A 72,089-nucleotide genomic window follows, 5' to 3' on the forward strand; every position below is an offset into this window, starting at 1 on the left:
CTCTCTCTTTCTCGTGCCCACCTGTGGATGATTTCCTCTGTCAGTAAGAATCCCAGCATCTGTCTCTGAGTGCTCCCGCCTCTGTTTCTGAGTGTCCCTACCTCTGTCCCTGGGTGTCCGTCACTCTGTATTGTGGTGCGCCTGCATATGTGTGGATTTCTCCCTGCTTCTGACTGTGTCTGATGTGAACTTGATATCTAACTTAACTTACCATGGATAATATATGTGACGAATTTTTGGACAGGCATACTATGAGGGATCTTGTCAAATGTTTTACTGAATTTCATGTGTGCAATATCTACTGGCCTGGCTCCATTAATTGTCTTCATCACTTTCTCAAAACCAAAGTCAACTATGTGAACACGACCACTCCCGCCGGTAGTCGTGCTGACTGTCCTAAATAAGTCTACGCTTTTCAAAATGCGAGTAAATCCGGTCAAAGAAGATTCTCCAAGTATTTCCCTACCACTGATGTCAGGTTCACTGGAATTCCTGAATTATTCCTGTTGCGTTTATTGAACAAAGGTACAACATTCACTATTCTACAGTCGCTTGACACCTCGCCCTTGGCGAAAGGGACATAAGGATCTTTGTCTTGGCTCCATTAAACTCTTTCCTTGCTTCTGTCAATAGGTTGTTATATATTCCATCAAGACCTGGACCTTATTCAACGTAATATTTTCAGTTCCCGCAGCACCTTCTCCACCTTCTCCTCGATGCCTGACAATCGCAACATCCTCCTCTCTAATCTCACCAGATTCGCAGATTTTGGAATGACTGGACTTTAATTTGTTCTCCTTAACCCGGATTATCCCAGTTGTGCCATTTCTATCCGAAGACACAGGCATGAATCGTGAAAAATAATTGTTCTTTACCGGCAGTTGCTTCGTGACCTGCTGAGTATCTCTGCAAATTTGTCCTCTCTCTTCTCCGCTCTACACAGAGGTTTCATCATCCACAATGTTTGCGCATCTTTCCTTTCCCGATCTTATGTCAACGTGGCCTCTGTTCTCCAGATTGCGGAAGCAGTAACGTGTTACCGAGTGCTTTTCCTCTGGATCTCTGACTGTCGAACTCCCTGTTTGGCTTTTCTAGTCATTCGATTATCTTAAGATAAAGCAAACGGACACATCCTTAACTTCCCTTTCGGGGAAATGGTGGAAAATAACATACTGCATTTGATGTGTTAAAAATAGGTTTTCAGACTTGTTTTCCTCCAAAGTGCTTGCGTTGTCACGTGGTTTTAGAGTAACTGTTTCAGCGCGATTCAAACCAGGCTGACATCACAGCTGTGTCCTCTGCAAGGAACAACACTCAGCAGGGCAGCGGGATTTGACCGCATTAACACAATACAAGCTGGCGCAGATGTGCAGGAACAAGTTCTGCATTAACAAGCAACTGGGAGTCCCTCCAAATCATCAAAATAACTCAGACCACTCTCACTCTATCTTTCTCTCTGTCTCTGTCTCTCTGCCTCTGTTTGCCCCCCCCTCTCTCTCTCTCTCTCTCTCTTTCACACTCTTGTCTATCTCTGTCCTTCTCTCTCCTCTCTCTCTCACTCTCTCTCTCTCCACCTCTTGCCCCGGAGAGAAAGAAATAATAGCAGAAGTATGCTTTATACTGCCCCATCAAATTCCCCCACAGTTATGCCTGCAGAATAAATCCACCTCATTTCAGTATCAAACATTTGAGGCTGTTGCCAGCCACCGAGAAAATTGCTGTCACCGTCTTGGTTTCAACACTTGAAAACAAGGTACTAAGAAAGTCTTTGCGGGAGTAATTCTGTGACGTTCCTTCAGGCCCTCACAGGTAGGCACATGGTGGAACTAAATTTGAAGTTACATCCATGCACTTTTGAGTTCAAGGGGACCGAGACAGCATCGACTCCTTGTCCTGCATAGCGCCCTAAAACAAAAGCCAACAAAGATTGAACAGAACAAATCTCACTTTGTACTGACGCCACAGATATGGCGCAAATTGGGAATCCATCTGCACAGACAGTACATGTTCCCAATGTGTCAGGACACCTGCTCTAACCAACACGCTCAAATGTTTGGGGACTTTTAGTCCTTTTGCCCCGTTCTTAATGTTCCGGTCGGTAAATAAATTCCAAACACAAGTGTTTAGTTCTCGCTTAGAGTTCTAAGAGAATACGAATGCATGGATAGATAACTGTAATCACTGAATGCAACCTCTTTTAATCTTAGCAGCCAAACAGTGCCAGGATATTCTGGGACTGGACAAAGCAGTGCGTCTTTATGTCACCGGGAACCACATTCAGTGAGATTTTTTGAAACAGCTGACAAAAAAACGTGACTTCATTCGGCCTGTTCACTGCTTATCTGCTGCTGAAATCCCTGTCCGTCCTTCTATTACTCCGGGGGTGACCAGTCCAATGAGCTCCTGACTGGGGTCTTGATTATTCTCTTTTAAAACGCCCAACCACAGTGTGACCCGTGACCAGACACACACCCAGTCTCATGGGGTCAGAGAACCCCAACGTTCTGCAGCATAGCAACAGACACTTCGCACCTGACACCCGCCCGTAACATGCAGAGCATTGCGCCGAATTATTCTGGTACAATTATCTGTATTTGCTCCGTCGCCTTCTTCTGGAAGGTGTCTGCCTCTATCATATCCTGAGACAGCACCTTACAGATGGCAAGCAGCCTTTGGTGCAAACATATGCCGGGCAGATCCATTAAGACATCCTAATTTATAATCCTGTCCTTTTTTGAGACCTGCGTACCAAAGGAAAATACTCTTACTATCAGCCGCCTTCCTGTAATTTTGGACACCCCAGCAGGTCACCTCTCGGCCTATTCCCCTCCAGGAAAAACAAACCCAGATGATTTAATCTCTCTTTATAACAAATTGCTGCAATCTGGGCGGTATTCGACAGAGCCTCCTATACACCGTCTCCAGAAGAAGCACAACACAGCCACATACACGCGCACGCGCACGCACACACACACACACACACGCACACGCACACGCACACGCACACGCACACGCACACGCACACACAGTCAACATGATTCCATTTTTGGTTTTAAGCAATTCAGGGATTCATAGATTTGGAGACCAAACTTCTTTAAAATGATTCCAGTCATGTGATTTGTGGAATTACCTTTTCAAACTGGGTCGATGCATAAAACAGACAGAGGTCGGTACTGCACAGGAACAGGTCCTTCGTCCCACAATGTCTCCACCTCTCTGAATGAGTAATTCGCCACTGCCAGAAATCATTGTCACCGGGTCCTCTTTCCAGTCCCCTGAGTCCCATAGATTGTAAAGGTCATGCTCCTCACAGTTGCGTCTGTTCCTCAGACACACTGATTCCAGGGGAAAAAGCGACGCGATGTGAAACTGTAATCATTGCAGCAACTTTCATTTCCGTGTGCAGACCATTAGTCAGGCAGCAAGAATACAGGGTCCTCAATATGGGATCGGAATCAAATCTCAGCCCACTTCCGTTGAACAGTGGGACCCAGCAGAGCACTGCGTGTTAGAATACTCACTGGCCCTTCTGCAGTTACTATGGGCAAGACATGCACCAACCACGGCCTGATAATGACACGGACTGTTGGAATATTTAGACCAGGCACCGCGTTGCTGAACTGTCCAAATCTGAGACGACATGATGTGGATTTTGCTAGGTTTAATTGTGGAGTCACAGGGAGAGAAGAGCACGAAAACAGTCCTCCGGACCCTCGACTGTGTCCCGGCTATCACTTGTTTACACTTATCCAAACCAAACTCTCTTCATTCTCTGCATATTCCCACCATCTCCCCGAAGATTCTACCGCTCATCCACACACTTGGGAACACGTACAGTGGTCATAAAATACCAACACACAAGCCTTTGTGATGTGGGGTAAACCTCAACATCCGGGGAATTCCACCCTTACCAGAATCAGCGGGATCAGGATGTACCTTTTACCCAGTCCAGAGGATAAGAAGCTGACCCACTTCCCCGCACCTGATTGCACAAAGCACTGTAATTGGACGTACTTGTGCGTGCGAAATAGACGCTGCAAGCAAGTCATACCACGGATGTACAATATAATACCCACACATAAAGGTTCATATATACACTCATTTGCAAATTCAAAGCACTGAAAGACATCGTCAGACACAGACACAGTCACATAGATGTATGAGCTCACGCTCATCAGCAGACAACTACACTCGCTTTCATACGAACACACGACCATCCACAAACACTGCATTCATGCACACGCAGACACATGTCTGAAGACAAACAACCACACACACGTACATTCCACACACACATATGGACATCAACAGACGCACACACACAGCGCGATTGCGCGCACTTCCTCTTGTTGTCGTTTACCTTTCTCCCTTCCTCTGTCGGGCCACAGTCGCTGTTGCTCGTTTTGAGGGGTTATTTCCACGCACTGCAGTAATTACATACTCGAGACATTGTGGTAACCAGCGGGCTACGTGCTCCACATGTTCACCTGCAGTGTGTGAAGAAGTAGATAATCGTCGATCCAGGTTTAACTCTATCGGGGACGCTCCAGCACAGGGGATAATATACAGAACAACTGTAAGTGAGGGTATTCGGTTGTGTGGCTGTAATTGTGAAACTGCATCGGTCCCGCTTAATGGATGTGACAGAGAGCACAGGAGTTAATTGGTAAGTAGGGATTCTGTAGGGCTCCAGTACCTAGGGGATGGTGAAATGTGCATGTGTCTCTGTGAATGGAATAGTGGGCTGTGCCCCCCTCTATTCCTGTGGGATATGAAAGTTGCAACTGCCAGACACAGAATGAAGCAGTGTACGGCCAACCTAATCGGTAATTTCAAGTTATCAAGTGTAATGGGGGAATGGGTGGGCTGGGTGTAGGTTGTGTTAACTAGGGGAAGTCGGAGGCTGAATGTTCCATCAGTGACATCTCCGACATTTGTGCTCCGACAGCGCATCTACGTTTAAGAACAAATTTGTGTCTCTGAATTTTCCATTTTTCCCTTTACGTTGTCCTGTTTTTACCTCAATGGACTTATGGACTTACTGTCATGACACAGACAGACAGACAGACAGACAGACATACAGACACACACACACACACACACACACACACACACACACTCACACTCACACTCACACACGGAAAGAGACACACACTTTCAGAAGGGATTACATGAGAGGTGTTCCAGGGTGACGTAACCCCGACAGGTTATCAATTTGATACTATTCCCAATCCTTCTTGGACAAGTAGAAGTATAAAAACGGACTCTTCAAACAGAGGGTGCGCATTGTCAAACCCGAATCTCAACAGTAAGTGAACGCCATGTAATAACTTGAAGTCCTTGTGTGGCAGATACGCGGGAAAATTTTAGGTGATCGTCTGTGTCGGAAATGCACGAAAATCAAGCTCCTGAAACTGGGGCAAGCTGCCAGTTGTCAGCAAATCTGCGACAGAGAAAGCAGAAAGCTCAGAACAAAGCGCCAAGGCAGACAACATCTTTACCGCGGTGCGTTCCTGGATTTGCCTTGACATTACCCTGACAACAACTTAACACTGACCACTCTTCGAACATACCTTTTTCGTACATCTCGCACCTTGAATCATCAGCGTTCTGATCCAACCATCTCGTCAGCAGTATCTGCAGATTTGATCCGTGGATCCGACTGCTCGTGACTGTTTTGATAGACGTTCTGAAGTTGCTCCAGGTAATTGCCCTCTTGAATCAAATTTAATACAACTTAACACAAACAACAGAATGCAACAACGCAGGCCAAGTTAATATCCCGAAACCATGAGGTAGCTGCCGTTGCAGCTGACGTATGTCCCATACCAGTCACTTCCTATCACTGCTTGAGTTCTGCTAACAGCAAAACTGATTCGCTGAAACAGTCAAACACCCGCTCTGCTGCGACTCGAACCCACAACCTTTGAATTTCTTTTAAGTTCACCAATGAAGTTCAGCACGTTATCCGTTGCGCCACAGAACCGTGTCGGCAATTACCGCTGCTGCATTGGCTAACCTAGATTTCCACATGAATCTGACGTTTCTTCTTCAGTCTTATCATCCTCCCTAAAAAGAGGAAATCAGTCCTTCTTTCCGCCACCCATTCTATTGTGAAGTTGGTCAGATACATTTTCTGAGCCATTAGACCGTTGTCGTTTCGAAGTTCACATTTTGTTTGAGGAAACTCTCTCAGCTATTTGCACGTAGTTGCTTTTTCAGTCATCCTGCAACGGGTTTCTGCATTTTCTCATTCCCACTATTCTTCCTGTCTGAACGCTTGTCGTCTGAGATAAAAGGATAATCAGTCCACCGGTCGGCGCGAAGTGAAGACGTGACACGAATGTAAACGTGCAGGCGCAGAATGTTGCATTTAGACATCTGACCCATTCCTGGGCTCCGCTTAAAAGGGTTTAATGGTCTTCAATATTTTCTGGAAGGGCCTGATTTAATATCCCCTCAATGTCCGAGGGCAGCTCTCACTCAGCGTTACATTCAGATATTCCTTCCACATTTGTGTAATTTGGGGCGTCTTGACTTTCACTGTTGATTGGGCGCTGCTGTGTTTTCTCTCCTTGACCCGACATGGATATTCGGCTGTAGTGAAAGGTGATCGATGGGAACATCCCGCAGCGCGATGCAGATATTTTCCAGCCAGATCCTTGTCCTGTTCCGCATTCAGCGCCGAATACTCGGGCCATGCATTTCCGTCCGAAACACCCCGCTGGACGAACAAAAATCTTCTGCCACCTTAGGTGACGTTCTCGTTCAGAAAGCGAATGCTCCAATAATTGCTGCTCCGTGAAACCCGTCCTCCAAAGTTTACTGGAAAAACCAACGTTCACTTTAATCCTTACTTCAACTAAAATCTGCTTTTATGATACTGAATTCCGTGTTTTTACCCCGAAGTTCGTCGGTTTACCGTCAGAGCTCTAATGGCGCAATCGGTCAGCGCGCGGTACTTATATGGCAGTACGCAGTGGAGAGATGCCGAGTCTGTGAGTTCGAGCCTCACCTAGAGCACTTGTGGTTTTGGTGGCTTGTTTCTGGTGCGACTGAGAGACTATGAAACTCACCATCAAACCGAGACGTTATATTTCCTATTATCCTTGTGTGACATGCTGTTGATTGCTTGTATTCAACTGAGAAACGCTGCACCGCTTCACTTTTGTTGTCCTGAGCAAGAGAGCGTGAGTTCGCATGTGAGCTGAAGAGACCCTTCTTCATCACGTGTAAGACTTGTTTCGCAAAAAGCATCACCAAAGGCTGGAAGAAGGAATGGAAGTAATGATATCATCGCAAATCTCTCGAACTCAGGTTGGTGTAGCCACAGTCCGCTTCAACTCTTGTCATTCGACCATCTCGCTGTTTCGGGAATCACCTTGACGAACCGCGATAACGATTGGGTTTTTGAAGTTCTGCCTCACAATTGCCCCTCTTTCCGTAGGTCCGAAACCTGTAGGCAACTTTGGAATTCACCTAGTTCTGGTTTATGACTTATTTTTTGTTCCCTGTCAACACAGCAATGATTTGCCCTGTTTTGTTCTTTCGTTCAACCGGCTTCGCGTCACTTCTTGTTGCTTTAACATGTTGTTTCTTCTCACGGTTGATTGTTTGTTTATCCAATTAAGTCAGCACTTTTCTTTCCCTCCTCCCTGTCTTCACCGCAATCCAATTAACGAAAATATTCAGCTGAAAACCGACCTTTCCTGAAACCTTGCTTCAGAAATAGCTGACGCAATCTACTTCCTTGTCACCATCGGTTCACCGGACCTGTTGCTTCCGATCATTCCATCGATGGATCCGGCCATTAAACACCTCCTTTATTTCCTACGTGGCAGACCAACTGCGAAGCACCGTGACAGATTGCACCAGCAATGCGTTTAAGGCACAACCGAACTTATAGAGAAATGAAACCCAGACTTTACAGTCCTGAATGACACAAACAGCCTGATATTGCCGTACCCACCTTTTTAAATGTTTTCATGAGTGAGTTCTCTCCCTCGCTGTCTCTCTCTCTCTCACACACACACACATAAACACACACATACACAGAGAGCGATCGAGCGAGAGAGAGAGAGAGAGGGGGGGATCACTTCTGCAACCGTCCATCCCTGTTCTCTACTTGTTTCGTGAACGGATCTTCCATGCATTATGTGGAAAGTGTGAACTCGAGGACAATGAATTGGACCTGGTCAGTGGTATTGTGGCCGAGTGGTCTATGGCTCTGGATTTAGGTTCCAGTCTCTGTAGAGACGTGCGTTCGAGTCCCACTACTGTCAACGTACGAACTTTCACCTGTGCGTTTTGAGATGCTGCTCGCTCACAGCTGACTTTCTGAAATCTGACCTTGTAACTGAAATACCCATCCCTCTGTCTGTTTAAGTAAACCTGTTTTGCTTCCAGTCCAGCTCAGAAAGACAGTGGTAAAAGTTATACGGCTGAATTGGATGCAGATTGTCAAGTGGAGTCCCATCAATGTGAGAGACGCCATTACTCCTATCTTGCTGTTGCTCTCGGTGCAGCTTATCCACATTCCCAACACAGTGAATGGCGCTCGCTTCCTTGAATACAGTCGATGCTTTTCATTCATAAACTCAGCTAATGAGACCTGTCTGATGAGGGAAATCTTTCTGCCCACCAGCACTCAACCCTCTTTCAAATTTGGCAGAGAAATTGTTTTAAAATCTCCCCACTTTGCTGCATCTGGCTCTGTTTAACCGGAGACTTTTCCCCTTTCAATTCACCCCTTCGTAACTTTTCATGTTTCCTCTTTCTCAAACGTCTTCTCTTCAAACGTTTCCTCTTTAAAGGGAAATGTGAAAAGAGGAATTGCTGCCAATGTTCAGCAGGCCAGTGGTGGCTTTCATCGGCTTTCTGAATGAGAAATAAACAATAATAAAGCGGTGCACTGATCCAGTCAGCGTAAAGTGAAAACAAAATGGTCATCATTCCATCGCAATGCTGCTTGGGGAATTAATGTTGTACGTCACATTTCAGAAATTATATCTTAGTTTCCACATTGAAAGTTGGAAACCTGCAGTGGGGACGATTCCTTTCCTGTGCAGAACTCTAAATCCCTTCTCCCGTGTCCCATATCATCAGTTTGCTGACTTGCTTCACCATGTCCCCTTTAAAGAGAGGACCTCTCCCTCCATTCCACTGACAAGCTGAGCTTTGTAAGAAGTTTCCGTTTAGAATCTGTGAGTATTTGACGGCGGTTTTGATCTGACAGACACGGTGCTGGTGCAACATGCACAACTTTCTGTTCTCCAATCAGACGCCGGCTTGCATTACGAAATGTGTCGCTATAATTTGTATAATATGTTCCTTTTGCCCCTGGCAGTTTAATTGTCCACTAAAAATGCCCTTGGTTTGCAGGTGAGTGCCTGAGTCTGGAAGACATTGACTGGAATGTGGAAAGTAAAATGGGATCAATGAAAGGTCTGTGTGATTGTTCATCTGATGGTCAGTGCGGACTCGATGGGCCGGAAGGTCTATTTCCATGTCCCCTGACTCGAAAACTACCAAAAACGCCCCAACAACGCACACGTCAACAATGCACCAATGGACCAACTGTCTCCTGTTCTGAAGCAGCTGATATCCTGTGCAGTTAACACAGGATTGCAGTTCTCATTCCAGATGTGTTTCCTTGCCTTTCTTTTTGTTGTCTTCTGGATTGTTTTGCTATTTTATTTTGGAAGAGAACAGCCTGCCAGGCCGACTCGGCACAGCTAGGGAATGCTATATGGTGAGACTTCAAATGGCTCTCTTCCAACTCCAGCTCCATGGCCATGCAATTGGGTGTCTTCGTTGTTATTCGAATACATTGAATCTTCTATCACTTTATTGATACAAGCATTCTGCAATTCATGGATATCTGGTCTAATTTCAATTGTATTCCCATGTTAATTGTGTCAGGCGTCCAGGGTTACATCATCTAAGGTAGGCAAGACCGACTTGTACGTACAAAGGCAGAATAAAATCTCCAACTGTTGTCGGAAATTATGTTCGTACCCAAATGACTGGGATCATCTTTACAATGAACAGTCAACAACGGTAACTTGAGAGTATGCATATGCTAATCTCCTACTTCAAAGCAGGTATCAACATTACTTGGTTCAGACTAACTTGAGAAGCGTGGTTGACATATTAAATCCAAAAAAAACATCCTATCCCGTTCGGTTCAAGTCTTCATACCACAGATACAGAATCTACAATTGCACAGCCATGGACGGATAAACCTTTGATTTTGCTTTCGATTTGAAAGCAGGTAATATTATGTGTGAATGGACATGGGGAGCATGACATCCTCTTTACGATCTTGCTGGTCAACACTATAATTTAATTTTATCACGGGGAGCTTTGTTTCTTCAAGATCTTTATTCCAGGAATGCTGACACTGTACTCATTAGTCCCGTTATTTTGTCTACTCGTTCGGTTTGCTCACAGCCAACCTAGTGACGATTTTGGCCTGTCTCAGGGAAAGTGCGGTCTCTCCAGATGTGTCACCCACTACCTGGTGGGCATGGCAGCGGCGGATCTACTGCTCGCTTTCTTTGATCTAATATTGATGCAGATTCAGATTGCTCATCCCATGCCTTTTGTGTGGTCCATTCCCGCGTGTAATATCCACGCCGTCCTGTTTCACGCCGTCACTGACTGTTCCGTCTGAACACCGTCGCGTGTACCATTTGTTGCCAAAAGCTGAAATCTCGGTTTTCGACGGAGAAGAAAAGCGGTTTTGGTTCTGGGAACGGTAACTGAGCTGAGCTGTATGATGAAAGTTTACTGGTGTTTTATGTGCACACCTTGCTACAAGTTGATGAATACTCCTCAGTTTTGTTACATGGATGCCCGTTTTAATGACGCCAATGTTCTTTCAAACTCCTGCTCAGCCCCCACGGAAACCAGTTTCTTTCTTCTTCACCCGACCCGATCCCCTCTGTGAATCGCACACTCACTTAACCCACTGGGCGTCGCATTCCCTTCCCCACTAGTCCCACCTGCCCAGCATTTCTCCTGTATCTGATTCCCCTGATGACTTTCCTTAATTATTAGATTCCAGAATTTACAGCAATTTGTCTAGTCAACTTATCACCTTCCAGCCATTGACTCTACCTGCACTCACCTCTCCCCCTACCTCGCTCCATCTACCCATCATCCCACTCATCCCCTAGTTCCAACCATCACCTACCTGCTCTTGCCTTGCACCTCACGCTCAGCGTCATGTACCGGCTACTTCACACCGCTACATTTTCGGTCCTGATGCAGGGTCTCGGCCCGAAACCTCAACAGTCGATCCGCCCCCACAGATTTAGCTTGATTCGCTGAATTCCTCCAGTTGTTTAGTTTTGCACCGAAATAGCATTAAACTGGGTGTCTGTTGAGACATTTGAGGCGTTGAAATCAAGGAGCTGTAAGAAAAAAATACCATAAGTACCCAAACAAGACATCACTTTGCTTACGCCATGAGAAAAATGAACGGTGCCTTCACTTGCAAAAGTGTTTGCAAAATGTTATCGAGCAATCTGTTGCTGTAGTAGGATGGGAACTGTGGGACTGGTTTTGTCGCTTCTTCAGTGAACGAACGAAAGGGGCCAGTAAATAGTCTGCGTTTGATGGAATGCGATGTTTTCATCAGTATCGTTATCTTTATGACAAAAGGTGTGACTGTGGTCTCTGCAGCGCAATGATCAGCGTGTTGGACTTCTAATCATGTGTGACCAAGTAATTCAAAGGTTGTGGGTTCGAGTCCCACCAGAGTCGGTATTTTGTCCGAATTGGTTACAACGATAAACAAGATCCGAATTCTAGTGGGTGATGACGTCATCTGATGGCGATAATCCGGAAATCCAATCCAGGTCATGGTTTGAAATAATCGAATCGTTCACTTGATGACGGATAGGAGGTGATTATTTTCTCTCAGATTGTCCGTTTCTGTAGAACTGTTCGGGTAAAATGCTGCTAGCACTGAGTCTTTGATGATACGTTCACGGGGTTGGCTGGATTTCCTCACAATATGCAAGGACCCAGTTTATCTGGCACCTAATCCCCGCGTAAAACCCGTTTCGAAACGGTCATCTTTGTTACTTATTTAAATTTGCAACCCGGATTCAGAGGCACAGTTTCCGGTGTGGTGCATCTTTTGCTGTTCACAGAGAAGTCAACGGCGGCTAAACGTTATAAGATCATAAAGACTTCACAACAACTTCGGCCAATATTGGACGTTTGTGCACATATCTGTTCGCACACTTCAGAACGGCTATGAATATCCCAGAGAGGGTCCAGAAGAGATTTATCCAGAATCGCTGCCAAGGTAAGTACTTTCATTTGCAATATGAAGCCGCGGAGGCTGGGCTTGCTTCATGCAGATGAAGAACATTGAGAGGTCGCTTTATGGACATCTTGGTCCACATGCCCAAAGGTCGCTGAACGTAACAACATCGGTAGATAGGATGGTGCGGTCACTCTTTCCATCCGCTGAAACATATAAATGTAACCCTACAATCCCATGTCGACACTGAGAATATTCGTGAAAATTAGTCCGTGCACTGGCGTCTGGAGAACCCCGTGGTTTGCCACCCTGCCGTCTGACGTGACCACCGTTTACCACTGCTCTTTCCGGTCTGCTTTGAGGAGATATTGGATGGGTTGTGAAACAAGAAGCCGCATCAAGCCTCAAACACTGTATCTGGGACAAAGAGTTTCAAAGCACACACGGAGGGCGCAACACTTTCAAGATTAACATGTTCAACCAATGAGCATTGTTATGCAATGAACGAAAAGAAATTTGGGTGTGTGGTAGTGTGGCCGAGCGGTCTAAGGCGCTGGATTAAGGCTCCAGTCTCTACGGAGGCGTGGGTTCGAATCCCACCACTGCCATTGGGTACACACTCATTGCACCTAAGTTTACCAGCTGCAGTATTAAACATGCATTAGGTATGTTTTGCAGAACAAAATCCAAACATCACAGATCACCGTGACGAGGATCCTCTATTGGTGACAGTGTCAATGACATTACTGCAGGGCTGCAGAACAGTCCTGATTTGGTGTTCGAGATTACGGACCGGTAGTGTAAATGGGTGGAAAAGTCTTCAAAATCAATCTGCATTCCAGCTCATATCTGCAACGGTGCTTTTACCATGTCTTGAAATACACAGCGAAATGGTCGGCCTTCGAGTCGAAAAGACCTGTGCAACGTGGTGTGGGATCGTTCGTCAACAGGATCAGAGCAAGTTCACAAAGCAGGACACGGCCACGTTTGCAAACGATTGTGACCCTAAACCAACACCACACCGCAAAAACACAAGTAAACGGACTACAAAGTCATCGGAACCGCCATCTGGTTGAGCCGCTCGCCTTGTTCCTCGCTCCACAGACACCGACAGACCTACAGCGTTTTGGAAACATTTTATTTCTTCTGTTCCTTTCTGCAGATTTGTTTTTGTTTTATGATTGCAGGTGCGTGAATGTCGGTACTTGCGTGGATCGCGCCTTCATCACACGGCAATTTACCCCATAAATGAAAGGCTCCGCTGGGAGTTGAACCGAGGATCTCCTGTTTACTAGACAGGCGCTTTGACCAGTTAAGCCACGGAGCCCTCGCACCGTCCAACAGTTGTAGTAATCAGATGTAACTTGCATCAACTTCCCTTGTTCGTCTGCTGGCGAGGGAATTGCTTCAGATTCTATTCATTTCTACAGATTCACTGGTTTGTCTACTTCCAAACATTGTATCACCGTATCCAGGAACGGAAACTCCGCAGAGCCAATCCCGCTTGTTTAACTGAACGGTTCCTCGCGTCCGTTCACATCATCTCAAAACCCTTCCCACCAGCTCCGCTATTTATGTTTGATCTCACCACAGCTTCAGCAGAATTCCTCATAGGTCAAACAGAGTGCACACACTAATCAATAGCTGGTGTTTTACACCTGCCTCTGGTGGTGCGGACATGGAAACTTTTTTTTTTCTTTTTAAGGAGTTGGGAACAGAAGGTAACGGGATGTAACCGGCATGAAATCGCTTCCAGCGAGGGACGTGGCTGATGGTTTGAATTTGTTCACCTTCGGGAACACATTTCTCTGGGACTGACGCTGGCAAACCCTCTGCAGTCTGAGCTCTGGTTTTCAAGCAGGTCTGGATTTTATTCCCTCCGTCTCTGCACTAGTGCCAGAGTCCATGCTTTCCCTAACATTCGTCTAAACCTGCTGGGCTTGGAAAACGGGAATTCTTTCTTGCCTGACGCTTTAATTGAAGTGAAATCGTGCAACATTCCCTGGGATCAAAGACCCGCTTGGTGAATGTGATGAGTACAAGCTGTCGCCGCCACTCATATTCCATCGGCAATTTAAAGTAGACCAGGGTTTCAATTCCACCTCACTCTATATCTGCCGTACGGTGTTATCAGGTTGTATGTGAATCCTTAACGTCACCGGTCTCTCTTTGCAAAAGAGAAAACATTGTTTTGTTTTGACAGAACCGATTTCTCGAAAGAAGCTGGTCATCCTCAAAGATCGGTCCGTGATGATATGGTGAAGTGTTGATGAATGTTATGTTCAGTAAATCAGGCGGATATGCTCCCGGATGTTTTGTTGAAGCTCTGCAAGACGTTGGTGAGGCCGAATTTGGAGTATTCTGTACCGTTCTGGTCACCTACCTGCAGGAAAGTTATCAATAAGTTTGAAAGAGTGCAGAGAAAATTTACAAGGATGTTGCCGAGACTGGAAGACCTGAGTTATCGGGAAAGGTTGAATAGGTGAGGACTTTATTCAGTGGAATGCAGGAGAATGAGTGGAAATCTTCGGGAGGTATACCAAATTATGAGGGGTATAGACAGGGTGAATGCATGCAGGCTTTCCCCGCCCCCAAGGTTGGGTGAGACTAGAACCAGAGAAGATAGGATTGGGGTGAAAGGTAAAATATATAAGGGAAATATGAGAGGGAACTTCTTCACCCTGTGGGTGGTGCGAGTGTGGCACGACCTGCCGGCAGAAGTGCGGTTTCAATTGTACATTTAAGAGAGGTTTGGATGGATCCATGGATTGGAGGGGTTCTGAGTGATATGGTCTGGGTTCAGAAATATGGGACCAGGCAGATCAGGTCGAATAGACGTGTTGGCCGAAAAGCCTATTTCCGTGCTGTAGCACTATGATTCAGTGGTGACTCTATAATCCGAAGTCCAACAACAATAAACTGCATCCAATTTGTTGTTTCCCCTCTGTGTGAGAAGCGATAGATGGAAATGTGCAGATCCTTAATAAGGAAGCAATTTACGTTTCTCAATGTTCTTGCGATTTGGAACAAAGTTGTGTAATAATACAGATTCGGCTTCAAATTTTTATCGTTTGTTACTTCACTCATTTCTGTAATAAAAGTACCGTATTCGTGACTGTTCTTGGTGCTGCTCTTCTGTTCACTCCTTCTGTTCACTCGTTCCTTGGTCAGCCCCGTCGGATGGTACGTCGCACTGCTGATGTTGATGAGAGGAACCGTGTGGTTCTACAGATGACCCACGGAGAAGGGAACGCTATATCTACCTCAAGTAGTCCGCTCCGCTCACAATTAATTTCAACCCTGAAACAGCTCACTGCATACATCTCACTGAGCCGGCTTGACCGCATTGTATATGTCAGCGGGAAGGGGCGGGGCAGGAAAAGTGAACGGTTCAACTTCGCAACCGGGATGAAAACGCTGTTCAGTGTGTAAGTACATTATGCTCCATCGCGGAATCATTCCACATGTGGAAACTCGCGGGTTCGAATCCCACTCCTGACAGTTAACGATTTCAAATCATGATTCTCCCCCTCTTTGGTTTCCCTGTTTTCTTCCATTGAGCGTCAGTTTTGCCTCGCTCCATCCTATCTTCTGACATTGAACAACACTGCCCTTCCACAGATCGCATGTCTTTTATCTTGTGTTTTATTTGGCCTATCGCCCTCCGCGATCTTCTCCCGGTCATTAAGATCATTTGTAATCCTGTCCCCACTCTCCCGTCCCATCCCCATGTCCGTTGTTTCACAAAAATACAGCAGTCTACTGATGTCAACGTTGGATGCAGTCACGGCCCAGAAGGGGTAATGGTGTGTTGGACAGTTGGGGAATGAGAATGTTTGTGAGAGTTGCGAGGTAGAAAGAGAGAGACTGAAAACCAGATAAATACAGACAGTGCAGGAGTGGAAGAGTTCGACGGTGAGGTGATGGAAGACTTGCAGGTTCAGCGAAAGGACGATGGAGGTAACTGAGCGGAATGTGAGACGGAGCTGAGCCAGTCGGTCCTGATTCAGCGGGAGCCACCTTCTTTAGTGCCGGATTTATCTCCGGGTGTTGGGGTCAGTGGAAATGGTCCGGCGGATTCAATCTTTATTGCTGCAGAAAACCCATTTTTCCCAGCCATTTCAGCCGTCAGTCCTGTGTGCCAGACGCGCACGGCCATCTGGTAGTGTGTGTTGCTCATTGGGCTTCTCGGATTTGCTGCTGCGATGGACAGCGTTTCTGTAGTGTGGTGGTTTTCACATTTGCCTAAAACGCGAAAGACCCCTGGGTCGAAACCAGGCAAAACATTGTGAAATCTCCGATTTCTGGAAATCAGGTGAAGTAAAGCAGACAAAACCAGACGCTTATTGAATTAAATGCAACTGTTGCTCCTTCCACAACTCTAAAATCTCAATGAGTCATACAACACGGAAATAGGCCCTTCAGCCGACACGTCCATGTGTACTAAAGTGCCGATCGAAGCAAGTCCAATTATACTGTGTTTGGCCCATATCTCTCTAAACTCCCCTGTCCGTGAACTTCACCCGATGACTAATTGCGCAACCCGTTTCCGAAACGAAATGTGGCGAATCTCATTGTATCTTGCAAAGGTGTGGACTTTCCAAATGCATAACACTGCTTTCATTTTATAAAGGACAAATTCATCACTTTCTTTCTGCCATTTCACTGCAGGCATCCTCCAGCATTGCCTCATCCTACATTATCCTGAACTGGGGGACGTCGTTGTGTTTGCTCTGCCGATAATGGGAAGTGTGACCTGACGCATTTCAGCATAATACCGAAAGGGAGACGATATAAACTACACGGCACAGTTCTTATACCGGATGTCTCCTGATGTTCAACATTCAGCTTCCAACCTGAAAATAGATTCTCAACTGGATTGAAGGTTTCATTCGTCGGGAGAAAGAAGGTTGAGGCTGACTGTGACAGAAATTTAGCAAAGTAATATATGCGGGAGGCAGTGGCAGTTTGTCTGGGGAAGGTTGGGAATCTGCAATAAATCTCATGACAACGGACAGGTCGCGGTATTTATTTCAATATGTAGTACATGAATCGCAAAGCACAAAAGCACAACTGAGAGAATTTTAAACTATGACGGACAGGAGAAATTAAAAATTATATTGAATCAATTAAAATGTTCAAAACGTTTTGGGAAAAGGTCAATATGCCTTGGGATTGGGAATGATATAGAGTTCTGGAAAAGATGACCAAGAAACGTGCATGAAAATAGAATATAGAACGTAAAAAATAATGGGTGGAACATGGGAGAAGATTGTCGGAGTTGTAAATAATGCTCGCTGTTTCAGAACAGACGAGGTGGCCGAGAGGTTAAGGCGACGGACTGCTAATCCATTGTGCTTTGCACGCGTGGGTTCGAATCCCACCCTCGTCGTCGGCTGTTGGTTTGGATATTGAGCTCACAACGCGTTCACTTGAACACTTCAGAGACCCCATTTTTCCCCGTCATAGCAAGCCGTTGTATTTTGTGATTCGTGAAAAGGAATGTTTACAATGAGAAATTCTCACGAAGTTTGGTGGAATGAGAATGGAAGAAAAGTCGAGATTAGATGGGATGACGACCGATTTTGTCCTTCATGCCTTTCTTCCTCTCGATGTTCATAGAGGTGAACACCGAATGGATGTGGACTGGTTCAACTGCTGAAGAAGGAACAGAGTGTACATATTGAGAAGTGCGTGCAATTAAAACCTTCCTGCAGAAGCGACGTGAGGAATGATTGAGTGCAGAGCGGGAGAGATCAATGTGCGAGGCCGCCGACTTTGGACCGAAGATAGATCGATCTGCGAATGCCCAAGTCATGAAATACAGGCGACAGCGAAGGAGTGGGTCAGTATACGGACCGAAGAACACCATTCGGCAAACGATACCGGACAGGTTCGAAATTAACATGGAGAAGTCTGTCTGAAGGAATGTTCCGCACTACTTCATGACTGCTGTGAGCGAGACAGATTAAACTGCCGATTCTCTCGCATTTTGTTCCGATATGGAAGCATTCAGTTTTGTTTTCCTTTTCGACTGTCAGTTTAATTGATAGTTTCTCGATGACACAAAATGTATTGAACAGTTTAAATATCGCTGTGAATAGCAACAGCAGAATGTTTCCCAAAGTGAATAATATTGACATCTGTATAGCAGAGTATCATCCCGACCGAGGAGCTCAAGTAGGATGCAGAAAGTTCTGCCTCTGATACCACGTGTCTTGCTGTACGATCAGTATCCCGTGTTGACGGAATTGAGACGGAATATTTATCCAGTGGGCTGAGTACAAATCGCTGTAACCACTTTATCGAGCGTTTCCCGGAATAATTTACGAAATGCTTTATGTTAACTGTGGACAAACGAGACTTTGCTTCGACATCTTAATCTCAGTCAGCGCACAAAACGCTGGCGGAACTCAGAGGTTCAGGCAGCATCCATGGAGGGAAATGTACGGAGCAGAAACCAAAACGCTGGACGAACATTTCCCTCCATAGAGGCCGCCTGACCCGCTGCGTTCCTCCAGCATTTTATGTACTGTTCCAGATTCCAGCATCTGCATTCTCTTGTATCTCCATCGTAATCTAATTTCCCAGCTCCCAACCTGTAGACTTGTGGCGGCATCACACTGCACTTAGTTTCAATGAGGAGCTGCAGTACCACGACTGAACCTTCATGGTGCGGATCCTGGTTCCCACTGATCTCTGGATGAAAAGGTGGGGCAGCCAATTGCAGAGTTTCACTGTTCTCATTTATTGCAATTTTCAAACGATATTTCAGGTCCGGTGAACGTGTAACTGCAGGCAATTAAAGACAATGATTCTTACTTATCGACACACTGTTCGAACTTCCGTCTGCGGCACTTGTCAACTCAACACGTCTCCACAAAGGTATCGAGGAAAGATGAAGGTAAACCACCTTCCCTCACTTACTGTCAGCTAATGAGAGGAAGAATCACAGGCTAATTATGGAGCGGCGAAACCATCCCACCTCATGCTATGTGTCCTTTTTCATATCGTTGGGAACCTGGACCCTGATTACGTTATCGTCATAACACTGCTGCTGAGAATGAGGGAAACCGTGTGGTGCCTCAGATGACCCACAGAGAAGTGAACGTCATGTCTGCCTCAGGTAGTCTGCTTCACTCACAATTGGTTGCGACACTGAAACAGCTCGCCCCACACACCGCACCGAGCCAGCGTGTAACCTTCGTATCCGTCAGCGGAAAGGGGTGAAACGGGAAGCGAGATCCCTAAATTTCGAGCGGAAATGAAAACTCCACCTCCTCTGCGAGTTCTCTCAGTTCCGTCACGGAATCACTCGACGTCTCAAAACACTTCATACCGGCTAATTAGTCCGTGTGCTTGAAAAATGCGCTCCTTCCTTCTTCTCACGTTCTCACAAAACGCCGGCCCCAGCATCATTCTCAATTCATTTTTTTCCAGAATCCTTGAGCAGGAAAGGGTCCGTGTGGCCTAATGGAGAAGGCGTCTGACTTCGGTGTTGATGTGACGTCATCAGAAGATTGCCGGTTCGAGTTCTGTCACGGTCGTTTTAACGACATTAAGGTTTTGTTTCCATTCTGTCGCTCACTCTCTGCACCACATCTGTCCGATCTGTTCCAAACACGCCCTTTTGCAACGCGCCCGTTTCTACCACAGTTTACCTGCGCCGCGTGTACTCCGGTCACCCACCCTCAGAGACAACATAACGTTATCTCGCCCCGTCATCGCTCGCAACCTTTTATTGTCTTTGCCTTGCTTGCACTGTATTTCCACAAACGCCTTCATAACTGTCGAGACAGAAGAGATTCTGCAGATGTTGGAATGTGGAACGACACAGACAAAATGCTGGGGGAACTCAGCAGGTCAGGCAGCAGCTACAGAAGGAAATGTACAGTGAACGTTACAGATCGCGATTTTTTCATCAGGACTGGAAAGGAAGCGGGCGGAAGCCAGAATAAATTGTAGTGGCTGGGGAGGATCACAAGCTGTCTTCAAGTTTATTGATGAGAAACACTATGATACTGGAGGAACTCAGCAGGCCAGGCAGCATCCGTGGAGAAAAGCAGGCGGTCAATGTTTCGGATCAGGACCCTACTTCTGACCGAAGATAGGAAAAGGGGATGCACAATGTATTGGAGGGAAAAGCAGAACAGTAACAGGTGGACAAAAGAGGGAAGGCGGGTTGGGCACGGGGAGGTGACAGGTCGATGCAGGTAAGAGATGGTGATAGTCAGGTGCGGGGGAGGGAAGATCAGATGCACCGGGGGATGGGTGAAAGGTAAGAAGAGAGAGGAAAAAAGGGCTAGAAAAGGGAAGAAGAGAAGAAGCATGTTGGGAGGTGTTGTGGGGAAGGGGTGTAGTGATGACTTAAAGTGGGAGAATTCAATGTTCATGGCGTTCGGCTGCAAGGATACAAGATGGAAAATGAGGTGTTGTTCCTCCAATGTGTGCTTGGAATTCCCCTGGCAGTGTCGGAGACCGAGGACTGACACATCAGTGATAGTGTGGGAGGGAGAGTAGAAGTGGCTGGCAACGGGAAATGCAGATCGCGGTTACGGACAGAGCGCAGGTGTTCTGCGAACCGGTCACCTTGTCTGCGTTTGTTCTCACACTTGGAACACCGAATGCAGTAGATGATAATAAGGGAGATGCAGGTGAATCTCTGTCTCACCTGAAAGTATTGTTAGGGTTCCTGGATGGAGGTGATGGAGGTGGGGTAGGGACAGGTGTTGCAACTATGGCGGGGCAGTGGAAAGAGTCCGGGGTGGGAACAGGATGGGTGGGGGTGGGAAGGAGTCAACGTCGGAGTCGCGAGAGCACGATCCCTATTAAAGGAATAAAGGAGTGGGGAGGGGAAGATATGCTTAGTTGTGGGATCCCCTTGGAGATGGCCGAAGTGGCGGAGAATGATGTGTTGGATACGTAGGCTGGTGGGATGAAATGTGAGGACAAGGGTGACCCTATCACGGTTGGGTCTAGGGAGGGTCGTGAGAGCGGAGGTGCGGGAAATGGCAGAGATCAACAGTCAACTTTACCGGCCGAGACCGCTGAACAGGACTGGAAGCAAAAATGCTGAAGCCAGAACAAAAGGTCGGAGGATGGTGAGAAGCGCAAGCTGAGAGGTGATAGGTGAGCCCAGGGTAGGGGGGATCGGTGGGTGGGGGAGTGGGGAGATACAAGAAATCTGAGAGATGACAGGCAGAAGATGCAAAGGGCTGAATAAGGAGGAATCGTGTAGGAGGGAGAGTAGACCATGAAATAAGTGGAAGGCGGTGGGGAACAGATGGGCAGATCATGAGTGCGCAGGAGGGGAAAGAAAAGGGGTGAGGGGGCCACATGAATGAGGGAAAGCAAAGGGGGGAGGTGGAACTCCTCAGTGGTTGCTCTGTTGCAGGGAGAAGAGTTAAGTCAAAAAATGTCGTTCTGTTAACCCGCACAGTTTGACAGGAATCCTTTGGGACTCTTGACAAACAATCGGACAGCTGTTCTTTTCACCAGTTTGGAAGTTCTGTGACACACCCGAGGTTTTGTCAATCCGGTTGGCCGAAGAAACCTGGTAGTGTTACTTCCAGCACAAAGTTCCCTGCATGGGACGTCGCATCCTCACCATCTCCAGAAGCAGTCGATTGGCACAGACGGGACCGTGGGCAGCTGCTCAGGTGATACCGCCGGCAGCAGGTGGTCGCATCTTCCGACACAACAGCAACATTCGGGAACATCACAAAAGCCGGCCGCAATGATAATGAAATACATACCTCCTGGTACATGACGCAAAGCTTCAGCGGCCAGTTACTCTCCCACAAATTATCGCGTTGAAACAGCCAGAAGATCCTTTCGCCCAGCTGACAGTAGCAGAATGAAAGATAGAGGAGCAGGTTCCAGCCTTCCGACTCCTGAACCAGGGCGGGTGAACACGTTGGAGTTCCCCTATCTCAGGTTTTGCAATTCAGGCGCATTTTGTTCCGGGACATTGTTCCAACTCACCGAAACATTTTGTGGCGATGTGGTGTCGGGAGCAGCCGCTGCTGGGAAGCCGTACTGATGTCGATGGAGTGTGCGGCACTTTCAACAGGTCGGATCGCCGGGGAGGACACTCCAGCTGTGAAATTTCCCACCGATTACGGAAGGAACTTAAGATTTGAGATAAAATAGAAACCTCCATCGTGTCATTGAAACTGAAAGTACCTTTGTGAACCCAGGTGTCAGTCCACTGATAAATCTTCCACGGTTATTGTGCCGTGAGGCACGGGATTCAAAGAAAATATAAAATAAAAACTGCCGAAACCCGGGATTGAACCAGGGACCTTTAGATCTTCAGTCTAACGCTCTCCCAACTGAGCTATTTCGGCTCCTACTGTTGGCACTGCCCGCAATAATGAGGAGACCAATGGGGGCATGGCAATACTGTGACGAATGATCAACACTGGGGAACATGACACTGGACCAGACTTGGGTGCAACATTGAACCTGGAAATTGTATCTCAATCCATTTTAAAAAGAAAAGCGGGATCGTGGGAGGAGATTGTGTGGCTGCGAGAAATATTCGGAAAATCCAGCAAACTAAAGAATCTTCCATTATGAAGATTTGCCAGTTCTGGTTGGGCACCTAACAGTTTAAAACTTATGGGTCCAAATTATCGGTTCAGGTGAAGCACGAAGTCAAACTTCTAATCCAGTGACTGAATTTGGAGTTCACATTCGAGAAACCAGACGCAGATTGATTGATCGCTTTGTAGAGCTACTGCTTTAAGTCCGAGGGGGAAAGCTGAACTCCAGGTGTCAGCAACACTAATTCAGCATCCTACTGCCACATTCATCAATCTGCCTGTGACCTCCGGCACTGCTGTTACAAAGCCCGATGAACGTCTGCGGAACGACACTTCGTCTTCCGTTTGGACACGTGCTGTCTTCAAATTTGCAGTAGGAGTGTGGGGCAATCAGGGCCACCATCAACCGACACAAATAAAGTCATCCTGCACTTTAATTGACCGTCGCTCTGGACACTGTGAGAGGCACTCAAATGCGAAGGCAGTGCGTTCAACCTCTTTACCGAGGACACCCGAGCTGAGCTGTAACGCGGAAACTCAGCTTCTGGATCAGCCGGATATTTGTGCTGTCTTCAGGTTTTCCGTTTCGGTCTTTGTAGATAGAGGACCAATCACGGTGGATGTCGTGGATATTATGAATTTTAATACATTATGGTTTATGGAATGTCGGAATTCAAAATATTCCAAGACACACAAGATTAACGGAGAAAAACCGTGTTGAAGAGGATGTAAGGAGGACATGGAAGTATCCACCTTGCTTACACCAATGGTTCGGAAACAGCTACAATATTGTGATCCTTTATGTTTATCTTTCCTCAGGAAAATGTGAAAGAATTGAACAGAATTCAAAAAAAAATACTCGAATGTTTGCATAGATGACGGCCCTCGCTTGCAAATTAAACTGTTAAAGGAACTACTTCCCCCTTAGAAGATAGGCAATAACTGCGAGGAACAGCGGGAGGTTGGGAGAAGTTGTATTTCTCCTACAAAGTGTCAGGAGGTTCCCGATGGCACAGTGGCCTCAGCTCCGTTGCAATACTTCCCTGTTGCTGTTAAACAGAGCTTCGCTTCGATAGCAATTCCGGGTAAAATATCGCTTTATTTTGTTCAATCACTTTTCCCATTCACCAAAATGACCTTGTGGAAGTCCGCGCAAATGGCACCTTCATCATCCAACCGGTTTTTATTGAAATCTGGAAAGTTATCTTCCTGTTCACCCACTTAAATCAAAAATATGAGCAGCAATTATAAGCGACACATAGTAACCTAAAATCATCGTTTAATACAACAAGTGCACTGATCACAGGAATTAGTATTTTAATGTAAAAATTTCCGCGTCCATTATATTCCCTTCACATTGCCCGTGTCATTGATGTTTGTCAACTACACCCTTCCTTCTATGCTCTGTTGTTATTTACTTCCATTTATTATTCTACAAATGTGTGTGTGTGTGTGTGTGTGTGTGTGTGTGTGTGTGTGTGTGTGTGTGTGTGTGTGTGTGTGTGTGTGTGTGTGTGTGTGTGTGTTTCTGGCTGTGCGTATCACGAGGAACGACACCCTGCATGAACTCTTTGGACCATTCGTCAGTCGGTCAGAGGAGAATCGACGACTGCGTGGATTTGAAGCTGTTCCCCATGCGGCTGTTCTCCAGACCGTTCACTTACTCGACGTTCATGGCGTTGTCAGGTTATTGCTGATTTGAGTGATATGACGCTCTCTTCACACACTGGGTGAATGCGCCTCTCCATAGAGTATCGCCTGCACTCTTTGAAATCGATAATTCTTTGCAATCATTTATCCATTATGTAACCAACGTGAAATTAAACAAAATCGTTTTCTTTGAGAAACAGCCGAATGGTGTCTGATTTTATGGAAATCAGTTCACACACGAGACTGCTGCAAAAGTGAAACTCCGTTCAGTGAACTGATCTGATTGAAAATATTCACCAACAATGAACGCTGCAAATGAAGGCTGGGCTGGAATTGTCACTTCCACCTGAATATCATGGGACTGTGTTAGTTCATCAAGATATGAATTCTTCATGTACAACATTGTCGAGTCCATATTCCTTGGAGTTGAGCAGAATGAGCTGTGACCTTATCATACAAAAAAAAAGATTTGATGGGAGCTCGACAGGGCAGATGTTAGGGTGTTTTAACCACTGGAAGAGTCACAGACAAGGGGACAGAACTCTAAGATAAAAGGCAAGTCATCTAAAACTGAGGTACCTAAAGTTTTCATGAAGCACAGGTTGCTGAAGCTCTCAAATTCTCTGCCCGTCGGGTGGTGCGAGCTGATTTATTCGGATTATCTAAAGTGGGGTGGATAAATATTTGTTGTATCAACAAAAGAGGGGTTTGGATAATTGGCCCAGAAGAAGATTTGGGACCAGGACCAACTGGCTCAGCTCCGTCTCACATTCCGCTCAGTTACCTCCATCATCCTTTCGCTGAACCTGCAAGTATTCCGTCGCGTCACCGTCTAACCTTCCCACTTCTACACTGTCTGTATTTATCTGTTCTTCAGTCTCTCTACGTCGCAGCTCCCACAAGCATTCTTATTCCCCAGTTGTCCAACCCACTACTCCCCCCTCTGGGCTGTGACTTCATTCACCGTTGCCATCAGCAGATTACTGCATATTTGTGAAACTACGGATGTGGAGATGGGATGGGAGAGTGAATGAAGGATGAATCACAATCTCTCCGGCAGTCGAGAGAACCAGTAAAGAATCACGAATTCCGATAGGACGAAATAATTAACAACTCGGGAAAGACATTTGATATGCGGAAGGACAGAGTGGTTCAATAGCAGAAGCGAGGATGGAGCGAGGGAAAACTGGCGGCCAGTGGGAGAAAACAGGGAGGGAGAATCAAGATTTAAAGCTCTTAACTCTCAGGAGTGGGATTCGAACCCAAGCCTCTAGTGGAAACTAGGACCTGAACGCGTCTCCTTATACTGCTCGGCCATCCTGATGACGATAGGTAACAACATGATTAATTTCACTACTGCAGCCAATGAAAAGCTGAAGGTATGTTCATGTTCCGGGGGTGGGTTCGGAGAAAATGTAATCTTCATTTTCAGCCCGGTGCTACATTTCAAAAGAACGTGATTTATTTCATAATCGATAGACAGGCAGAGACTAGAAGGAAATGGGCCATGTGAAAGCGGAAAGATCACTTTTATTTGGCATCGTGGGCTGAGAAGATGTGATGGGGTGAATGTCCTGTCCATGGTGCTGTCCTGTTCTATTGCATTGTGCAGAACCTGTCTCCCCATCTGGTGTCATCATCAGATGAATTATCGCTGTTTGACATTCACTCACCTGTATGATCCTTCTCATAGCTTCACAGCGGGACTTGGCAAGCAACAAGTCACCAACACTCGCTGCTCACACCTCGGACTGAAATCCGCCGTCTCCAGCTCTATCCGTCCGTCGCCGTCTGCCATCCTCTCTTCAAATGTCGCCTTGCTTCCAGAATCGGGGCAAACGGACCTGGCGTCACGGAACTTGTCGATCAGGCCCCGTCGCAGTGTTTTTCTGCAGGAAGGAAAACGTGTATTTACAATCCTACACCGATGGTTATTCAGGTTCACTGTGGTGTCTACTCCAGTTTTATCTGATCTGTGAATGTGCAGCACGCTCGTCATTGCCAGCAGCAGCTGCTTCCGACAGTTTGAGGAGCTCCACCCCGATGTTTATGACCGCGATTGCAGAAATTCATTGCAGACAAGACACATGAAGTAAAAAAGTAACATGAAACGAAGCGGCAGCATTTCATTAGGTTGCCCACAGGGGCGGAGTGACCGAGGTAATCACGGCACGGGACTCTGCTCGAATCCGATGCGATTTAAACGCGTGTGTTTGAATGAGGTGAGACAATTGTGGTGGACGGAGCGACCGACAGAATAGAAGCAAAACCACATTTGGTAAAACGACCGTGATAGGACTCGAACCTGCAATCTTCGGATGACTTTGCATCAAACACCGAAGTCAGGCGTCTTATCCATTAGGCCACACCCTGTAAGAAACGCCAAGAGAAAGAGCTGAGAAACCTGCCTGGGGCCGATGTCCTGCGGGTGAGTGAGAAGGAGGGACGCATTTCTCTAGCACAGAGAGAATTAACCGCTGAGATGTGTTTCCACGTGTGGAATGATTTATCGATGAAGCTTAATGTACTGACCCACTGAACAGCACTTTCATTCCGGTTCTGAATTTAGAAAGTTCACTGTTCCTGCCCTTCCCCTTCACGCTGACGATATAATGCGGTCAAGCTGGCTCGGTGAGATGCATAGACTGAGCTGGTTCAGGGTCGAAATTAATTGTGAGTGGGGCGGACCACTTGAGGCAGTCGTAACTTTACCTCCTCCGTGGGTCATCTGTAGCACCACACGATTTTTCTCACTCATATCGCCAGTACAAATTATCAGCCGACAGAACTGACCAAGGAACGAGTGAACAGAGGTATATTTAAAGCTGTGCGGCACCAAGAACAGTCACGAATTAGGAATCTTTTATCACAGAAATAAGGAAAGTAAAAACGATGAAAAGTTGAAGCAGAATAAGTATAACTATGCAACTTCTTTACACATCCTAATAACATTGAGAAATGTAAATTGTATCATTATAAAGGATCTGCAAATTTCCGTCTCTCGCTTCTCACACAAAAGGGATGCAACGGACGGAATTTTATCCAGACCTGGTTGACAACCAAGAGGGTTTTCCTGCGTCAGTGTCAAGGAAAAGTGTTCCCGAAGGTGAACACATTCAAACCATGAACACCTCCCTCGCTGGAAGCGATTTCATGCTGGTTGCATCTCGTTCCTTTCTGTTACCACCTCGTCAAATGGACAAAACCAATTGTTTTCCATGCCCGTACTACGTGCAGAAGTTGTAGATGACTGACAATTGATTAGTTTGTCCATTTTAGTTTACCTGTGAAGAACTCTGAATCTGTGGTAAGATCAAACGTAAAGAGCGGAGGTGGTGGGTAAAGGGTAAGCTGTGATGCAAATGGAGGCGAGGAAGCGTTCAGTTAATCAGGCGGAATTGTGACTGCGGAGAATACGTAACTCTGTATGGTGATACAGAGTTTAGAAGTAGACGGCGCAGTAAATCTGTAGAAACGAGCAGAATCTGAAGCAATTCCCTCGCCAGCAGACGAACAAGAGAAGTTAATGCAAGTAGCATCTCATTATTACAGCTGTTAGACGGCGCGAGGTCTCCATGGCTTAACTGGTCAAAGCGCCTGTCTTGTAAACAGGAGATCCTGGGTTCAGCTCCCAGCGGAGCCTTTCATTTATGGAGTGAATTTCCGTGTGATTAAGGGGGGTTCCATGCAAGCACCGCCGTTCACGCACCTCCAAACATAAAACAAAAAGCAGCAGAATAAATAAAAGCCTCCAAAACTCTTCAGGTCTGTTTGTGTTTGCAGAACAAGAAGCTGTTCAACCACATGAGGTTTCTGATGATTTGTTTCCCGTTTACATGTGCTTTTGTGGCGTGGTGTTAGTTTAGGATGACAATCGTTTGCAAACGCGGCCGTGTCCTGCTTTGTGAACTTGTCCTGGTCCTGTTGACAAACGATCCCACCCCGCGTTGCACAGGTATTTTCGACTCGAACTCTGACCAGTTCGCTGTTTATTTCAAGACACGGCAGAAGCAGCGCTGAAGATATGAGGTGGTATGCAGATTGATATTGAATACTGTTGCACCCATTTGTTTCGTATAATTATGGGCCACGATCACTACCTGTCCACAATCTCCCACAGCAACTCAAAACTGTTCTGCAGCCTTGCAGTGATATCATTCACCCCGGCAGCAATGCAGGATTATTCTCACGGTGATTTGTTCAGATTTTGTTCTGAAGAACATTTCCCAATGCATTTTTAATACTACAACAGGTAATATTTGGGTGCAGTAGGTTTGCATCGAATGACAGTGGTGGGATTCTAACCCACGCCTCCGTGGAGACTGGAGCCTCAATCCAGCGCCTTAGAGCGCTCGGCCACACTACCGCACAGCGAAGTTGTTTTTCGTTCATTATATAACAACGATCATTGGTTGAACATATTAATCTTGAAGGTTCTGTGCCCTCCGTGTTTGATTTGAAACTATTTGTCCCAGACACAATGTTTGAGGCTTGATGCGGCTTCCCGTTTTCCAATCCATCCAATATCCCTTCAAGTAGACCGGAGACAGAAGTGGTAAACTGTTGTCACGTCAGACGGAAAGGTGTCAGACCACGAGGATTTCCAAACGTCAATGCAGGGACGCTAATTTTCCTGAGTACTCTCAGTGTCGACAAAAGGGTTCAACTAGGACATTTCCAGCGGATGCAAACAGTGACCTCACCGCCCTATCTACCTGTGTTGTTACGTCCAGCGAGACTTGGGCACGGATATCAGGTTGTCCACGAAGTGTGCTCTCAAAGTTCTTCATCTGAATGAAGCAATCCCAGCTTCCGCAGCTTGAAATTACAAATGAAGTCACTCATATTTGCTGCGATACCAGGAAATCTCTTCTGGACCAGTCGCCCAGTTCCCATGCTATTGCAGGACCGAGTTCTTCGACAGGATTTTGCAAACAATTAGACGGCACGAAATTCTGATGACGCAGCAGCATTTTTGAGTCTACGCAGAAGAGACTTGCGTGCGTTTCTCCTCTTGCAGAGGGCTCCGAACAGTAAATCTTCTCCAGCACGGGTGAGAAAATAACTGATAACTATTGAATTGCGAGCAAAGCCGGAAACATGCTTGCCAAGCCCAAGGCAGAAGGAATACCCTCAAAGCTGTGCTTTAAATCACTGCGCCATTGAGTTGCATATCACCGTTTCATTACGTAAAGTGGTTCATTTTGAAGTGAATTGCACGATAGAAGTCCAACGCGTTGTTTATTGCCCCACTAAGCCCAGACGTATTAGACACGGGTTCAATACTCACCTCGTCCAGTCTTGGCGCCGTGTGCAGTTCCGCCTTTGACTGTGTAGATTTCCTGCATGTTCACCGATTTCCTCCCATGTCCCAAGGACAGGAAGGTTGGCAGCTTCATTGGTCACAGTATCATGTCCACAGTGTGTCGGTGATATACAGAATCTGGGGGTAATTGACAGGAATGTGGGAAGGATAAAGAAACATTGGCGTTTGTTGGTGGTGAATGTCTCTTGGGGACTCGGTGGATGGAAAAGCCTGTTTTCCTGTTATATCCCTTTTCTGCCTCCGTGATTGTATAGCTGTGCAGCTGATGTTTATGCGTCGCATTTTGTTTTTCCAGCATCTTAGTTTGTTAGAGAATTATTGGGAAAAACACCGAGTACCCATTAAATGATGAAGGAGAATCATCAGTAGATTAATGACTGAAATCACAATTCTTGCCCAATTTCCGTTACAATGTGTGTTGTTCATGTTGAAACATTTGAACATAAATTGGGAAGAATATTTAATCCTGATCAAATGTGGAAAGAAAATGAAATAAAAGTAAAATGGAAATATTATCTGTAGAGGGAGAGGAAATTCAAGTTTCAGAGCTCTCAGACGTCATCGACACATTGGCACTCGCTGTCTACAAACAACAGAGCAATCCGGCATTCCCTGTTGCCTTTTAGCGCAAGCAACCAGAAACCAGGGCGGCACGGTAGCGCAGCGGTTGGATTCCCGTCGCTGTCTGTAAGGAGTTTGTACGTTCTCCCGTGTCTGCGTGGGTTTCCTCTGGGTGCTCCGGTTTCCTCCCACATTGCAAAGACGTACTGGTAGGTTAATTTATGTTTAAAATGGGCGGCGCGGACTCGTTGGGCGGGAAGGGCCTGTTACCACACTGTAAGTAAAAAAAAGGTTTTTTGTTTGTTTCTTGTCATTCTTTAGAGTCGACATGATCCATATGATTCCCATTACAAATATAAGTTCCATATCATTCACATCCCATGCAAAATACATGTCACGTTTCAGCAGTCACCAAGGTGTACCAAGGTCTGAGGAAATGGTGATTTTCTGTTTCATCGCCGCCAGAAGTGTTGAATGCTGGGGAGAAAACCTGAGCTCACCGTCCCTGGGTGAGCTCGAACCACCGACCTTTCGGTTCGCAGCCGAACGCGCAAGCCGACTGTGTCACAGAAACAGCTGATGCCAAAGCACATCAACAGACAATATAATGGCGCAACGACACAATTCAGAAACTTAATTCCGTCTCCCATTCTGCGTTTTCCCTGCGAATTGATTGCTCGAGGTTTCGGGAGCTTGATAACGCTTTCTAATTGATGGATTAGAATTAATTAGAACGAACGATTTAAATTCCCCTGTGACGAGCTCCGAAGGAATTGTGGATATTTCAAGGTATCGCCTTCGTCGGTTCTCTGCAGTTTCCTTAAATTAAGGATTTGTGAAGATTTGATTTCAGAGAATCATTTTCTTGTGTTTCCAACAGAGCTGAAAAGCAGCTCGCTGTCAGGTAAAAGAAAACGTGAGAGCGAGAAAGGGAAGGGAAGTGTCAGAGAAGGACCATCTGAAGGTGGAATAATGTGAAAATGGGCAGAGATCGGAATAAAAACTTTGTGTCAGGAAGCAGCAGCAATGCAGTCTTCGATGTGCTGAAAAAGAGTTGAGAGGTGGGGGAGAGCGACTCTAAAACATATCTTTATTTTCCTCCTTGTTTCTCGCATTCAACGTACCTCATGGAGTCATAAAGATCTACAGTGAGGTTACAGGCCTTTCGGCCCAATGCGTCCATGCTAACGAATGAATTAACCTGATCCAATCAAATTAGCCTGAGTTGAGCAAATATTCCTCGGAACCACTCCTCTCCATGCAACTAGCAGGATATCTTTGAACTTTGTACTTGAACCCACCTCTCCACCTCCTCTGGCAGCCAATTCCATATAGACTCCACCACCTGTGTTCACAACTTGTCCATCAGATCCCCTTTTAATATTTCCCCTGTCACCCGTAACTTATCCCCTCCAGTTTCAGTCTATGCCACCAAAGAAAGAGAGAGAGCAATAATCCAAATTATCTATGCTCCTTATGATTTTATAAACCTCTAAAAGTCAGTCCTTAGCCTCCATTGCTCCAGGGATAAAGCCCCAGCTTATACAATCTCTCCTGGTCAGTGAAGCTGTCCAGTGATAGCAGCATCCTTGTGAATATGTTCTGCACCATCTACGGGTAACGACATCTTCCCTGCAGCGAGTCGACCAGACTTGCAGACAGTTCTCCACGTGCGGTATTATCGATGTCATATACAGCTCTAACATGACGTCCTAATTTTGTACTCAGTGCCCTGACTAATGAGAGCAAGCGTGACAAGCATCGTTTCCACCAACCTTTCTACCCGTGTCGTCAAATTCCGGAAAGTATGTCCTTATACGCTGAGGTCTCTCAGTTCTACAACACTCCATAGGGAACTCTCATTTACTGTGTAAGTCCTACCCTGGTTTAACATCCCAAAATGCGACACATCGCAGTTGTCCCAGTTAATTCATCTGCTTTTCCTTGGCAACATTGACAGTTGATAAAAGTCCCGTTGTGATCTCAGATAACCTGCTTCATTCTACAACTAATATTGGCGTCTCCTGCACAGTTAGTAACAATGCCACCTCAGTTTTTATCTCTGTCGTTGATATGGATGTGACAAACAAGTGACGCAGCACAGATCCATGCGGAACTCCACTGGTGACAGGCTTCCAATAAAAAATGCAACGCTCCACTACAGGACACCGACTCCCAGCACCACGCCAATTGACTCGTTCTCACTGAGTCCCATGTGATCCAACCTTCCCGAACAGCCTCCCACGCGGGACCTTTTCAAAGGCCTTGATAAAGTCGATATTCCTATAAATGTCCACCGCCATGGCCTTGTCGATCTTCGCGATCATCTCTTCAAAGCTCAATCAAATTCGTGAGTTTCCTCCCCACAATTCGGTGCTGACTGTCCTTATTGAGTCGATGACTTCCCAAATGCAGGTTGATCCTGTCTCTCGGAATACCTTCAAGTCACTTTCCTATCAAAAATCCCTTCACCGGCCTGTAGTTCCCTGCTTGTTCTTGAAACCTTTCTGCAGTCAAGGTGCAACATCCGACAATCTTCCGTCCTCCGGTAGCTTTCACGTGGTTAACAATGTTCTAGAAATCTCTGCCAGCTCTCTCTCTCTCCCTCCCGCAACTCCCTTTCTCTCTCTCTCTCTCAGAGATTTTTAGAATGTCGTTGACGACGTGAGAGCTACCGGACGACGGGAGGGTGTCTAGTGAGGAAGAAGGTGAGAAAGAAGGAGGAATGGAGGAATTGAATGATGGACGGAATAACAAAACACATCTGAGAGCAAGAGACTGAAAGGGAAGTGGAGCAGAAAAGTGTGTGCGGGACGGACATGCAAAGAGAACGTCAGGGAGCGAGCGAGCGAGAAAGACAGAGACAGAGAGAGGCGGAGGATAGATGAAGAGATGGGACATCATTTGTGAGAGAAGGGATGGAAGGTGACGAAAAAACAGAATCAATTAAATCACGAGCAGGTCGTTCGGTCCATCGAGTTCGATCCTCCATTCAACAATGTTTGGTCGATTTCAAGACAATTTTCTGTCGTTTGTTTTGTTCCCTGATTCCGTCAGTTTCCGGGATTCGAACTCTGTCTGTGCTAAACGAAGTCATTCACCGAGTCTTCACAGCGATCCCATGGGAGAATTCACCTGATTGAGATATTTCTCCTTCTTTCAGTCCAAAATAATCGTCTCCTTCAGAAATTGAGAGAATAAAACAGAGAGCGGTAGACAGACCCGGAGTGAAGCAGTTAATCTGGGAGATAACGAGAGGGAGAGCGAGAGAGTTGGAGAATGAGACAGAGACAGATAGAGAGCGCAAACATGACGGAAGTAATTTGGTTTCACAGCAGTTATGCGGAATTTAACTGAATCAAGTTCTTCTGACTTCAAAGCAAAATCTCCTGCCGCTGTTTCCAAGGTGAATGGGAACGCCCAGAAGACGCACTCGCCTCACCACCTGGAGCAGAATCCAAAATTATGTTTTGTCCAGGAACGAACTGGGGAACTTTCGCGTGTGAGGCAAACGTGATAACCGCTACACTACAGGAACCTAGTCCACTTCTGGAGTAACGGTCGCGATTCGAAAGACACAAAGGTAAAACAGGAAATGGTTCAGAGAACCCCTAGGCCCCGACCTCCCTACTGCGATAATACGAGATATCAAATGGAACGGCAGTTTTGCGTTCCAGGACGAGTTGACCGGCCTTCTGTACACCAACGAGGCAAGAGCCACAGTGGACGGGCTCCCTTGTGAGCCACCACCACCCTCTCGTAATTACCCAGGACTCAGGGGACCTCAACAACCCGCACAGGCGAGCGTCAGGTCGACAGGACGCTATGACTTGTGGCGCACCTGACCATTGGCGGCGGGACTGCCCCCATTACCGCCATCGGCAGACTAGACCCCCCGGTAGACGACAACCGTTTTCAACTAACAGTCGGTTTTCTGCCTGACTAGCTGTGAGGAGTAGCCATTCCATGTATCCTACCCTCACCGATAACCTGGTTGATGAACCGATCGTCAATTTGTTAGTTGAGGGAAAACCGATCCCATTTATGATAGACACGGGGGGAAATGCCTCGACCTTCGAAGCTCCTTGTATCGCCCGGCATGATTTTAAACTGTCCACTGCCTCAGTCACATTGAGCGGGCGGGAGGGACAGGTAAGATCCAACCCCATAACTGAATCTTTACAAGTGAAATTTGGAGATCGGGAATGTCTGATCCAATTCACAGTAACCCCAAATCTAGGGGTTAACTTCGCCGGGAGAGTCCTGCTCTGCTCCCTCCGACACCAAATACAATGCCTGGATGAAGGAATTACCATTACTCGCTCTAAACCCCATAGAATCCTTTGGATTCACCATCCTCCTCAGTGGTGGACGGTGGACTTCACGAACGGAGATTTTGACCCACACTTGAAAACCCCTGACTGGCATGTGACACTAGCTTATGACCCCACAGGGGTCTCAAAAGCTGGAAGAGTTGTATGCTCCCTCCTGGGTAGCATGGCGACTGTCACTATTTTAGGGGAAGCAGTGGTTAAGGAGGGGGCAGCACTTTTACTTCGCCTAATGAAATGTGGTATCAGTCAGGCTTGATGTCCCCTCACATTACCCTGTCATTTAATGAGGGTCATAAACCGAAGGAGCTGGTATTCCTAGCCCACTGGCTTGAGGCACAGGCAGGCACAGGCCTTTACGGGGTTCCCCAGACTCTGCTAGAATAGACCCTGACTTATTACCTCACCCCTTTCTCAGTGACAGGCTGTTTTCGCCACCATCAGCCCCACCGACTCCCTGAGGATGAGCCAACTCCCGATTTATGGGAGGCGTCGAAAGCTGAGGTAGGATTCACCCCAGTGACCCCAGTCCAAATCCATGCAGTTGACGGAATAACCCATTTAATAGATTCATTCTGCCAACAGGGCATTCTGATTACTTGCCAATCACCTTGCAACACCCCCATTTTACCCGTCCCCAAATCCGGAAGTACGGAATGGCGCCTTGGACAAGACGTGATAAGGTCAATGAGATAGTGGAGTTACCACATCACGTGGTCCCGAACCCAGCCACCATTCGCAGCAGCATCCCTGACGACTCCTGTATTTTTACTATTGTGGACCTCCAGCATGCATTTTTTGCAATTCCCCTATCTCCCGACTCAGAGTACTTGTTTGCTTTCGCCTTCCAAGTTCAGCAATACACCTGTGAGTGCCTCCCGCAAGGTTCATACACTCTCCGACTATTTTTTCCCCAAGCTTTGCACAAACAGCTCCAAGGGTTGCAACTTTCTGACAAATCCACCGTTGACCTTTTATTGGCAAGCACTTCGGAGCCGACCGACATCGCTGACACCACTAGACGACTTAACACACTCCACTCTTGGGGATAAGTAACACCTGCACATAAGTAAAACGAACCCAGCGTCAGGTGAAATTACTGGGCACCCTCTTAAGTGCTACTGAGCGGCGGCTCACTCCTGAACGTATTGCACCCTTCATTGCTACCCCAGCGCCCGCTACCCCGAAGGGTATGCGCGCCTTCTTAGGTTTAAAAAATTTCTTCAGGCAGTGGCGACCTTACGTGGCCCTCCTTACTATGCACCTCACACCCCTGGCTTCAAGCCAGTCCGTGGGACCTTTTGAACTTACCGAAGAACAAAAGGAAGCCTTTGATAAGCTCAAACAGGCCCTTGCCAGCGCTCAGCCCTTGGGACGCACTCTATATGACCGCTCATTTCAGCTTTTTGTGAATGTTCTGGAGGACTGCGCCACACCCGTCCTTACTCAAATCCATGGGGTAGAAAAAGACCGGTGGCATATTACTCCACTCGGCTGGACCCAGTTGCTTGGGGGCTCCCGCCATGCTCACAGATGCTTCCAGCCATCTCTTCGCTAGTAACAGCAGCCTCCAATATCAACCTGCAACAGTCAGTAGTTGTTTATTCCTCCCATACCGTAACATCACTCCTACCCTCTCATCGGACGCAACACCTTACCCAGGCCCGCTTAAACCGATATGAGGTAGCGCTCCTGAATAACCCACTCCTCACTTTTGCCAACTGCACTACTATTAACCCTGCCACCTTTCTAGAGGCCCCACCGAATGATCTTGCAGTTCCACCACATGACTGTTTAATGCGTAACCACTTTCTGACTGCACCCCGTCCGGACCTTTAGGATAAGGCAGCAGACTTAAACCTGTATGTCGACGGTAGTTCCTCCGTTTCTGAACAGGGAACCAGCCTTTGCGGCAACGCCAAAGTAAACGACTCCCATGTTGTGGAGTCTGCATCTTTGGAACCCCCAGTCTCTGCCCAAAAAGCAGAACTTTGCCCTGACCAGAGCTTGCATTTTAGCCAAGGACAAAGTAGCTAACATCTTCACTGATACCCACTATGCTTTTGGAGTTGCCCATGATTTTGGTCAACTCTGGATGCACAGGGGATTTTTGACCTCTGCGGGAAGCCCCATACAGTATGCGGCTGACGAATAGAATGTTCTCCAGGCAATCCTCCGCCCTAATAAATTGGCCATCATTAAATGCTCGGCTCACCTTTCAGATGCCTCTCTAGTAACACAGGGAAAAAACAGAGCAGTCGCAGAGGCTAAATTGGCAGCACACCAGGGGTCTAAAATCGTTTCGGCTGCAGAGAAACAGGAAGTTGTTTGCAAGCCAAAGATAACAATGCAGGGCAGCCCAGACATGATCACTGTGCAGCACTTACAGAAGGACGCCCCTGTCTCAGAAAAACAAATGTGGAAGGCGCACGGGTGTACGCACTCTGTGCCACACGGCTTCTGGATTACTCCAGTCAGTCAAGTATGTATACCTGATTCTTTGTTACCAATGCTTATTGACTGCCTCCTTGTATTTATTTATTTTTGTAACGTAGCAATTTTTGTATCTTGCACTGTACTGCTGCTGCAAAACAACACATCACTACATACGTCAGTAATAATAAACTGGCATCTGATTCCGAGAAATATCCTTCTCATATTGAAGAGTTGGGGCAGCGGTTTAGATGTGTGCACCATTGAAGAGTTGGGGCAGGGGTTTCGAGGTGTGCACCAATGAAGAGTTGGGGCAGGTATTTAGAGGTGTGCACCATTGAAGAGCTAGGGAAGGGGTTAAGAAGTGTGCACCATTGGCATTTCTTCTTGCACCAAGGTGACCTGTGCAAGAGGGAGAGGTTGCACTGAACTGGTGGAGGACCCACATCTTGGCGGGAATATTTGCCAGTGCTTTAAGGAAGGTTTAAACAAGATTGGGACGGGGTGGCATCCAAAGCAGGTGTAGGGAAGGTGGTGTTGTGATTGGTTTATTTTTGTTACTTGTAGAGGTACAGCGAAAAACCTGTATTGCATACCGTTCGCACCCAGATACACAGGGTTAGTACAGAGTGCATTGATGTAGTACAGGTAAAAGCAGTAACAGTACAGAATAAAGTGTCACAGCTGCAGAGGAAGTGCAGTGCAATAAGGTACAAGGTCACAACAAGGTAAATCGTGTGGTCAGAGTCCATCTCATCATATTACATAAACGTTCAATAGTCTTATCACAGTGGGGTAGAAGCTGTCCTTGAGCCTGCTGGTATATTCTCTCACTCTCCTGTAGCTTCTGCCTGATGCAAGAGGAGGGAGGAGAGAATGTTCCGTGTGGTTGGGCTCTTTGATTATGCTGTCTGCTACACCAAGTCAGCGAGAGGTAAAGAGTCTAAGGAGTGGAGGCTGGTGTCCGTGATGTGGTGAGATGTGTCCACAACTCTCTCCAGTTACTTGCGGTCCTGGGCAGAGCCGTTGCAGTACTAACCCGTGAAATATACAGATAGGTGCATCGATAAAAGTCAAAGGGGACAAACCAAATTTCCTTAGCCTCCCGAGGTTGGAATTTGATAGAGTATGCAATGGCCGTAAGTTCATGGGACTGGGATATCATCGGCATTGTAGAAACATGGTCAAGGGAGGGACAGGTCTGGCAGCTGAATGAGGAGATGTTGAGTGAGTTGGGAATTTTTTCGTTGGAGAGGAGGAAGATGACAGGTGACTTGAAAGAGGTGTACAGAATGAGAAGAGGCACAGATCGAGTGGACAGTCAGAGCCGTTTTTTCAGGGCCACAATGGCTAACACGATGGGGCATAATTTTAAGGTGACTGGAGGAAGGTAAAAGGGGGAAGTCAGGGGGAAGTCTTTTTCACACAGAGTGGTGGGTGCGTGGAACGCACTGTCGGCAGAGGTTGTGGGGGCAGATACATTAGGGACATTTAAGAGACTCTTAGATAGGCACATGAATGATAGAGAAATGGGGGGCTATGTGGGAGGGAAGGGTTAGATAGATCTTGGACCAGGATAAAACGTCGGCACAACATTGTGACACGAAGGGCCTCTACTGTGCTGTAATGTTCTATCTATCTATGCTTCTGCACTGGAATGAGAGCACAAAATCACTGTGTGCCCTCTGGCTTTTCTACATAGGATTAGCACAGATGAACTAATGTCATCAACTTTGAGCTCATGTTTTCAACTTTGAGATACCTCAGTACGACAACACTGCGACCACTTTACACTTCAATGGACTTTGTTTCTTGTGTTCTAATTGTTTCTTTCTTGTAAAAAAGACTGTCTATGCACAACTTATTTTCCTTGTGCATATCGCGTATCTGATGCTTTGTGCCTGCGATGCTGCTGCAAGTAAGTTTTTCATTGCACCTGTGCACAGACGGACTTGTGCATCTGACAATAAACTCGACTTTGACTTTGACTTTGAATCGTTGAGTGCGCAGACGGTTTTAGGGAGAACGTGGAAACACCACACGCAAGCACACACACACACACACACACACACACACACACACACACACACACACACACACACACACACACACACACACACACACACACGTGTCCCGGACATCATCGGATTTGGGGATGTGAAGGGATTAACAAGACGAGGGCGAAGTGCGACGTAGGCGAATGAGACATAATATAATTAGTGGGGAAATTTAAGAGACTAAATGTTGTACTCCGTGTATATTTTAATGTTCTCTCATGCATGAAAATAATGCTTGATATTCGACATGGACAAGGTAGGCGAAGGGCTGTCTGGATCACAGGGAGTTAGAACAGGGAAACAGGCCACCAACTACCCATTTTAATCACATTTTTAAAAGTTTCTATATATTTCAACCAACTGCCCCCCAAATGTACCACTCACTCTCACTTGGGGCATTTTACAGCGGCCAGTGCACATATCAACCCTTACCTCTTTGGGATGTGGTGGGAATCGCCACCACCCGGACTGAAACGCAAACGGTCTCAGGGAGAACGTGGAAACACCACGCACACACACACACACACACACACACACACACACACACACACACACACGCACGCACGCACGCACGCACGCACGCACGCACACACACACACACACACACACGCACACACACACACACACACACACACACACGCGCGCGCGCGTCACCGGCGGTCGGAATTGAACCCGGGTCCCTGGAGATGTGGTAGGCAGTGACTCTACCGGTTGCGCCGCTATGCCGACCAACTCTTATGATTCTCAAAGGATCCCATGATGCTGAGAAGAACGGGGGAGTTTTCTATGATAACTATTGTTTATTACTCAAACAACATTACTTTAGTAGGTCACCAAAGACTCTTGCACATTCCTATAGATGTATGGTGGAGAACACTCTGACTGGTTGCAGCACCGCCTGGTATGGAGGCTCCAATGTTCAGGATCGCAAGAGGACGCAGAGGGTTATAGATTCAGCCAGCTGCATCACAGGCACAATCCTCTCCGCCACCGAGGACATCTTCAAGAGCCGCTGCCTCCAGAAGACCGCATCCATCGCAAAGTACCCTCCCAACTCCGGACATGCCCTCTTCTCGTTACTACCATCGGGGAGGAGGTACAGGAGCCTGAAGACCCACACTCAATAATTCGGGAACAGCTTCTTCCTCTCCGCCGTCAGATTCCTGACCGGTTCATGAACCCATGAACACGACCTCTTTATTCCTCTTTTTGCACTATTTATTTATTTTTCTAACGTAGTAATTTTTATATCTTGCACTGTACTGCTGCCACAAAACAACAGATTTCATGACATGTGTCAGTGATAATAAACCTGATTTTGATTCTAAAAATATCATTTTCATTGCTATGTTTCTGCACGGTATGAGAGTACAAAATCACTGGGTACCCATTTTAATCACATTTTTAGATGTTTCCCTGCAGTCCAATCAAGTGCCCGACGAACGTAACACTAACTCTCACTCGGGCCAATTTACAGCTGTCAGTGCACCTATCAAGCCTATGTCGCTTGGATGTGGGGGGTATCCGGAGCACCCGAAATGAAACTCAGACTGTCTCAGGAAGAAGGTGCACACACCACACACACACACACAGACACAAACACTCTCTCTCTCTCTCTCTCTCTCTCTCTCTCTCTCTCTCTCTCACACACACACACACACACACACACACACACACACACACACACACACACACACGTCACCCGCGGTCGGGATCGAACACTGGATCTGGAGATGTGGCAGGCAGTGAATATACCACGGTGCCGCCCAACTCTATGATTCTCAAAGGATCCCATGATGATGGGAAAAAGAACGGGGGAGTTTTGTCTGATAACTATTATTTATTATTCAGACAACATTACTTTGGTAGGTTACCAAAAACTCTTGCAAACTTCTACAGATGTATGGTGGAGAGCATTCTGACAGTTTGCATCACCGCCTGGTATGGAGGTTCCGATGTGCACGATTGCAAGAGGGTGCGCAGGGTTGTAGACTCAGCCAGCTCCATCACGGACACAACACACCTTGCCATCGAAGGCATCTTCAGGAGGCGATGCCTCAAGAAGGCAGAATCCATCACTGAGGATCCTCACCATCCGGGACACGCACTCTTCTCGTTACTGCCATTGGAGAGCGGGTACAGGAGTCTGAAGACCCACACTCAACGATTCAGGAACAGCTTCTTCCCCTGCGCCATCAGATTCCTGAACGATTCATGAACCCATGAACACTACCTCGTTATTCTTCTTTTTGCACGATTTATTTATTTTTGTAAGGTAATAATTTTTATATCTTCTACTGTACTGCTGCCGCAAAACAACACGTATCACGACATGCGTCAGTGATAATAAACCGGATTCTGATTCTAAATATATCCTTTTCATTACCATGTTTCTGCACTGGCATGAGAGCACAAAATCACTGGGTGCCCTCTACCGTTTCTATAGCGGATTAGCACAGATGTCATCTTGTTATCAACTTTGAGCTGATGTTATTAACTTTCGGCTGATGCTATTAACTTTGAGCTGATGTTATTCACTTTCACCTGATGTTATTAACTTTCAGCTGCCTCAGTACAGAAACACCGCGACCACGTTGTACGAGAATGAACTTTGGTTCTTGTGTTCTAATTGTGTTCTTCTTTTTAAAAAAACTGTCTATGTACAATTTATTTTTCTTTTGCATATCGAGTATCTGATGCTTTGTGCCTGTGATGCAATTAAGTTTTTCATTGCACCCGTGCACACTTAGACTTCTGCATCTGACAATAAACTCTACTTTGACTTTGAATTGTTGAGTGACGTCATTGGATTTGAGGATGTGAAGGGATTAACGAGACGAAGTGGGACGGAGGAGGATGAGCTATGACCTTATTACTGGGGGAATTTAAGAGATCAAATGTTGTAGTCCGTATATATTTTATTGTTCTCTCATGCATGAAAGTAATGCTTGATATTCTACATCGACGTGGTAGGCGAAAGGCTGTCTGGGTCACGGGGAGATAGAACAGGGAAACGGGCCACCAATCACCCATTTTAATCACATTTTAGAAGTTTCCCTGCATTCCAATCAACTGCCCCCCAAACGTAACACTCACTCCTCACACACTAGGGTCAATTTACAGCGGCCAGTGCTCCTATAAAGCCTATGTCGTTGGGGTTTGGGGGGAATCCGGAGCACCCGGACTGAAACGCTGACTGCCGCAAGGAGAACGTGTTACGTGCTAACACCACACAAACACACACACACACACACACACACACACACACACACACACACACACACACACACACACACGTCACCCACGGTCGGGATCGAACCCTGGTCTCTGGAGATGTGGCAGGCAGTGAATCTACCCCTGTGCCGCCCAACTCTATGATTCTCAAAGGATCGCATGATGATGAGAAGAAGAACGGTATAGTTTTCTCTGATTACCATTGTTTATTACTCAAACAACATTACTTTGGTAGGTCACCAAAGACTCTTGCAAATTTCTACAGATGTATGGTGGAGAGCATTCTGACTGTTTGCATCACCGCCTGGTATGGAGGTTCCGTTGTGCCCGGTGCGCCGGGTTATAGACAGCTAGCTCCTTCACGGGCACAACCCTCCCTACCATCGAAGGCACCTTCAACAGGCGGTGCCTCAATATGTCGGCATCATCACTGAGGATCCTCACCATCCGGCACATGCCCTCTTCTCGTTACTGCCATTGGAGAGGGTGTACAGGAGCCTGAAGACCAACTTTCCGCGATTCAGGAACAGCTTCTTCTCCTCCACCATCAGATTCCCGAACGGTTCATGAACCCATGAACACTACCTCGTTACTCCTCTTTTTGTACTATTGATTTATTCTTCTAACGCAGTAATTTTTATACTTGCACTGTACTCCCGCCGCAATACAACAAATTTCATGTCATGGGTCAGTAATAATAAACCGGATTCTGATTCCAATAAATATCCTTTTCATATTGAAGAGTTGCAGCAGAGTTTAGACGTGTGCACCATTCAAGAGTTCGGGAAGGGGTTTACAGGTGCGCACAATTGAAGAGCTGGGCCGGGGTTTAGAGGTGTGCACCATTGAAGAATTGGGGCAGGGATTTAGAGGTGTGCAGCATTGAAGAGTTGGGACAGGGATTTAGAGGTATGTACCATTGAAGAGTTGAGGCAGGGGTTTCAGATGTGTGCACCTTTGAAGAGTTGGCACAGGGGCTTAGAACTGTGCACCATTGAACAGTTGATGCAGGGGTTTAGGTGCGCACCATTGAAGAGGTGGGGCTGGGGTACAGCAACTCCGCGACCACTTTACACTTCAATGGACTTTGTTTCGTGTGTTCTAATTGTTTCTTTCTTGTAAAAAAAGACTGTCTACGTACAACTTATTTTTCTTGTGCATATCGCGTATCTGATGCTTTGTGCCTGTGATGCCACTGCAGGTAAGTTTTTCATTGCACCTGTGCAGACTGGGACTTGTGCATCTGCCAATAAACTGGACTTTGACTTTGACTTCGAATTGTTGATTTACGTCACTGGATTTGGGGATGCGAAGGGATTAACGAGACAAGGGCGAAATGGGACGGAGGCAGATGAGCCATACTGTTATTACTAGGGGAATTTAAGAGACCAAATGTTGTACTCCATGTATATTTTAATGCATGAAAATAATGCTTGATATTCTACATGGTCGTGGTAGGCGAAGGGCTGTCTGAATCACAGGGAGCTAGAACAGGGAAACAGACCATAAACCATCCATTTTAATCACATTGTTAGAAGTTTCCATACATTCTAATCAACTGCACCCCAAACGTAACACTTTCACTTGGGCCATTTACAGCGGCCAGTGCACCTATCAAGGCTATTTCGATGGGATGTTGGGGGAATCCGGAGCACCCGGACTGAAACTCAGAGTGACTCAGGGAGAACGTGCAAACACCACACACGCACGCGGGCGCGCACGCACGCACGCACGCACGCACGCACACACACACACACACACACACACACACGGAGAGACACAGACACAGACACAGACACACACACACACACACACACACACACACACACACACACACACACACACACGTAACCGGCGGTCGGCATCGAACAATGGTCTCTGGAGATGTGGCAGGCAGTGAATCTACCCCTGTGCCGCCCAACTCTATGATTCTCAAAGGATCCCATGATGATGAGAAAAAGAACAGGGGAGGTTCTCTGATAACCATTGTTTATTACTCAAACAACATTACATTGGTAGGTCGCTAAAGACTCTTGCAAATTTCTACAGATGCATGGTGGAGAGCATTCTGACTGTTTGCATCACCAACTTGTATGGAGGTTCCGATGTGCACGATTGCAAGAGGCTGCGCAGGGTGGCAGACTCAGCCAGCTCCATCACGGGCACAACCCTCCCTACCATCGAAGGCATCCTCAAGAGGCCGCACCTCAAGAAGGCAACATCCATCACTGGGGATCCTCAACATCCGGTACATGCCCTCTTCTCGTTACTACCATCGGAGTACAGGAGTCTGAAGAACAAAACTCAAAAATTCTGGAACAGTTTCATCCCCTCTGCCATCAGATTCCTGAACGGTTCATGCACTATTTATTTATTTTTTTAACGTAGTAATTTTTATATCTTGCACTGTACTGCTGCCGCAAAACAACACATTTAATGACATGCGTCAATAATAAAAAAACGGATTCTGATTCCGAGAAAAATCCTTTTCATATTGAAGAGTTGCGGCCGGGGTTCAGACGTGTACACCATTGAAGAGTTCCGGCAGGGATTTAGAGGTGTGCACCATTGAATAGCTGGGCCGAGATTTAGACGTGTGCACCATTGAAGTGTTGGGGCAGGGTTTTAGAGGTGTGTACCACTGAAGAGTTGGGGCAGGGGTTTAGTGGCGTGCACCACTGAAGAATTGGGGCAGGGTTTAGAGGTGTGCACCATTGAAGAGCTGGGCTGGGGTTTAGAGGTGTGCAACATTGAAGAGGGGCCAGCAATTTGGAGGTGTGCACCATTGAAGAGTTGGAGCAGGGGTTTGGAGATGTGACAGGGGTTTACACGTGTGCACCATTGAAGTTGGGGCAGGGGAACAGCAGTGTGCACCATTGAAAAGTTGAGGCAGGGGTTTTTAGGTGTCACCATTGAGGAGTTGAAGCAGAGGTTTGAGGTGGGCACCATTGAAGAGTTGGGGCAGGGGTTTAGTGGCGTGCACCACTGAAGTTGGGGCAGGGATTTAGAGGTGTGCACCATTGAAGAGGGGCCAGCAATTTAGATGTGTGCACCATTGAAGCGTTGGGGCAGGGTTTTAGAGCTGTGCACAATTGAAGAGCTGGGCTGGAGTTTAGAGGTGTTCACCATTGAAGAGCTGGGGCAGGAGTTTGTATGTGTGCACCTTTAAAGAGCTGGGCCAGGGGTTTAGAGTTGTGCACCATTGGGAATTCTTCTGGTGGCAGGGGTGACATGTGCAAGATGGAGAGCTTGCACTAAACTGGAGGGGGACCCCCATCCTGGCGGGCATATTTTCCAGTGCTTTAAGGGAGGGTTTAAACTAGATTGGGACGGGGTGGGATACAAAGCAGGTGTGAGGAAGGTGGTATTGTGATTGGTTTATTTTTGTCTCTTGTACCGAGCTACAGTGATAAACATGTCTTGCATACCGTTCGTACAGATCAATTCATTACACAATGCAGTTACATTGGGTTAGTACAGCGTGCATTGAGGTAGTACGGGTAAAGACATTAACAGTATACGGAGTAAAGTGTCACAGCTACAGAGAAAGTGCAGTGCAATAAGGTGCAAGGTCGCAACAAGGTAAATCGTGAGGTCAGAGTCCATCTCATAATATCAGGGAACCATTCAATAGTCTTATCACATTGGGGTAGAAGCTGTCCTTGAGCCTGCTGGTATATTCTCTCAGGCTTCTGTATCTTCTGCCTGATGAAATAGGAGGCAAGAGAGAATGTCCCGGGTGGATGGGGTCTTTGATTATGCTGGCTGCTACACCAGGTCAGGGAGAGGTAAAGACAGAGTCCGAGGAGGGTAGGCTGGTGTCCGTGATGTGGTGAGTTGTGTCCACAACTCTCTGCAGTTACTTGCGGTCCTGGGCAGAGCCGTTGCAGTACCAACCCGTGAATCATCCAGATAGGATGCTTCCTATGGTGCATTGATAAAAGTTGTTGAGTGTTAAAGGGGACAAACCGAATTTCTTTAGCCTCCTGAGGCTGGAATTTGATACAGTATGCAATGGCGCTTAGTTCATGGGACTGGGATATTATCGGCATTGTAGAAACGTGGTCAAGGGAGGGACAGGACTGGAAGCTGAATGAGGAGATGTTGAGTGAGCTGGGAATTTTCTCTTTGAAGAGCAGGATGATGACAGGTGACTTGATAGCGGTTTACAGGATGATATGAAGCACAGATCGAGTGGAAGTCAGAGACTTTTTCCCAGGGCGACAATGGCTAACACGATGGGGCATAATTTTAAGGTGATTGGAGGAGGGTATAAAGGAGATGTCAGGGTAAGGTTTTTCACACAGACAGTGGTGGGTGCGTGGAACACACTGCCGGCAGAGGTTGCGGGGGCAGATACATTAGGGACATTTTAGAGCCTCTTAGATAGGCACATGAATAATGTGGGAGGGAAGGGTTAGATAGATCTTGGAGCAGGATAGACGTCGGCACAACTTTGTGGGCCGAAGGGCCTGTACTGTGCTGTAATGTTCTATCTAGCTATGCTTCTGCACTGGGATGAGAGTACAAAATCACTGGGTGCCCTCTAGCGTTTCTATAAAGGATTAACATAGATGTCATCTTGTTATCAACTTTGAGCTGATGTTATTAACTTGAGCTGATGTTATCAACTTTGAGCTACCTCATTACGGCAACACTGCGACCACTTTACACTTCAATGGACTTTGTTTCTTGTGTTTTAATTGTTTCTTTCTTGTAAAAATTCTCGTGCATAGTCGAAGGGTTTCAGAACAAGAACTGATTTGTTTCCCCGCCTTGCGCGGGCCTTTTAAGAGAGCCTGTTCCCGCCCACTCAAAACGGCAATGACGTATTACCTACGTCGTCAAACCTTTTCCGCGCGCGGGTTCTCCCTGTCGCTTGGGGAAGACGAAGGCCCACCGCCATCTTGCGCCTCGCCGCTCCGACGACGCGCGACCCGACCGCCGAGCAGGTTCGCTTGCTCGGACGGTGAGTCGCTACACAACCCCCTCCCAAGAACCACCGATACGATCCCCAAGGCGCGCGGGCTGTGTTAGCCGTTGGTTAGGAGGTCGGCACCTTAGTCGCGGTGCTTGAACCTCGACCGGTTGTTGTAGATCTAAATGGACCGGTTTGAGGCGGTCCGTCGTGAAGAGCTGTTCCTTGCCCCGAATGTCCAAAATAAAGGTGGACCCATTATTCCTGAGGACTCGGAACGGCCCCTCATATGGTCGTTGCAACAGTGCCCGAGGTGTACCCCTGCGAACGAAAACAAACTTACAGTCTCGTAGTTCTTTGGGCTTACAGGATGGGGCTTGACCGTGTCCCGAAGCGGCAATCGGAGCCAAGTTGCCGAGACTCTCACGCAGTCTTTGCTGGACTGCCGTGGTATGTTCCCCTTGGTCCCGAAGGGCGGGTACGAAATCCCCTGGGACGACCAGGGGCGCCCCGTACACAAGTTCAGCTGACGAAGCGTGGAGGTCTTCAATGGGGGCAGTACCACTCACTCTCACTTGGGACAATTTACAGCGGCCAGTGCACCTATCAACCCTTACGTCGTTGGGATGTGGTGGGAATCCAGACCACCCGGATTGAAATGCAGACGGTCTTAGGGAGAACGTGGAAACACCACACGCACACACACACGTGTCACCGGCGGTCGGGATTGAACCCGGGTCCCTGGAAATGTGGCAGGCAGTGACCATACCGGCTGCGCCACTATGCCGACCAACTCTTATGATTCTCAAAGGATCCCATGATGATGAGAAGAAGAACGGGGGAGTTTTCTCTGATAACCATTGTTTATTACTCAATCAACATTACTTTGGTTGGTCACCAAAGACTCTTGCACATTCCTATAGATGTACGGTGGAGAACATTCTGACTGGTTGCAGCACCGCCTGGTATGGAGGCTCCAATGTGCAGGTTCGCAAGAGGCCGCAGAGGGTTGTAGATTCAGCCAGCTGCATCACAGGCACAACCCTCCCCGCCACCGAGAACATCTTCAAGAGCCGCTGCCTCCAGAAGATCGCATCCATCGCAAAGGACCATCGCCACTCCGGACATGCCCACTTCTCTTTACTACCATCGGGGAGGAGGGTACAGGATCCTGAAGACCCACACTCAACGATTCAGGAACAGCTTCTTCCCCTCCGCCATCAGATTCCTGAACGGTCCATGAACCCATGAACACGACCTCTTTATTCCTCTTTTTGCACTTTGATTTATTTTTGTAAAGTAGTAATTTTTATATGTTGCACTGTACTCCTGCCGCACAAGAACAAATTTCACAACATGTGTCAGTAATAATAAACCGGATTCTGATTCCGAGAAATATTCTTTTCATATTGAAGAGTTGCGGTAGGGTTTTAGACGTGTGCACCATTGAAGAGTTGGGGCAGGTGTTTAGAGGGTGTGCACCACTGGGGCGGGGGTTTTGTCGCGAAAGTGTTGGGGAGATTTTTTTTTTATCTGGCTGCACTGTTCCACAGTTAGGAAAATAGGCAACTATTGCCGAGGCTTCCTTTTCTGTTTCAAACCCATTTTGTTCACGCTCTCGGAGAGCGTGAGTGGAAAGTGCACAAGTTCGACTGCGCACCTCACCATGCAGAGCAAGTTTATTCAACGTCTGTCGGGGGTTACAGCCTTAACATATTGATCTGATGCGATACTGCATTGTTGATTCATCGTGCACTTCAGCCTGTGGAGTTTGTCGAGTCTGTACAAGAAGTGATTTCCTGTTTGTTTGAAATATGAAGGTAATCAGTAGAGTGGGCAGGAGATCCGCCAATCTATGGAGTCAAGGTTGTTGAGCTATTTCTAAACAATTTTTCCGCACGAACCTCTCATCTGTTATCCCCAAATATTCCAATTTCGATGAATCTCAAGAATATATAGAGCAGCCGCTCCTTCTCGGCCTCTTCGGTGGGTTTGTCACCCGCTGGTTGAGGGAAGTCCTTCCCACTTCTATCCTGAATTGTTTACCCTTTAATATCCGGTTGTGACGCCTTGATCTCGACAGCCCAGCCACGGGATTGAACTTACTCGCATAGGTATTCTGTACGTTACTCCGCGCTTCTTCTGCACTGAAAAATCTGTGATGGGACTGGGGAACGAATGTTGAACTCTTTTAAACTCGCACTGTACAGGATCAGATTGTGTTGGAGGGGTCGGCGCAGAAGCAATTTGACTGGATGTAAACTGTTCGCACTGTTTATGTTTCATCGCATTTTTGAGCCATACGGTCATACCAAATGGAAATAGTTTATTCGCCAAACATGCCCATGACCAGTGGACAGCCATCCGTATTAAACCTGCCCTCCAGCACTTGGCTCAGTGCCTTCGATGCCCAGGCAATTCAAGTGCCCATCCAGAGATTTCGCAGATGCTCTCTGCGATTCTTCTTGAACCTCTCTCGGGCAGTGCATTCCAGGTACTCATCTCACCCTGGGTGAACAGCTCCCCTCCCCTTTTAAATTGTTACCGCTTCCCCTTAAAGTCTGTCGCACAATATTGAAAAACAGTTCTGCCCAGAGCGTCGGTGCTAGCCATCAAATCCCTTATCCATATTCATCTTATTTCAACCAACTGGAACACGTCCTTTCCATTCACGTCCCGATCTGATAAAAGCTGCCCCAAACCACCAGCCATCACTTCTGCCCTTCCATTCCAGCGCAGCGCACATTCTGAAGTGCACAATGAATCCCACCCAACACTAAAACCTGCAAAACAACGTCAAATGGCTAATGTGGCGTTAAGACTATGATTAATATCTGGAATATTGGTCACTTGGGCTGCTGACTCCTCAAGCACTGAACCCACGCATTCAAACAACCTGTTGCAGGGTCTAAATCATTGGACCCCAAATCTGCTTATAGGCTGCCAAAGGGAGGGTGATGATCACACACTCTTCAGCTAGATTTAGCGGTTGGGGTTTGGAACAGACAAGCAACATTTATAGGCAAGTTGGGGGATAAACATTTAATATATTCTTAAACAACTGCTTTCATATCTGTTTCTCACGGACGCATTCATCTCCTTACCAATTTAATATCAATGTTCAGGATTGTTTGCAACCCCGTGCAACTTGTCCTCCCTTGATGGAGCTCGGTGAAGTGGTATAATTGTTGAGCATTATCTGATGAATCACATAGAGCGCATCCATTCTTTTATTTTACATTCGGTAAGAGGATGTCCGCAGCTGAGGAAACAGCATCCACCCTCCTGCCCCATCAGAATCTGCTCTGTTTCAAACCAGTAACTCACAACCGCGGCGCACCTCTTTACAACAACCGCCTTCCATAGCGACTGAAAACAAAAAGGTCGATCGCCGATGAGGGGCGTGACAAAGATCGCTCACTCCTGCAAAAAACACTGATGATAGGACTTGCCACTGGAAACATCGCTGGCCACCTGTCTGTCCAGATGATTGATTGCAGGAAGGACAACGTTCACAGCTGAATTCTAAATTATGGCAACTGGCAATATTAGTGCTGGTAGACAGGCCCAGGGCACTTCTCCATAAATTACCGTTGTGATAGACAAAACCGAGATAGTTCTGGGAACAATCAACATTTCTCATCCATTGGACACGCTACTGGAAACCAGTGTCCGCAGGCAAAAATGAATTTGCGACGAAAAACGGAATTCCCGGAGCTCCAAATTAAACAAGGCAGCGTTGCTGTTGAGGGCGAAGTAACCGGCAGCAAAGGGGAATCCGACCTTTATGCTAATCGGTGCTTTATTTTACAGCAACGAACTCTTTCTCATGTGCACTATCTTCCTTTAATACTCGTTAAACATATCTATTCGCACTGTTCCACTTTTCGCCATATGTTCTTGGTGTAAAACAAGAACTAAACATTGAATTGTCACATCAGCCTAACCACAAAGCAAGATTTTGAATATCTTCATGTGTCGGATTGAGATGTAATTCTGTGACCTCGTTCTTCACACAACATCTGTCTGAGGCTAAATCTTAGACCTTGTTCAATGATGGAAAATAGATAAATGCGCAAGATTTGCCGGATGTTGTCCAGAGATACACCTGAAACTTGGCCTCAGGTGCAACGGGAGATGAAATGCTGCTGAGATCTAATGCCCGGAATTCCTGCGTTACTTTCTTTCCTTTTCACATTCAAATATCATTATAAAGGAAAATGTTATTCCATTCTTCAGCTTCTTTCTGACTTTCGTCTGAGTCACTGCGTCAACAAGTGTTGGTGCAGCAGCTCAGCAACAGCAGCATGTGACTGGTTTAGTCCGCGATAAGCATCATGTCATTGAAACCGGTTGAATAGTAGCGCTTTATAATGTGCATTAGAATATAAATTACAAAAGATAGCACTGTGAGATCATAAGTTTAAGGTGAGACGGGGTCAGTGGAATGGAGATGTTTGTGGCAAGTTTTTTTACACGAACAGTGGTCGGTACCTGGAACACACTGCCGGGAAGTGGTTGAAGCAGATACTTCAGCAAAGTTCGAGAAGCATTTCGATGGAAGAATGAACAGGCAGCGAATGAGGGTGCACAGACCATGTGCAGACAGATTTGCAGTTTAATTTGGTTCCATGCCCAACACAGACATCCTGGGCTGAAGCGCCCTTTTCTGGATTTACTCCTCATGTTCTATGGTCTCTAAAACACTATGATTACCTCTCTTATCCATGCCGCTCATAATTTTATATAATTCTTTCAGGTCGCGTCTTGTCCAGAGGGAAAGGAAACATCCGGGTCCCTACAACTTTCCTTAAAGCGATTATTGCCCAAAAAGAGCTGTTAGCCTTTGTTCAGGGGCGATCAGTGACTAGCTCTCTGACCGTCACAGCCTTTGTTTGCAAATAAACGTTTAACTTCTTGAAGAATCTTCTGCACTTCCTGATTATTATCGAATCTCGGTAATCCACGACAAATCTTGGATACGTACCACCAGATCCCTTCTTACATCAGTGCTCCTAAGGATCCCGCGTTCACTGTATACCTTCCCTTTCCTTTGAACTTCCAAAGTGCACAACCTTGCACTTCAACTGATTAAACCAAATTTCCAACTCATCTGCATCCTGCTGTATTATTTGGCAATCGTTCTCATTACCCACAACTTGTTCAACTTTGGTGTCTAAAACAGATCAGACCATCTACGTTTTCATCCGAATCATATGGGAGCTGCCAGCGTTGATACTGAGGGAACACAATTGGTCATGGTCCTCCATGAAGAAAACACCTCTCTGTCGCCAGCCTCTTATCTTTTCTGACCATGTGAATTTGATATCTAACTTAACTTACCATGGATAATATGCGACGTAACTTTTTGGACAGGCATTCGATGAGGGATCTTAGAAAATGCTTATTTAAATCCCATGTGTACAATAGCCACTGTCCTGGCTCCATCAATTATCTTCGTCGCTTTCTCAAAACCAAAGCCAACTTTGTGAGACACGACGGCTCCCGCAAATAGTCGTGCTGACTGTCCAAAATATGTCTACGCTTTCCAAACTGTCAGTTAATCCGGTCCCAAAGAAAATTCTCTGAATATTTCCCTACCACTGATGTAAGGCTCACTGGAATTCCTGAATTATTCCTGTTTAGTTTCTTGAACAAAGATTCAATATTGACTATTCACCAGTCGTGTGAGACCTCGCCCTTGGCTAAAGGGGACATATGGATCTCTGTCTGGGCTCCGTGATTCTCCTTCCTTGCTTCCCTCAATACGCTGTCATCTATTCCATCAGGGCCTGGACCTTGTTCAAATTAATATTTTTCAATACACCCTGCACCTCCTCCTTCTTCACATCGACGTGTCTGACAATATCAACACCATCCTCTCGCACCTCACCAGATCCACGGTTTTGGAATAACCCTCCTTTAATTTGTTCTCTTGACCAAAGATTATCCCAGTTTCCCCATTTCTATTGGAAGACACAGGCGTGAAGCGTTAAAAAATGTTTCTTTCCGCCATATGCTGCGTGACCTGCTGAGTATCTCGGCAACTTTGTCCTCTCTCTTCTCCGGTCCACACAGAGAATTCAGCATCCACAATGTTTGCACATGTCTCTTTTCTCGTTCTAATGTTAACGTGGCCTCTGTTCCCCAGATTGCGGAACAGAACGTGTTACCGAGTGCTTTCCATCTGGATCTCTGACCGTGATCTCCCTTTTTGGCTTTATTCGTCATTCGATTAATACCGTGTCCCCTCAAGATATAGCAAACCGCCACATCCTTAACGTACCCTTCTGGGAAATGCTGGCAAATAACATACCGCATTTGAAGTGTTAAAAATTAGGTTTTTCAGACTTGTTATCCTCCGAAGTACTTGCGCTGTCACGTGGTTTTGGAGTAACTATTTCAGCGCAATTCAAACCGGACGACATCACCGTTCTCCCGGGGTATCTGTGTCCTCCACAAGGAACAATAATCAGCAAAGCAGCGGAAATTGACTGCATTATCACAAAATAAACTAGCGCAGATGTGCAAGAGCAAGCTCTGCATAATTTAGAAATTCGAAGTCCCTCCACATTATCAAAATAGCTCAGAACACACTCTTTCTCTATTTGTCTCTTGTCTCTCTGCCTCTGTCTTTCTGCCCGTCTCTTTCTCATTCACTCTCTCTCTCTGTATCTCTCCGTCTCACTGTATATTTCTGTCTTTCTCTCTCATCTCTCTCCCACTCTCTCTCTCCAGCTCTGGCCCCAGAGAGAGATAGAGAGTGTGTGTGTGTGTGTGAGAGAGAATGGCAGATGTGTATTTTATACTGCACCATCAAATTCGCCCACAGTCATGCCTGCAGAATAAAGAGACCTCAATTAAGTACCAAACATTTGCAGCTTTTATCAGCCACAGAGAAAATTTCCATCGCCATCTTCGTTTCAGCACTTAAAAACAAAGTAAGAGGAAAGTATTTGCGGAAGGAATTCTGTTATGTCCCTTCAAACCGCTACAGGAAGACACACGGTGGATCTAAATTTAAAGTTGCATTCATGCACTTTTGTGTTCAACAAAAGACAACAAGGTTGAACATTACAGCTCTGACTTTTTCCTGAACCGTGAATGGACCCCACACATATGGCGAGAGTTAGGAATCCATCTGAACAGATAGTACACGGAAGTGCTTTGTTGTCTGTCCCCAATATGTCAGAACACCTGTTCTAATCGACGCTCTCAAGTGTTCGGTAACCTCTGGTCCTTCTGCCCCCTTCTTAATGTTCTGGTCGGTAAAAAAAAACCCGAACACGTGTTTAGTTCTCGCTCAGCGTTCTGAGAGAACACGAATGAATGGATATATAATTGTAATCATTGAATGAAACCAATTGCAATCACAGCAGCCAAACAGCGCCAGGATATCTGGGACTGTACAAAGCAGTGCGTCTTCACGCGACCAGTAACCTCATTCAGTGAGATTTAATTGATACAGCTGACAAAAAACGTGACACTTTCGGTCTGTCCACTGCTCATCTTCTGCTGAAATCCCTGCCCGTCCTTATGTTACTCCGGGGTGAACATTCCAATGATCTGCTTGACTGGGGTCTTGATTGTTCTCTTTTAAAACTCTCAACCACAGTGCGCCCGTGACCAGATACCCACCTAGTCTCATGAGGTCAGACAACCACAACGTTCTGCAGCACAGCAACAGGCTCTTCGTACCTCACCCCCGCCCGAACGTGCGGAGCATTACACCGAATTATTCGGGCACAATTATCTGTATTTGTCCATCGCCTTCTTGTGGAAGGTGTCTGCTTCTATCACATCCTGAGGCAGCGCCTCCAAGGTTGCAACCAGACTTTGGTGCAAACGAATGCTGCTCAGATCCCCTTAAAATATCCTAACTCATAATTATGTAATTTCTGAGACCTGTGAACCAAAGGCAAACGACTCTTACTATCTTCTCCCTTCCTGTAATTTTGCGCACACCAGCAGGTAACCCCTCGGCCTATTCCTCTCCAGGATATACAAATCTAGACTATCTAATCTCTCCTCATAACGGAATGCTCCAATCTGGGCGGCATTTTGCAAATCTTCCTGTATACCTTCTCCAGAAGAAGCACAACACACACACACACACACACACACACACACACACACACACACACACACACACACACACACACACACCCCTTATCAACATGATTCCATTTTTGGTTTTAAGCAATCGATAGAGTCATAGATTTGAAGCCCAAAACTCTTTAAAATGATTCCAGTCATGTGATTTGTGGAATTACCTTTTCAAGCTGGGTCGATGTATAAAACAGACAGAGAACGGTACAGCACAGGAATAGGTCCTTCGGCCCTCAATGTCTCTACCGACCATTATGACGTTGAAGAAATCCCATTTGCCTGCACATGGTCTCCATCCCTTTATTCTCTGCCCGTCTCTGTGTCTGTTCATATGTTTTCGAAACGTTGCTATTGCATCAGCTTCCATAACTTCACCTGGCAGCGCGTTTCGGGCTCCTAACAATCTGTGTTTGACAGTTTTGGTTTGTAAATCTCCTTTAAACTATCCCCCTCAGCTTAAATCTCTGCCCTCGACTATTTGACATTTCCACTGGGGGAAAATACTCAGTCTCTGCATCCTATCCATGTCTCTCTTCAATCAGGCCGACCCTCAGCCACCGACGCTGCAGGGAAGCAATCTAAGATAATAACTCAGACCGAGATATTGTCGTTGGGATCAGCATTTCTCGTCGATACGTCCATTGAACTCGCGGCGGAAACCACTGTCCTGAGACGCGAGTCAATTCAAGACGACAAACTGCATTCCCAAAGTTCCAAAATAAATGAGCGAAATACTGCTGCTGATGGCGAGGTCGGCGGCAGTGAAGGAAAAGGCGAAGGCAATATTTAACCTTTGTCATCATCAGTTCTTTACTTTCCTGAAGCGGATCCGCACATGTTTGCATGGTCCCACCTTATAAATCTATTAAATATTTATTTACGCACTTTTTCCCTCGAGCCCTGATAATGAGTTAGGGCAAGCTTTTATTTTCTTATCAGACTAAACGACAAAACACGTTTTTGAATACATTTATCTGCTGCATTATAATTTAAATCCACGACCACTTGGTCCCTCAGCATTTACCGAAAGGAAAATCTTCTGCTGTGTTCAACAACTCAAAATAGAGAAATACAGAGGATTTGCCCTAAGGTGTGTCTGAAGCAGACGGGACTCAGAGGAAATGGGAGAATACATGCTGTTGAGACGTCGTGCTCGGAATTGCTGCAATATTTTCAACATTTTCTATTCTTAACATATTTAAATATTATTCTCAGCCGATATCCCATCCCGTCCTTCAGTTCCTTTCTAAATTTTGTCTGAGTCACTGAATAAATACAAGTGTTTGTGCAGCAGCTCAGAAGCAGGAGCATGTAGCTGGTTTGGTCCGCGATAAAAATCGGCTCAGTGAAACTGGTTGAATAATAGCGCTTAGTAATTTGCATCCACAGGAAAAATATCAACTACGGCATCCAGAGCAATATGAAGTTGCCGGATAAAGCAAAGAGGAAGATGATGGATTTCCTTCGGTTTTCCATCTCGCCAGCATTGGAATTCGCATCAGTCTTGCTGCCTATCAGACTCTTGCGGGCACGACTGGCAGCTAAAATGTGGCCGACTGTCAGAGCATTGAGCAGCGTGATCAAGAACACTGAGAGCAGAGGGGTCAGACAGAGGTGAATCCAGGTGAATGCCACCAATGCGGGTTCAGTATATACTTCTCGTTTTGCATGACAGCCCAAAGGTAAGTTGTACTCTGTAACTAAAGGTTCAAATGCAAAGTACTACGGAATATTTTTACAACAGAAGAGTGGACACATTGTCGCTATCACCATGGCTGCAGTTTTCTCAGTGCAATATTTAATCCTCATTTTCTGACAACAAATCATCACATGTCAATGAAATGTGAAAGCGAGTGTCAACCACACAGAAATGTCAGTGACGACATGATTCAACACCCTATGGAATGAGCTCTCTTGTGTAAATGAACAGGAAACTTGTTGGGAAATAGAAGTCATTAAACCGGTACAGTATCACGTCAGTGACAACGACCAACAGATCTTCCGCTGCAATGGCCCCGAGGTACCGAGAGACACATTTGGAGAGGCCGCATTTTCCCCGGGACTGGATCACAATCGACAACACGTTCGCTGTGACATGGCAACAATTGGAAATCGTCAGTCACAGTGCATTCATAGATTCAGTTACAGTTGTCATTGAATACATGACTTCACTCAGAGATCGGGGTTGAGCACACGCACTTTACTTGCGGTGGAACTGCTCACTGAAACAACTCGTAACAAACACATTTAATGTTATGCACCACATTGAAAACTCAGCAAGAAGTCAAGAATGGACGAAACGCCGTCCCCGAAGACTTTCTGGGTAAGTCTCCCACATGGTAACTGACCTACTGGGAAGTGCTGGAGAAATTAGTGCATGTTTGCGGAAATCGCCGGTAACCAAATGATCTGGAGAACAGTAACATCAGCAGAAATAAGAAATACAGCGGGGAAGATGAAGTTACTGGCGTGGCCCGAACAGGACTCAAGCCCTGAGCAGCAGTGGAGGGGGGATGAATGGCGAGTGATTGGAGTGTTTTGGATTTTAAATCATTTTCTCAATGCACGGTTGAGAAAATCATCTCACGGTGAAAGACGCTGTTAAAGCATTCGGTCAGGAGTCAAACTGTACCAACCAGGAGTGAACTTCGGAAAGACGAACAACGAGAGTTTTGACAGTGACACTGCAACTGACGGATCAGCTCCCATATCGTTAATGAATTCAGTCTGACTGAGACGGCACAGAGTTGCGTGTAAAGCGATCGGTGTCCTCAGTAGGTTGAGAATGAGTTGATATAACAAACAGATTTTTTGATGAGAAATCCTGTTAGACTGACCTGATGATGAGTTCTAAGGAAAGGGATGAATAAAGAGCCTCGGGGTTGTCGCCTCGTGGATTTAAATCAAAATGGTTGGCAAAGTCGCACTTCCCTTGCTGATCGGCAATATTAAGGTAAATGGGCTGAATGGGACAGTGACGATACAGGTCCGGAGGTGGACCAAGGGAACGACACTGAGCGATGTGTCAGCAATTAGTCACCGTTTCTCCCCGGCGTGGAGGGTGATACACAGCTCAGGTGTCAGCGCTTGTATTCCTTTTTTCGAGGCTGTTACGTTTTCGAAAGAGCGCGTGTAATCTTACAAAAAACACACACATCGTGGACGGTGGAAAATAGGAGATGTGATCAACCCCGCGGAAGCCGACAAACACACACAGGGCTGTGGCGCCAGAATGGGCAGAGCAGGTCAGGAAACGGACAAAAGGGAAACGAACAGAACAAAAACGGCCTGTCGGAACTGAGGCAGCTGGCGCAAGGAGTGCATAGATTGTTGGCAGCATCTGGAGACCAATAGAGAGGAATTGCATACGTATCGACTACCTAGGATAAATAAATAGCGATATGGTGCAGAAGAGCAGAGATGACCAGGGTAAAAGGAAGGCAGGGGAAGTGTGAGAGTTAAAGATATCTCCACAAAGGGAGTCGGGATCCGACAGACTCAATTCGTGCTTGTGCTAGAAACTGAAAATATTCAAGTCGTTGGAAAGGGGCGTGTGGTAAGTGGAGGTGAAGGGTCTTTGGGAAAAGCGGCTGTAGATAATTGGGGAGATGTGACAGATGTATCAAAATAACGGTGATTTTAAAATAAGTTTACACGATGCAGTATTTCAACGGGGCGGACAAACTTGTTTCGTGCGGTAGGTCCAGTATTAGGTTGCAAGTGTTTGGTCATGAAATGAAAGTGTTTGTCTGAAGTGAAGCGAGAAATTCCGACGTTTTATCGACGTGCAATGGATCCCTTGCAGCGGCGCTATTGCTGCAGGAAGAGATGTTGCAGGAGGCATCTGTCTCCCACCGCTTGGAAAGTGAAATGCGAGGGAATGTATATTAACCCTTCCGCTGAGTGGATCAGGCTCTGAATCTGCGTTCCTGCTCTTGAGTGCAAATCTACAGTCGCCATGGGCTGGGATGACTGTGAATAGAACCTGTACTTCCCTTTTAAACAGGCGGGATCCTCCTGATCAATGACACTGCCATCACTCTCCTAACAGTCCACACTCACAGGTATGTGTTGCAGTTATCAGCGGGTAGCGAGGTGCCTGTACTCAGCAACCGGGAAATAGATCGTTTTTAACATTGAGAACAAGGTAGTCTTTACGAGATACTACCGAGAGTAACCGAGAGGAAGGGGTGATCAGTTGATCCTTTGAAATAATAAAGTGAATAGCATCAGTTTTACTCACCACGGGGATGTTCAGTAAAACGCAATATGATGGAAATACTTGCAAAAAAACGGAAGAGTTTTCCCATTAACCGAATATTCAGGAAGAAACGGCCACTGCTCATTTCACCTTTGAATTATTTTGCAGGCAAGAAAACAAAACTTCTGATTGGTGCCGGGTTACGAACGGGGGGAACCTTGTATCGCCGATTCGTAACTTTCATAATTGAATGTAATCACTTACCCGGAACTCCAAAGGCTGCTATAATCGAGTAATAAATAATTTCTGCCCGTGCGATTGGAGGCAGCACGGAAAACGGATACGAGCTGAGTGGAACGCTCATCCTGGCGGAGATGTGATGTGATGTCCTCTGTGCTGGAATCCAACTGACAGCATGTTACAGAGACAGGTTTCATATTATCAGGGAGATTCTTCCCCAGGGATCAGCAAAGAAAAACAGAAACATTAAAATTACTTCCAGGCACCCGAGCAGCAAGTCAACAACTTTGACAGTTACACTTGTGCTGCAGCGGACGCCATCTCCCTGGCCCTACACTCAGCTCTGGATCACCTGGACAGTAAAGACAACGACGATAGACTACTGTTTATTGACTACAGCTCTGCCTTCAATACTATAATACCAAGCAAACTCATCACCAAACTCCCAGACCTAGGACTCAACACCTCCCTCTGTAAGTGGATCCTTGACTTTCTAACCAACAGCCGCAATCAGTGAGGATAGGCAGCAATACCTCCAGCAGATTATTATCAACATTGGTGCCCCACAGGGCTGCGTACTTCGCCCTCTACTCTACTCCGATATACTCATTACTGTGTGGCCAGATTCTACTCTAACTCCATCTACAAGTTTGCAGATGATACCACCGTTGTAGGCCGTATCTCAAACAGCGATGAGTCGGAGTACAGGAATTAGAGAGCTTAGTGGAGTGGTGTCTTGGCAACAACCTTTCCCTTAATGTCAACAAAACAGAAGAGCTAGTTATTGACTTCAGGTAACGGGCGGTGTACGTGCACCTGTCTACATCAACGGTGCTGACGTCGGGAGGGTTGAGAGCTTCAAGTTCCCGGGAACATCACCAGTAGCCTGTGCTCGTCAAATCACGTAGATGCCACGGCCACGAAAGCTCACCAGCTCCTCTATTTCGTCAGGCGGCTAATGAAATTCGGTTTGTCCCCTTTGACACTTACAAACTTTTACCCATGCACCTTAGAAAGCATCCTATCTGGATGCATAACGGCTTGGTACGGCAACTGCTCTATCCAGGATCGCAATAAACTGCAGAGAGTTGTGGAAACAGCCCCGTGCGTCACGGGAACTAGCCTCCCCTCCTTGGACATTGCCTTAACCTCTTGCAGCTTTGGCGAAGCAGCCAGCATAATCGAATCCCACCCACCCTGGTGATTCGATCTCTTCTCCACTTCCATCAGGTGTAAGATACAGGAGCCTGAGGGTACAGGAGTCGTGAGGACAGCTTCTATCCAACTGTGATAAGACTATTGAACGGTTTCCTTATACTATGAGATGGACTATGACCTCAGGATCTCCCTTGTTCTGACCTTGCACCTTATTGTACCGCATTTTCTCTGCACCTCTGACACCTTGCTCTGTACTCTTATTATTTTTACCTGTAGAACCTCAATGCACTCTTTCCTAACTCTATGTAAATGCACTGTGTAATGAATTGACCTGTACGATCGGTGTGCAAGACAAGTTTTTCACTGCACCTCGGTACAACTGACAACAATAAACCAATATCAAGACCCATACTGAATCAGCCTATGCTTCTCCAAATGCCCATACATCCTGTCTCTGAGAATTTTCTCCAACAATTTCCCACCAGTGAAATAAGACTCACTGGTCTGTAATTCCCAGGGTTATCCCTGTTCCCTTTCTTAAACAAAGGAACAACATTTGCCACCGTCCAATCATCTGGCACTACTCCTATGGCCAGTGAGGACGCAAAGATCATCGGAAAAGGCGCAGCAATCTTTTCCCTCGCTTCCCGTAATAACTTTGGATATTTCCTGTCCGGACCCGGTGACTGAACAATCCTGATGAATTTCGAAAGTTCCAGCACATCCTCTTTCCTTACGTCAGCATGCCGTGTGCCATCCTCACAAATATCAACGTCACTCTCTCTGTCTGATGAACACTGAAGCAAAGTATCTGACTCAGTTTCAGTCTCCATGCTTGTTGCTCGTTTCATAACAGTGTTCGCTTCAACTGTGCAGCGACTTTCATGGTTGGTTCAGGCAGGGTGAATACAGTATGGCTGTTCCCGGTTCACTGAGTCAACGTCCAATGATTACAGGAGAAGTTGATTGAATTGTGCACATCTCTTCTGAATTAATGCAGGATTATGCTGACGATGCATTCAAAGTGTCCAATGGAGCTGAAATGGAAGCATATCTAGTAGGGGCGGGAGTGAAAGAGAGAGAGAGAGAGAGAGAGAGAGTGAGAGAGAGAGATAAATAGACAGACGGAGAGAGAAAGATTGAGAAAAAGGGAGACAGACAGACAGGCAGACAGACAGAAAGAAACATCTGGATTTGCAGGCGCTTCTGAGAGAAGCGATGGAGCAGTAGATTTCTATTTTTCTGCTTTATTTCAGTTCAGGCACCAATGAAGAAAATCTGCCGAACTTCCACTCCACTGAACCTGAATTGCGCGAACAGAGTTCGTGACTTCCCTAAAATTCACATTGGATTTCAAGTCTCCGGCCCAAACCTCCGGGTATTCACTGTGGCTGGACGGGGTTGAAGATAATTGGCCGAGTATGAATTAACAAAAATTGTGCTAATTATTCAGACTGAAGGGAGTCTGCTTGCCTGGTGATATGAACATAGAACACAGAACATTGAACATGGAACATAGAACAGTACAGCACGTGAAAGGGCGCTTCAGCCGACAATGTTGTGCTGAACTAATTAAAACAGTATTTAATTCCTTACTAAACGAATCCCTTCTGCCTACAAAATCCATGTCCATCCATTCTCTGCACGTTCTTATGCCTATCCATGACCCTCTTAAATTCCTCTATCGTATGTCCCTCCACCAACTGGCCTGGCAGAACATTCCAGGCACCCACCACGCTCCGTTCGAAGGAACTTGCCCTGCACATCTCCTTTGAAATTATCCCCTCACCCTAAATGCATGTCCTCTAATATTGGACACTACGACCTCGGGAAAAGGTCACCTCTTTCCCTTCCTTTCATAATTTTATAAACATTTATCAGGTCCCCCCTCTGCCTCGGCCGATCCACAGAAAACAGCCCAAGTTTGTCCAACTCCTCCTGATGACATATGCTTTCTAATCCAGGAAGCATATTGATGAACCTCCTCGGCACCCTCCAAAGTCTGCACTTCCTTCCTGTAATGAGGTGACCATAATAGAATGCGCCCTAACCAGAATTTCATAAAGTTGCAACACAACATCCAGACTCCTGACCTGAAAACCTGGACAAACAAAGGTAAGTATGTCACATGCATTTTTCACATCCCTATCAACCAATATAACCTCTTTCAGGGAGCTATGGACTTGGACCCCAAGTTCCCTCTGTACATCAACACTGTTAAGGGTCCTGCAAGTAACGGTGCAATGTCCGTGTACATTTGATCTCCCAACGTGCTAAGGGAGCTTTTCCACCCACAGGTCGCCGGATTGCACTGCATCTGCTATTTCCCTGCACCTATCTGCAACTGAATAAGTTTATATATATATTTACACATGTAACTTTTTATTTCCATCTTTTACAGTTTCAAAATAACAAGAAAGGAAAAGGGCCTGAAGCAAAGGATTGGGCAACCTGCATGGTCAGTACTTCGTAACGCCCCCTTTGACAACTATGACAGCTTGTAAACGCTTCTCTAGCCAAATTAGAGACTTTCAATTCTTGTTTGGGGGATTTCGAGTATTCTTCCTTGGAAAAGGCTTCTTGTTCTGTGAGAATCTTGGGCCGTCTTACATGCACTGCTGTTTTGACGTCTATCCACAGATTTTGGGCCCTTTTTCCTTTTTTTGTTATTTTGAAACTGTAAACGTTGGAAATAAAAAGTAATCTTGCTTGAAATATTAAAGGAAATTGTCATCTTTAACCTTCTGCCTTTTGGAAATCAGGTCGTCTTTTACTCGCTTAGCTATTCACAGAAATTTTGACCAGGTGTGGCCAAACCTTTGCATAATCACATGTACATTGAAACACACAGAGAAATGCATATTTTGCATAGAGTGTTCTGTGTGCAGCCCGCAAATGTATGTTTACTGTGGCATTCTTTGGCAATCTTTTGCCGTATCCAGAACATAACCAATCTTCGTATCAACTGAGAAAACACCAGCCCACCCATCCAAATTTTCTTCCAGGTCATTGTCATGCATCACACACAGCAGAGGCCCCATTTCGGATTCCTGCAGAGCACCACTCCTTCCGGGCCTCCCGCCAGATTAAGTCCCATCTATCACTATTCTCTGTCTTCAATAGGCAAGCCATTTCTGAATTAGAAACGGCGACGTTACCGTCGATCCCATGCATTTTAATCTTCTTGATGAACTTACCATGAGGGACTTTGTCAATCCACTCAGTTAAATCCATGTAGACAACATCCACAGCTCCACCTTCATCAATCACCTTCGTCATTTCCTCGAGAAATCTCAAATGAGTTGCACCCCTCCAAGCCATGCTGACTGTCCCTAATTAGGTCATGGTTTTCCAAATGATCATAAATACTATCACTCGGAATCTTCGCCAATCGATTTCCTGCCACTAACGTGAGATTCACTGGTCCATAGTTTCCAGGATTATCCCTATTTCCCTTCTTTAATAAAAGAAAAATATTAGCTACTCGCCAGTCCAATGCGACCTCTCCTGTGGCTGGAGAGGGCACGAAGATCTCGGTCACTGTCCCAGTAATCTCGCCTCTCTCAATAACCTTGAGTATACCCTATCGGGTCCTGGAGAGTCAACCATCATAATGTTTCTTAAGAATCACAAAACTAGCTCTTTGTTTATCTTAAAATGCTCCAGCATATCAGCATGCTCCACACTGATCTCACAATCCACCACGTTCTGCCCCTTGGTAAATACCAACGCAATGTACTCATTTAATAAACTCACCCACATACTCCCCATCGAAGCACATGTTCCCTCCTTTATCTTTGAGTGGTCCTACCATCTCACCAGTTATTGTCTTCCTCCTGATTAATATATAAGATGCCTTGGGAATCTCCTTAATAAAACTTGCCAAATACCTTTCATGGCCCCTCCTGACTTTCCTAATTCTATTCTTGGTTTCTTTTCCAGCTTCTTTAAAATTTTCGGGGTTCCTTTGAATTTAGCTTCCGAAATTTTACATGCGCTTCTTTTGTATTCTTCTTGATTAAGTTCAACCTCTCTTGAGACACCTTAGGTTCCCTTATCTGATTGTCTGTGTGTCTCACAGCCCCAGGGATGCGGGTTCAATCCTGAGCTTCGGTGCTGTCTGTGTGGAATCTGAGTCTCGTTGTTGGATATTTCAGGACATACATGTCAGTGAACGTAAACTGCGGGAAGGGGAGCTCTGTGGTCCGACAGAGATTCTCAGATCGAATGGCGACCATCATGTCACTTGGAAGCATTCAAGTGCAGAATGTTTCCCATAACGTCGATAAACGACATGGAGGGGAAATAGCATGTGGTCGTTTACCCAATGCACCTGTTGTTCTTTTCCTGATGATCGGTTAAGGCCGTGGGCTCTGGAGGTGTTGTGTGCGTAGCCCGGATGTATATGCAACGCATCCCCTGCGTGGTGTCGAGCCCTTTTTCACTCTCTGGTGAAGATTATCCACCGTAATCTTAGCTTGTGTATTGTAGATATCAACGCCAAGGGAGATGATCAGATTGTTTCCAGTTGTAGGTCACTTTCTGACGGAAATAGGCATTGATTTGGCCATTTTTTCTTCAGCTGCCAGTTTGCCGTGTGCAATTCTCTGTAATTGAGTGAGGGAAAGAAATACTGGGAAAAGTCATTACCACAACTTACACAAGTCCACTGTTTGTGCCCGCTCCGTTGTTCCACTGTTCTGAACGTCAGCACACCTGCACGTCCCCGTATCACTTGTGATGTCATCGCATTGTTCGGTCAGTTTGTTCACAAGATCACAAGATCACAAGACAAGGGAGCAGAAGCAGGCCATTCGTCCCATAGAGTCTGCTCCAAGGAAAGGGAAATAGAAATGAGAAATGGGGAATGGGGGAAGAAGAAGGAAAAAAAACTATTCTAATCCCAATTACCGGCCTTATCCCCATATCCCTTGATATCCTGACTATTTAGATATCTATCTATCTCCTACTTGAACGCCCCCACTGATCTGGCTTCCACTGCTGTACGTGGCAAGGAATTCCACAAATTCACCACCCTCTGGCTAAAGAAATTTTTCCTCATCTCTATTTTGAAACTACCCTCTAATTCTAAGATTGTGCCCTCTGGTCCTGGACTCACCCACCAAGGAAAACAGCCTAGCCACATTTACTCTGTCCTTTCCTATCAATATTTTAAATGTCGCTATGAGGTCCCCTCTCATTCTTCTGTACTCCAGCGAGTACAGTCCAAGAGCCGACAAACGCTCCTCATACTTAAGCCCTTTCATTCCTGGAATCATCCTCGTAAATCTCCTCTGAACCCTCTCCAACGTCAACACATCCTTCCTAAGATGTGGGGCCCAAAACTGCGCACAATATTCCAAATGAGGCCTCACTAGTGCCCCGTAGAGCCTCATTAACACTTCCTTACTTTTATACACTATACCTCTCGAAATGAATGCCAACATAGCATTCGCTTTCTTTACCACCGATCCGACCTGGTGGTTAACCTTTCAAGTATCCTGCACGAGTACCCCCAAGTCCCTTTGTACTTCCGTGCTTTGTATTTTCTCTCCTCCTAGATAATAATCTGCCCGCTTATTTCTGCTTCCAAAGTGTACAACTGCACATTTCCTTACATTGAATCTCATCTGCCATTTCCTTGCCCATTCTCCTAAACTTTCTAGGTCCCTCTGCAACCTTCCTATCTCTTCAATACTCCCTACTCCTCCCCCTATCTTAGTGTCATCCGCAAACTTAGCCACGAAACAATTTATTCCATCATCCGAATCGTTAATGTACAAGGTAAAAAGGAGAGGTCCCAACACCGACCCCTGCGGCACACCACTGGTAACCGGTAACCAACCAGAACGATATCCTTTTACTTCCACTCCTTGCTTCCTGTCAACCAGCCAATGCTCCACCCATTCTGTTATCCTACCCGTAATTCCATGACCTCTCATCTTATTAATCAGTCTCTTGTGAGGCACCTTATCAAAGGCCTTTTGAAAGTCTAAATACACAACATCTACCGCCTCTCCCTTATCCGCCTTGCCTGTGATTTCTTCAAAAAACTCCAATAGGTTGGTCAGGCAGGATCTTCCCTTCACAAAACCATGTTGGCTAGGACCTATTCTGCCCTGCGCCTCTAGGTATTCCGTAACCCCGTCTTTGAGGATAGATTCCAATAACTTTCCCACCACTGACGTCAGACTAATAGGTCTGTAATTTCCTTTATGCTGCCTCCCTCCTTTCTTATACAACGGAACTACATTTGCGACACTCCAGTCCTCCGGAACCACGCCTGAATCTATCGATTCCTGGAAAATAATCGCCAATGCCTCCGCTATCTCTAAAGCCACCTCCTTCAGAACCCGGGGATGCACCTCATCCGGTCCGGGATACTTATCAGTCTTTAGTCCATTTAGTTTTCCTAGCACCTTCTCCCTAGTAATCTTAACTGAACTCAATTCCATTTCGTGAGACTCCTGACTAACCGGCACATTGCTGATGTCCTCCACGGTGAAGACCGATGCAAAATATTCATTCAATTCCTCTGCCAGCTCTCTATCATCCATTATAATAGCTCCTGCACAGTTATCAATTGGTCCTATATCAACCCGTGTCTCTCTTTTACACCTTATGTATTTAAAAAAAAAACTCTTAGTATCCTTTCGAATGTTATCCGCCAACTTCCTTTCATAATTCATCTTTTCTTTCCTAATGACCTTCTTAGTTTCTCTCTGCAGGTTTTTAAAAGCTTCCCAGTCCTCTGTTTTGCCACTAATTTTTGCTTCTTTGTACTCCGCCCCTTTTGCTTTTATTTTAGCCTTCACCTCTCTCGTTATCCACATTTGTGCCTTTTTTTGCATTAAAAACCTTTTTTCTTGGAATATATCTATACTGCAATTTCCTTATTTCCTGTAGAAATTCCCTCCATTTCTCCTCTGCCGTCCCTCCAGCCAGCTTACTCTTCCAATCAATTAGGGCCAACTCCTCTCTCATACCATTGTAATTTCCTTTGTTCCACTGAAATATCGATACACCAGTTGCCAGTTTCTCCTTCTCAAACTTGAAACTGAACTCAATCATATTGTGATCACTGGTTCCCAGTGGTTCCTTTACCTTTAGTTCCCTAATCACCTCCGGTTCATTACACAACACCCAATCCAAAACAGCCGGTCCCTTGGTGGGTTCTTCAACAAGTTGCTCTAGAAAAACGTCCCTTAGACATTCCACAAACTCCCTCTCCTGAGTACTACCGCCATTCTGGATTTCCCAGTCCACCTTCATGTTAAAATCCCCCATAATTATCTTCACATTGTCACTCTGGCATGCTTTTTCTATCTCAAACTGCAACTTATCGTCCACTTGCCGACTGCTATTAGGGGGCCTATATATGACTGCTACCATCTTCCTTTTACCCTTGATATTCCTTAGCTCCACCCACAAGGATTCCACCTCCTCTGACCCAATATGCTTCCTTTCTATCGATTTTATATCCCTACTAACCATCATGGCCGCACCTCCCCCTCTGCCTACCCGCCTATCCTTCCTATACACTGTGTACCCCTGGACATTCAGTTCCCAATCACATCCGTCATAAATCCATGACTCGGTGATTGCCACAATGTCGTATTTATTAACCTGTAGTTGTGCCACTAGGTCATCTACCTGATTCCTAATGCTACGTGCATTTAAATACAGTACGTTTAGTCCGGTATCTGCTATTAATTTTGTTGTACTTCTATTGTTCAGCAGATTATCCTGGCTTTCCACCTGTCTATCCTTCTTACCATCTTCACTACATACTACCTTAGACATGTTCCTATATACCTCATCCCCTATCCTAACATTCTGTATCCTAACATCCTGACTTGTTGTACTTCTATTATTCAGCAAATTATCCTGACTTCTCACTTGCCTGTCCTTCTTGCCATCCTCATTGGACTTGTTTCTATAAACTCCCTCCTTTACCTTAGCATCTTGTAACCTAACATCCTGGTTTCCATCCCCTTGCCAGATCAGTTTAAACCCTCCCCTACAACTAAATCAAACATTCCCTCCAAGATATTGGAACCTCTGGAGTTTAGGTGCAACCCATCCTCAGCGAATAGGTCATGCCTCCCCCAAAAAAGGTCCCAATTATCCAAAAATCTGAAGCCCTGCCCCCTGCACCAGTCACTCAGCCACGCATTCATCTGCCAGAGTTTTCTATTCTTCCTATCATTGACACGTGGCACAGGTAGTAATCCTGAGATTACTACCCTTGAGGTCCTACTTCTCAACCTTCTCCCCAATGCCTTGTATTCCTCCTTCAGGACCTCTTCTCTTTTTCCATCTATGTCATTGGTACCTACATGTACCAAGACTTCTGGTTGCTCACCCTCTCCCTTCAGAATATTCTGGACCCGGTCCGTGATATCCCGTACCCTGGCACCAGGGAGGCAAAACACCATCCGAGACTCATTGTCGCTATCACAGAATCTGCTATCCGTACCCCTTACTATATAATCCCCAATAACCACTGCATTTCGCTTCCTCCGCTGGACCACAGTACCAGGCACGGTGCCAAGGTCCCGGTTGCTGAGGTCTTCCTCTATCAGGTCATCCTCTCCAACCGAATCTAAAATGAGATATCGGTTTTTGAGGGGGAGCGCCACAGAGGTGCTGTCTACAAACTCTTTATAACTCCTATCTATTTCCTGATGGATCTCCCTAACCAACTGAAGGTCATCGAGCTGCAGCTCCAGACTCTCAATCCGTTCCTTGAGGATCCGCATCTCGGTGCACTTTGCGCAGATGTAGTTATCGGGGAGTCTGGTAGTCTCCCAGGGTCCCCACATCTGACACTCCAAACATAAGACCAACCCCAGATGCATCTTGCTGAATACCACTGAGTTCAAAAAATAAACTAATAACTTACCCCCTCTCTATTAGTCTCGCCTCTTTCCCGCTCTCACCGAAGCCCGTTGAGCCAAAGCCTAAGCCACTCTGCTCCCTCTCACTCCGCTGCCCTCTCCGACGCTGCCCGCTAGATATTTTGGTCTGCTATTTAAATCGCCCGCGCGCTGCCGAGTGACGTCACGCGCCTGCGCAGTCACTCGCCTCTATCCCGAACGCTAGAAAGAAAAAAAAATCGCTCCTCGTTAATTTCCGGCACACTCCGCTCTCTGGTCGCTGGAAAGCCAGAAAGAGTTCCAGCAAGAGTTTGGAGAATTTAATAACTGCAAATACGTGTTATTTCACTTTGTGATGAGCGTGCATTTCAGCAGCGATTTCTTTGTGAATGAAAATGGCGTGTGTTTTCGGAAAGAAATCATGAACCAAATCTCCACACATCCCACAAAGGGCCCGAAGCAAACTTTTGGGCACCCTGCATGGTCAGTACTTCGTAAAGCCCCCTTTGGCAAGTATCACAGCTTGTAAACGCTTCTGTAGCCAACTAAGAGTCTTTCAATTCTTGTTTGGGGGATTTAGCCCATTCTTCCTTGCAAAAGGCTTCTAGTTCTGTTAGAATCTTGGGCCGTCTTACATGCACTGCTCTTTTGAGCTATATCCACAGATTTTGGGCCCCTTTCCTTTTTTTGTTACTTTGAAACTGTAAAAGTTGGAGATTAAAAGTAATTTTGCTTGAACTATTGAAAAAATATGTCATCTTTAACCTTCTGCCTTTTGGAAATCAGATGTCTTTAACTCGCTTAGCTTCTCACAGAAATTTTGGCCAAGGGTGGCCAAACTTTTGCATGCCGCTGTATACATATAAAATTAGATTGGATTAGATTACATACCTTTATTAATCACATGTGCATTGAAATACACAGCGAAATACATATTTTGCGTAGAGTGTTCTGGGTGCAGCCCGCAAATATATGTATACCGTGGCACTCTTTGGCAATCTTCTGCCGTATCCAGAACATAACCAATCTTCGAATCGACTGAGAACACACCAGCCCACTCATCCAAATTTTCTTCCAGGTCATTGTCATGTCTCACACACAGCAGAGGTCCCATTTCGGATTCTTGCAGAACACCACTCGTTACGGGCCTCCCGCCAGATTAAGTCCCATCTATCACTATTCTCTGTCTTCAATAGGCAAACCATTTCTGAATTACAAACGGACAGATTACCGTCGATCCCATGCACTTTAATCTTCTTGATGAACCTACCATGAGGGACTTTGTCAATCAACTCAGTTAAATCCATGTAGACAACATCCACAGCTCCACCTTCATCGATCACCTTCGTCACCTCCTCGAGAAATCTCAAGTAAATTGCCCCGCTCCAAGCCATGCCGACTGTCCCTAATTAGGTCATGGTTTTCCAAATGATCATAAATACTATCACTCGGAATCTTCGCCAATCGATTCCCTGCCACTAACGTGAGATTAACTAACGTGAGTTTCCAGGATTACCCCCATTTCCCTTCTTTAATAAAAGAAAAACATTAACTACTCGCCTGTCCAATGCGACCTCTCCTGTGGCTGGAGAGGGCACGAAGATTTCGGTCAATGCCCCAGCAATCTCGCCTCTCTCAATAACCCATCGGATCCTGGAAAGTCAACGACCATAATGTTTCTTAATAAACACGAAACTAGTTCGTTGTTTATCTCAAAATGCTCCAGCATATCAGCATGCTCCACAATGATCTCACTATCCACCACGTCCTTCCCCTTGGTAAATACTGACGCAATGTACTCATTTAATAACTCGCCCACATACTCCTCATCGAAGCACATGTTCCCTCCTTTACTTTGAGTGGTCCTACCATCTCACCAGTTGTTGTCTTCCTCTTGATGGATATATAAGATGCCTTGGGATTCTCCTTAATTAGACTTGCCAAATATTTTTCATGGCCCCTCCTGACTTTCCTAATTCTATTCCTGATTTCTTTTCCAGCTTCTTTAATATTTTCGGAGTTCCTTTGAATTTAGCTTCCGAAATTTTACATGCGCTTCTTTTGTATTCTTCTTGATTAAGATCAACATCTCTTGCGACACCTAAGGTTCCCTTACAAGATTGTCTGTGTGCATCACTTTCCAAGATTTTCATGCGTTCACTTCATTC

At 46.2% G+C, this 72,089-nt stretch overlaps 6 non-coding genes across 6 annotated transcripts; 3 read left to right on the forward strand and 3 right to left on the reverse strand.

Moving 5' to 3' along the window:
• Positions 1–6,929: 6,929 nt before the first annotated feature.
• trnai-uau (transfer RNA isoleucine (anticodon UAU)) lies at positions 6,930–7,023 on the forward strand. Its single transcript has 2 exons — positions 6,930–6,967; positions 6,988–7,023. It is a non-coding gene; the product is annotated as a tRNA-Ile (tRNA).
• A 5,780-nt stretch (positions 7,024–12,803) lies between these two features.
• On the forward strand, positions 12,804–12,885 carry trnal-aag (transfer RNA leucine (anticodon AAG)). The gene has a single exon. It is a non-coding gene; the product is annotated as a tRNA-Leu (tRNA).
• A 645-nt stretch (positions 12,886–13,530) lies between these two features.
• On the reverse strand, positions 13,531–13,604 carry trnat-agu (transfer RNA threonine (anticodon AGU)). The gene has a single exon. It is a non-coding gene; the product is annotated as a tRNA-Thr (tRNA).
• Positions 13,605–17,587: 3,983 nt separating this feature from the next.
• trnas-gcu (transfer RNA serine (anticodon GCU)) lies at positions 17,588–17,669 on the forward strand. Its single transcript has one exon. It is a non-coding gene; the product is annotated as a tRNA-Ser (tRNA).
• Positions 17,670–22,553: 4,884 nt separating this feature from the next.
• Positions 22,554–22,626, reverse strand: trnaf-gaa (transfer RNA phenylalanine (anticodon GAA)). Its single transcript has one exon. It is a non-coding gene; the product is annotated as a tRNA-Phe (tRNA).
• Positions 22,627–28,758: 6,132 nt separating this feature from the next.
• trnal-gag (transfer RNA leucine (anticodon GAG)) lies at positions 28,759–28,840 on the reverse strand. The gene has a single exon. It is a non-coding gene; the product is annotated as a tRNA-Leu (tRNA).
• Between the last annotated feature and the right edge of the window lie 43,249 nt (positions 28,841–72,089).

The sequence above is a fragment of the Pristis pectinata genome, chromosome 32 (assembly GCF_009764475.1).
Source record: "Pristis pectinata isolate sPriPec2 chromosome 32, sPriPec2.1.pri, whole genome shotgun sequence".
Lineage (NCBI taxonomy): Eukaryota > Metazoa > Chordata > Chondrichthyes > Rhinopristiformes > Pristidae > Pristis > Pristis pectinata.